A 72,089-nucleotide genomic window follows, 5' to 3' on the forward strand; every position below is an offset into this window, starting at 1 on the left:
ATATTGGGACGCATTGATGAATGAAGAATATCATTCATTATTGGCAAATGATACATGGGATCTTGTTCCTCTTCCAAAGGGATGAAAACTTGTTAGATGCAAATGGGCTTACAGAACCAAGTATGGACCAGATGGAAAAGTTGATAAACATAAAGCTCATCTTGTTCCTAAGGGTTTTCACAAGTTGAAGGCATTGACTATACTAAAACCTTCTCCCCTATTGCCAAAATGAACTCTATCTGTCTTGTTCTTTCCCTTGCTACCTCTTTCAAATGGGAAGTCCATCAAATGGATGTTAAATCTGTGTTCTTGCATGGGGACTTGCATGAAGAAATATATATGGAACAACCTACTGGATTTATACAAACAGAATCCAGCCTTGTATGTCAGCTTAAGAAATCCCTTTATGGTCTCAAGCAAGCCCCTCGGGCTTGGTATGCCAAAATGGATAGCTTTCTTTTAGAAACTAGCTTTTCTAGGTGTCATTCTGACAATACTGTCTACACCAAGAAAGTGGGAAAGTCTCTTATTATTCTTGTTCTTTATGTTGATGATCTTATCCTTATTGGTAGTGATCCCAACCTTATAAACCATGTGAAGTCCAGCTTTAAAAATAAGTTGAAATGACAGACTTAGGACACTTGCATTATTTTCTTGGTCTTCAAGTCTTGCAATCCAAGGAAGGTATTTCCCTTTCCCAGTCCAAGTATGCTTGTGATCTTCTACGCCATTTTTGCATGGAAGACTGTAAGCCATCCCCTTATCCCTTTCAATCTAGAGCCAAACTTTTAGTCACTTGTACTTCCCCTGAAGTTGATGCTACCTTATATCGTCAACTTGTAGGAAAACTTTTGTATCTGACCCATACTCGTCCTGACCTTTCCTTTGCTGTTGGCCTTATTGCTCGATTTATGCAAAACCCACATGAAAGTCATTGGAAAGCAGCTGAAATAATACTTCATTATGTTCAAGGTATAGTTCAGTTTGGGATTCATTACAGTGCAGAAGCATCTCCTCTATTGGTTGGTTTCATTGATTCTGATTGTGTTAGTGACCCTCATGATCAGAAGTCTACTACAGGTTATGTGTTCACTCTTGGATCATGACCTATTACATGGGCTTGCAAGAAAAAAAGTGCCATTTCTCTTTCTTCAGTAGAAGTAGAGTATTGTGGTGTCGTAGAAGCTAGTAAGGAAGCCCTGTGGCTTCGTCAGATCCTATCAGAGTTTCGCTTTCAGCAGCAGCATCCAACTACACTTTGGTGTGATAAGATTCCTACACCTAGAGATGATCTTAGTCGTTGATGAGGATTTAAACATGGTTGTTGGTGAGCCAAAAAGAGATTATAAGGGGAAGTCGATGGGGTTGACACAATACACTTGAGGTAAATTTCTTTTGTAGAAATCATGCTTCCCAGTTACAATGATTCAACGAAGAATAATTCGAGACAAAGAGGGGATGAAGAGCTAGTGATGGGTAGAGACAATGATTCTAGAGGAGATTCCAGTACTGGAGAGTCAATTATAGGAGGGACAAGTTTTCCTCAGTGAGGTTATGGAGGCAACTTCAGAGGAGGAGTTCGATTCAACTAGAGTGAGGGTCGATTCAGTTGCTATAGGCCAAGAGAAGTTATGGAGGGGATATTGAGTCATTCTCAAAGGCTGAGTTGGGTTGGATGGCTTGATCATAGTAGCTTCCAAGTAGTGCATGTGAGGGAATGCGCAACATCTGCGTAGAGGTTGATGAAGGTTTTTGAGAAGCCTAGTTTGTGCCAGATTTAGAACTAGATTAGTGTTGGGTGAGACAAGATTTGTCTGACTAATTTTTGTGGCTAGTTTATCCTCTATAGAATCACTAGTTTTGGGCTTCCAAATAATACTCAAAATTTCAATGCCACATAATAATAATGCCCTCATCTACTGCACCGGTTTTCCCACATTGGGTTTTTCCAGGGACAATTGTCCAAAAAAAATGGTGTCATATTTTTATATTTGTGCTCTATATTTCTCAATTTCCAACATTTTATTTATGCATCATTTTTATTGTGAACAAATTGTAGTGTGATTAATTTGTTATTTTGTAGTAATAAAATAAACTTTTAATTAGTTAGAAGAATTAATTCCAGTTACTACATTTCAAGGAAAAATTTCACATGGTATTGGAGCAGGCTTGACAGAATCAGTGGCTCAGAGATGAAGAAGGAGAAATTTCCAGTTCATAGGGAGCAACAAAAAATTTCTCTAGATTTGCGCGAAGTCAATTTAGGGTGTATAGTGTAGTGTCAAAAGTAGTGCATATGAAACATGGTTCAGTTATAGTCATGGTAGATGAATCAAATTTGTGCAGTGGATTGGTGGGCAATGGCAGATTGTCACAGTTGTTAAAAATCAACAGTGTGTATAGGAGGAGATGTTATGAGATTTTCTGGAACACCCTCCTCATTAAGAGGAAGTGTTATTTAGGGAGAGACAATTTAGGGTGTATAGTGTAGTGTCAAAAGTAGTGCATATGAAACATGGTTCAACTATAGTCATGGTAGATGAATCAAATTTGTGCAGTGGATTGGTGGGCAATGGCAGATTGTCACAGTTGTTAGACATCAACAGCGTGTATGGGAGGAGATGTTATAAGATTGTCTGGAACACCCTCCTCATTAAGAGGAAGTGTTATTTTTTTAATTACTGGCTAGCATCAGATAGGTGTTCTAGTCTTGACTTTAGTCAAAGAGGCTAAGAGACATAAGAGAAATAGAACCCATAAATTTTGTTAGGAGAAAACATGTAGAGATTACTCAATTAAGCTAATTGATCAATAATTAAATATTTCCTAAGTCTAACTTGGGAAAAGTTATTAATTAACAGGAATTAATTGAGAAAGGTGATATTTCTCTAGAAACTCACATGGAAAAACTTAGAGATGATATTATTCATTGATGAGGATTTAATCATGGTCGCTGGTGATCCAATGAGATATTATAAGAGGAGGTCGATGGGGTTGGAGTAACAAACTTGCAGTCATTTTCCTTAGCAAAAATCAAGCTTCCCAATTGCAGTGATTCAACATAGATGAATTTGAGCTAGAGAGGGGATATAAAGATAATGAGGGGTAGAGACAGTGATTCCAGAGGAGATTCGAGTTCCAGAGAGTCAATTAGAGGAGGGCCACGTTTTCCTCAATGAGTTTGTGCAGGAACTGCTTCGTTAACTTCAGAGGATGAGTTTGATTTAGCTAGAATGAGGGTTGATTCAATTGTTGGAGGCTGCAAGAAATTCTAGAAGGGGTAGAAAGTCATCCTCAGAGGCTGAGTTGGGTTGGATGGCTTGATCAGAGCTACTTCCAAGCAGTGTGTGTGAGGGAATGTGCAACATCGACACAGAAGTTGATGCAGGGGTTACGAGTAACCCATTTTGCGCTAGATTTGGAGTTGGATTAGTGCTGGGTGAGGGCATATTTGTCTCACTAATTTTTTGGCCAGTTTATCCTGTAGAGTATTGCCAATTTTTGGCATCCATATTGTATTCAAAATAACATTGTTGTATAATAATAAAACCCTCATGTGTTGCACTGTTTTGCAACATTGAGTTTTGCGGGGACAATTGTCTGAAAACAACGGTGTCATATTTTTGTATGTGTGCTCTATATTTCTTAGTTTCCAACATTTTATTTCCACAATGTTTTTATTGTGAATAAATTGTAGTGTGATTAAATTTCTATTTTGTCATAAAAAAATAAACTGCATAATTTAATGAGTTAGAAAAATTTATCCTAGTTGCAGGAAAAAAATTCCCACCAAAAACTTTGCAAGGTATTCAACAATATCTTTTTTCATTCCTAGCCAAAAATATGTCCTTTTCATGGTTTTAATCATCTTTTGGTGTCTAGGGTGACCTTATTAAGGTATTTTATGGAATTATTCCATGATAAGATTCCTTAAATCCTTGGCATTGGGCATATATTTCTTGTTCTTTAATATTAGTATTCCATGATCATTGAGCTGGTATATTTTTCTTACTGACCCATCTGGATGTTCCTTTCAACACTTCTTCACATGTTGGTAATGTTCATCATTCATCAATCCTTTAATCATCTCCTTGATGTCAGAGGAGAAATTGGTTCTGGTTTCTAGGTGAACCTCTTGCAAACTTCTACTGAGTGCATCTACCATCCTATTCTATAATTCAATGGTAAAATCCAACCACCTAGCTTGCCTGATATTTAGCGTGGGCTGGTCAAACAAGTATTTCAAACCACTATGATCTCCCATTAACACAAACCTCCTACCTAATAAGTAATGCCTCCATGTTTTTAGTGCATGCACAATGATTGCCAACTCCAAGTCGTTAGTGACATAATTCCTTTCATGCTCATTTAGCTTCCTAGATTCATAACAAATTACATGTCCTTCCTACATAAGAACTCCGCCAAGTCCTTCCTTGCAAACATCATTATAAACGACAGATCCTTTTTTGGGTTAGTTATTCCTAAAATAGTTGCACCGGTGAGTAAAGATTTCATTTGTTCAAACCTAGCTACACATTCAGGAGTCCAATGAAATTTCACTCATTTCTTTATAATACAGTGATGGGATGCCAAAATTTTGAGAATTTTTGAATGAACCTTCTATAGTAACCAACCAACCCCATAAATGATATGACCTCTCTCATATTCTAGGTGTGGACCAATCCATGATATTTTTTGGATCCATAATCACTCTTGAGATTACATGACCCAAGTAGTGAACCTGGCTTTGAAAGAACTCGTACTTGCTGAGCTTGGCATATAATTTATGCTATTTGAGCAGTTGTAGTATAACTCTAAGGTGGTCCTCATGCTTCTTTCCATTCATTCAGTACACAAGAATGCCATCCACAAATACTAGTACAAACTTGTCCATGTATGGCTTGAGTACATTGTTCATTGGGTACATAAAGGTTGTTAGGGAATTTATAAGCCTGAATGGAACCATAGTGAATTCATGGTGGCCATACCTCTTCCTAAATGTAGTCTTGTGAAGGTATTCCTCTTTGATTATGACCTAATGGTAGTCAGTCCTTAAATCATTTTGGAAAACATAGTAGTTCCTCTCAATTGATCAAATAGATCTTCAATCATGGGCAGTGGGTACTTATTATTCACAACCGCTTTGTTTAATTGTTTGTAGTCAATGAACAGACACAACATTCCATTCTTCTTCTTAACAAAAAGTGTAGGAGATCCCCACGGTGAAATGTTGGTCTGTATATACCCTTTTTCCATTAATTCCTTTAGCTACAACTTTAATTCCATGAGCTCATGTGTGCTAATGTGATATGGGGCTTTTGCTATGGGTGCTTTTCCTAGAATTATCTCAATTGTGAAGTAAATCTCTTTGTTATGTGGTAGTCCTCGCAATTCTTCTAGAAATACATCACTATATTGGTTCAATACCAGATAATTTGCAAAGGGATTTGTGTTGGCCTCTCTCTCCTCTAAGATTTGAATGGCATTAAGGGCCCAACCCTTCATACCACAACACTTTACTTGCACTGCTGAGCTCACTCTAAGTGTTATCAAACTTCTGAATCCTTGTAGCATTATTAGGTCACCCTCATCATTGAGGCATTTCAACACCTTATTGAAATAATTAATCATTTTTCTATGGATTGCTAGCCCATCCATGCATTAAAAATGTCATACGATCCTAATGGAAACAAATTCAATTTAATTATTGTAGTGATGCCCCTAATTTGTACAAGGAAAGAATCAATCATCTATGATAGCCTCCTCTTTGTCCTAGCGATCAGTTACACAAGTTATGATTCTTCATGGATTTTCTTTAACAATTCAATTTTTTTCACAATCTTTGGGATAATATAGTTGAAATTAGATATTGGGTCAATTAAAATTTGAACCATAGAGTTTTTAGCCATACATTCCATTTGAATGATTTCTTCTTGTTGGTCTGCTTGCATATCATCTAATGCAACATATTTTCTAAAGATGTTTTGGGCCACATCGTTCACAGTTGATGCCTCTTGTATGATTTGACGCTTTGCACTATACTTCTGTAACTTTGGGAAATATCTCCTCAAATGGATTTCTCCACATTCCCAGTATTAATAGGCTCCTTTCTTTGGTCCTTCCATCATTTCATTTTCTGATTTCCAAGGTTCATTTCTATTATGTTTGAAGTTTTGTCGAAGTTCACTTTTGGTGAGGTTATTAAACCTTATACCCTTTCCCCCTTGCTTATATCCCAATTTTCTCTGTCCTCTTCCTTTTCCTTTCTCTTTCCAGTCAGTTTGGCCCTCATTCATATGCTTAGATTGTTCATAGCAATGTTTAGTCTTTTGAATAACCTCCTCTAGATTCTTAGGCTCATCAAACTCTATTTTGTCCTAGTATGCACATGGTAACCCATTGACATACCTATTTTCATCCTTAATGTAGGCTACATACCTTAGTAGTTCCAAGAATTTGCTCGTATACTCCTCAGGTGTCAGCTACCACATTTTATGCTCATAAAACTCCTTGCCCTTACTGTCATAATATTTTAAGATAGGTACTTCACTCATGAGCACTTTTCAAACTTTTTCAATGTCAACTATCTTTCCTTGATACCTTTGATATTCTTGAAATACATATCAACCTTTCCCTTTAGACTAAAAACAACCACCCAAGTCTTCATATTCTTAGTATATTCATGCAACTTGAAATTCTTCTTTATTTCCAAAAGCCAAACTTCTACATCCTCTGCTTTCTTTACCTCTGCATCAAAGGTTGGGGTTTTACTTTCTTGATTTTTTCTTGCATGGAAGCCTTTCTACTCTTCCTTTCATGATAATATGTGGTGGTTGCACTGCCCAATGATTGGATAGGACTCCTTGATCCTCTTTCCAGAGAATTGAGAAATCATGTTCTTCCTTCTGCATGTCTTCTCCTCTTTCTTGATCACCCACCCTCTACTTTATTATCATCTAATTTGTGATTTTGGATGTATGATGGGATATCCTCAGTCTTGTTCCAGTCCTGATGGCTGGCACCAATCTCCTGTTGCTTTTTTCTTTGTAATTGTTATAGACTCTACAACAATAGAGCATTTACTTCTACTTGTCCTCTGATAATCTTCTTATTGTCTTCCTTACATATTCTTATCCCAACTCAAACTTCTAAGACTGTTCACGAGTTCAGGAGTGTCCTCTTACATCTTCCCAAATAAATCTTATTTGGGACCTTGTAGGGTCTTGTCCATACCCATGTTTTTCAAATCTGTTGCTCATTATTTCACTTCCATATTTTATTTAGATGCCTGTCAATTTACTTTTACATACATGCCAATGTTAGTCAAAAATAAAGAACATGCATCATAGTATACTGCAATCAACATAAAGGAAACTAACAGATCAAGCATGTCATGCATATATATTAATCATATAATGTGTGCATGTGAGCCTCTTTAGGTCCAGTGTCTGAACTAGTGCTCTAATATTGCTTTGTAACACACCCCCTTCTATCCTTAGCCCCTTCTAAGGGTAGGAGCAGGAAATTACTATGCTAACCAGAACTCCAATGTTCCAGTTATGGAGATGGAGTCTAAATCTTCATTTTTTTCTCAAATTATTCAAAATTCAAAATGGGCAAAACCATTGCATTCACATCATCGAGAAATTTCAAACGATATATATTGTATCTTGATCTGACCTTTGGATCAAAAGATACGAGCCTTCAAAGATTTGGTCTATTAACTTCTGCCAAGTCATTTTGGCCTGCCATATGGCACCTACATGGGCATTCGAGTCATAGACCACATGTTAGCTACCAATACATTCATGGTAATAATATAATATGGATGGTCCCCCAAAGTTTTTATAATGTGGAGCATGCAGGCCCCTCTGCCTCCACCTCAACCCAGGCGTAAGAACACTAGGGATTTCCTTATGAGTCCCTCTTTTATTTCACCAGAGTAGAATCCTCTGGGGTTACTTGGAGGTTCTACCATCCTCTCCCTCCTCTTAATATTATTAAGTGATGCAAGCCCTTCCTATGATGCCACATCACCCCAGGAGTTTAATCCTAGAGGTTTTCTCTTGTGGTCATCCAAAAAGGTCTGGGCTACCCTGGTCTAACATCGTTAGGGTTATGTGGATGAGACCACTGCCTTCTCCCTCCTATAATATTCACATGGTGTAGTTCGGGACTTCCTCCATTGATGCCACATCACTCTCAGAGTTTAATCCTAGAGGTTTTTGTTGTGTGCTTAAAACAAAAGTGTCAGGATATGGGGAGTGAGACGAAGATACCTCCATTAACTAACAACCACTCTTTTCTGTCAAAATTATCTACCTAAGGATCAAGAGTCCCTAAAATTTTAAGTGCAATCCTCCCTCAAAAATATCTGGGGTGAAATCCCCTTCCCCATCACATCTTTTTCCAAAATGGATCATCTACAAGTTTCAAATGCACGGTTCTTGGAGTCATCTAGGTCATGTCGCCTTGGGAGTAACATCTTAGATATTTTTGTATATGCTCCACTTAAAACCTCGGGGGCCATCCAACAATGCCAATTCAACGAGGATATAAACGAGTCTAATTACGTCGCTCTCTCGCCTCCGAACCCATGGTTTTTCCACTCCCACACATTCAACATGTGTTAATATATTTGTATATATAGTTCTTTTCCTAGGTCTTTGGAGCCATAACATATGTCTGTGGCTTCACCAAACTATCCCCCTTGAGCTTTCACACTACCTTGGCCCAACTCGGCCCATGATCTATGTATATATATTAAGCTTAATCTGCTCTCCAACTAGCCATAACTATAATGCATGTATGCAATTATATATATATATATATGTATATATATATATATATATGTATATATATATATGTATATATATATATATGTATATATATATATATATATATATATATGTATATATATATATGTATATATATATATATATATATGTATATATATATATATACGTACATATGGACATATATATATATATATATATATGAACTATGTATGTATGTACATACATATATATACACACACACACACACACACACACATATATATATATATATATATATATATATATATATATATATATACATACATATACATATACATATACATATATATGTACATATATATTTATATATGTACATACATATATACACACACACACACACACACACACATATATATATATATATATAAACATATGTATATATACATACATACATACATATATATATATATATATATATATATATATATATACATATGTATATATATATATATATATATATATATATATATGTATGTATGTATGTATATATGTATATATACACACACACACACACACACATATATATCTAACCATCAATCATGAGCTTTCAATTCATAAATTAGGCTATGATGACCAAAATGAGACATATAGGCTTAACCTACAACTCCATTTTGGAGATCTATTTATATCCTTCATTCTTAAGTCATTCAAATGAGTTGCATGCTAAAAAAGAAGACAAAAAATGAACTTGCCAAATCTTGGGAAGGTTTATCCAGGGACTAATCCTCTCACTTCCACACATGAAAGAGGACATCCCTTATTGATATTCATGCCATTTATCCACACAACAAACTCAGAGTTCCTTCTATAGACAATACAAAGAAATTCTTAGGCATTTAACTTACAATTGTATGACAAAAGCTCATAAACAAAACCATAAAATAACCGAGATTCAGCCAACAACATTCATGAACAAACATCACACTACCATGCAACATTATTTAGAGCTACATACATTCATAGAGAATATCTTTAATTCCATGGCTCTCAACTCAAATCATTTAATTTACAATTTAGAAATAGGGAAAACTGAAGGTAGGGATTCCAGTTTCCACCCAACCATAGACCTACTCTAGAAAGAATTACTTACAACACCCGATCTAGATCAATGATCTAAGGGGAATCTTTCCTTTTAGCAACCTTAGCAAGGAGCCATCTTCAATACACAAAGGATAGGAAATAAATATGACAATGGATGGATTGCCAGCTAGTCAAGCACAACATAATTTACAGTAATTTGTCGTTTATAAGATGTGTCAAGCACTCTAGGGGTGGTTTATCATCCCCCAATAAGCATCCTAGGTGGTTTGTTAGCTATGTTAAGCACTCAATGAGTGGTTTATCAGCCCACAATGAGCACCCTTATGCATGTGTTTTATCAACCCTAGAAAACACCCAGAGTGGCTTCTTAGCCAATCTCTTAGAAAGCACTCATTCTATTTAATTTTCATCCTCCTCTTTTGGTCACAATTTTCTCTTTCATGGACTCCCATTTCCTCGACTCACAAATATTTCTAGATTTACTCATGAGCTCCACCAAGAAGAAGTCTAACCCCCACATTTTTGTGCATTTTCCTTTTTGTTATTTCCTTAGGAGCATCTTCATGTTCCTCTTGGACTCTTTTTCTTATTTTCTCATTATTTGCACCATAAAATCAATTTAAGGTGCCAACTAACCCCACTTGGTTTTTCTTTCCTCTTCCCTCTTAGATCATGGATATATAGTCCCACACTTTAGGCCATTACATTATTACATTATAAAAACCGGGGAAATGTACCAGAAGTGTCACATATCCCTTGATGGTTGTGTACGTATCCCTCTTTAATGAAACTCATATAGAGCTCTTTGAAAATCATTATAACTGGTCCTAATGTGTGTAGCCATTCTTCCCCCATTGGGAAATTTCAACCACCCATGTTGATGGTAAGTAGGTCGGTTTTGAGTTGATACTGTCGTATATGGAGTTTGAAATTTTCAAATATGCTCCCACATTTCATCATATCTCCATTGGCGATCATGATTTGAAATTTGTGCACTAGGTATACAAAACAATGGGTTTCTTGTGTGACTATCTTCTGAATGAAATTGTCAATATTGCCATATTTGTAACACCCTCCTCCCACATATACCCAAGCAACCGACCAGCCAGGGTAAACATGCGACAAGAGGCCACTATGACATGATTCGATCTCCTAAGTCACATTAAGGAAGCTGAACCGATGGAAACACACCATACAGACACCAAACATCATAACAAAACCCTCATAAGACAATTCAGTCACTTAGACAGCATGTCCCTGGGTCCCACTGTTGTTTTAGGTCTCTTGGGCCATAGTCACTCTCATGCTATGGGAAAGAGAGTGACCAACAACCTAAAGTCGCTCTTACAGGCATGCCTGCCAGTGACTATGTACAAAAAATTATCAACGTTGTGCCAGCGCCTCCGATACTTTAACCACTTTTTCAAGCCCAGAGCCCATGATACTGCCCAAAACTAGTCCATCTCTTCAAATCAGTAAAGTACCATGGAAATGAAAGTACTAAAGCAAATACTTGTTCAAGACCTTGATTGGATCCCTACTAGCCATGACAAACATTTCATCAAACATATCATCGACATGTAAGATACAGGTGTAAATATCAGAGTTAAGGGCAGGGATCTCATACTTATCTGAGAATCTCTATAAACCATTGTTCCCTTATTCCATTTGCTGCATTATCTTCTATTAGGTCATAGACACATTATCCATTCACATACAAGTAAAAACATGCTGAAAACCATACATAAATGTTGTCATAAAATGTGCATATAACCAACATAATAGGAACATAAATACAATAAACATATTACCCATTAAATCCATAAATACATCAGTACATTTACACATGAAAATCAAGGGAATGGATTTCTCATTAATGAATGCAATGAAACAACTGGAGATGGGACTACCACGTTCCACCTTACCGTAGAATGGCTGAGCCAAATCTCTCTTCAGTCATTCACCCCCATGCCATATTCCAAGCATGAATGTGGTAATCATAGAACACATCAATCAAAACTCATTCGGGGCTTCCAGAGGCCATCTAACTCAACCCATCAAATAGTGATTCCACCTCACGGTCGAACATCACCAAAACCATCATCAGATTGTTCTCTACCTCAGCCATCCAGGGCTCAAAAGTGTTTTCCCAACCTGGCTATAGGACTAGTAACTCAACCCACAACATTTACCGGGCTCTAGAGCATCTGTCCAACTAAGGCTACAAGACTAGTAACTCAACCCACCAAGCGCTCCAAAGTGTTTGTCCAACCCAGGCTACAAGACTAGTAACTCAACCCAAGATGTTCCATGGCTCCAGAGTGTTTGTCCAACAAAGGCTATGGGACTAGTAACTCAACCCAAGCTAAGGAAACATGAGAACAAATAAAAAAACAACAAGGAAATAAACCCAGAATCACCATGACTATCCATGAAATGGAAAGACTAGGAAATCCACTGTCAATCTAGAAAATCATCCATGCCAATGACAAATCATGACTAAGAATCCACATGCATATGCCATGCATGTCCAAACTAGTGAAGAAATCATACATGAAACTCGGTACCTGCAAGAAAATTTGATGTAGTTGTTGATGCCAATGTCTTCCTTCGCTTTCCTTTGCCTTCTTGCTCCAAAAATCCAAGTATGCCACACCCTCCAAGAGTGATCCAAGAAGAATCTAAGTGTCGAAGAGTATGAGAGATAGAATAATGAGAGAGAGCTCCAACACCAAACTGCAAAAAAAGAAAAAATAAAATTACCAACTAATCCTCAGAACCCTTTTTATGAATGAGGCCTCTATTTTCTTCATTTTCCATTATTTTCCTTCATTTTCCTCCTCACATGCAACCTGTGACCTTTCACCTCCTTTTTATCCTATTTTCCATTATTTTCCTAAATAAATGTGCCAAAATGCCTTTTAATGCCTTAGCCATTGCCTTTGCCACTTTCCTTAGCCATAAAAAACCAAATGAACACCCCCCTAGGATGTCTTGCCCAACATTTAGCCTAGAATAAGTGTCCCATTCATCCATGGTTATTGTTTTTAACATTTATTACATGAAATTTTCACCAAGGCTGTTACAAAACCCTCCCCCTTAGGGGACACCATCCTCGGTGTTCAATCACACATATACCTCAACAACCTACTAAAATAAGAAATATTGCTTATGGAGTTTTATAACACAGCTGGATGCAGTATTTAGAATGAAATATCTACTCAAGACATAATATCATGACAACATGACAACATACTGCATAGTGGATATTTATAACACAACTCATTACGGTATTTACAATGATCATCCTGTTAAGTGCCAACTCATATGACATCATAACATCATGATAACATAACCACCTGATAGCATAATAACATGAAACCCATACCGCATAATGGAGCTTTATAGCACATCTCGTTACGGTTTTTACATCCATACATGAGTGTACATATAACAACATCATCAAAATACAGATACCAAAACATATGCCAAAACATATGCCAAATCATATACCAAAGTGTATATCAAAACATTCACTAAACACAATGTCTAATCATATATCAAAACATCATATAACATATATCAACCATCATTCACCATAAATCATATACTAAACCAACAAAAGCAATACTAAACCACCATAAAGCAAATACCAAACCACCATAAGCAAATACCAAACCACCATGTCAAGTTGCTTTGCCTCAACCAACAAACAAGGAAGGATACATGGCCCGCATCTAATCCACCATCTTCCATGTAGCCTCATTGGGCCCAAAGTGCTTCTATTGCACTTTAACTTGCTCTATTTCTTGGTTCCGGAGCATGAACACATTTTTCTGCAATATACTCTGAAGCTCCAGCTGAAATTATCCATCTGGTTCCACCTGTAACACAGACTAGTCAATCACATGATCGACATCTTTAACATACTTCTTAAGAAATGAGACATGGTAAACATCATGTACTTTCATTGTCGGAGGCAGTGCAAGTCAATAGGCTACTGACCTAATTCGCTCCATAATACTGAAGGGTCCACAAAATTGTGATACCAACTTGGCACATGAGCCAATCCACAAGGAACTATTCTTCAGTTTGATGCGCAAGTACACTTGTTCCCCAACCTGGAACTCTTTGAACAACCCATTCTTGTCTACATAACTCTTCTGCCTATCTTGTGCTCCCTTAAGATTGTTCTTGATCACCTACATCTCCTGTTCCATGTCTGCCAACATATCTGGTCCAATCAATACCCTGCTAACTAGATCACTCCAACTAATGGGAGTGTTACAACTCCACCCATATAATGCCTCAAAAGGACTCATCCTCAATGACTCATGATAACCATTGTTGTAAGCAAATTTGACCAAAGGGAGATATTCTTCCTACTTTTGCTACTGATACATCACATACATCCTCAACATGTCCTCTAAGATCCTATTAACCCTCTCTATCTGTCCATCCATCTGCAGATGATAAGTTGTGTTGAAGGCCAACTTTGTGCCCAAACCTACAAATAACTCCTTCCAAAACTTGGAAGTGAACTTCGCATCCCTATCTGACACAATCTTCTTCGGAACACCATGTAGTCTAACGACATCTCGGATGAATACTTGCGACACATCACTAACTGAGAATGTAAACTTTACAGGAACAAATTGTGCAACCTTTGTTAACCTATCCACAATGACCATGATCAAGTCATGTTGCTTCACTATATTCGACAACCATATGATGAAATCCATGGAAATGACCTCCCATTTCCACTCCAGAAGCACAATCAGTTGTAGAAGCCCACCTGGATGTTTCCATTCTTCCATCACTCACTGACAATCGAAAAATCTTGCCACAAAATCTGCTACATCCCATTTCAAATTTGGCCAATAGTAATACCTCTTCACTTCTTTGAGTGTCTTTTGATAACCTGGGTGACCTGAATATGGTTTCGCATGAAACTCTTTCAAGATCACCTTCTTGATCTCACTGCTATCTGGTACATATATCCTATCTCAGAACCTGACCAATCCATTTGCTGTAAGAAAATAGTCCAAGTCCTATGCACTTGTACTTGTACCACTACCTGTACCTATACCTGTGCCATCACCTGTACCTATACCTATGCCATCACCTGTACCTTTACTACTACATGTATTTGTATCTGTGCTATCCCTTGTACATGTACTTGTAATATCACCTGTACCTGTACTTGTACCCTACTGCAACCTGTGCACAATCTCCATATATCTGATATCCTGTTGTCCTCCCTGTAAGATCCTATCCTATAAATATGTCCAATAAGAACCCATAACTGCCAAGTGATGTATTTGTATCCATCTACTGAGAGCATATTCCACCCTATTCTCCTTACCTTTGATGTACTTGATCTCGATATCAAACTCGCTAATCATGGCCAACCATCTAGTCGTCATGGCATTCAGATTTGGCTGGTCAAACAAGTACCTCAATCCAATGTGATCACTCATAAGCACAAACCGCCCGCTAAGAAGATAGTGTCTCCACATCTTCAATGCATGTATAATTGCTACCAACTTGAGATCATGCATGGGATAGTTTTGGTCATGCTCGTTTAGATTCCGAGACTCATAACATACCACCTGTCCATCCTACATAAGGACTCCACCAAGCCCTCTCTTGAAAACATCTATACATACTACAAACTCTTTGTCCAGAGTTGCAATCTATAGCACTAGTGCATGTGTGAGCAACTGCTTGAGTTGCCCAAATCTAGTCTCACACTCTTCAACCCATTCAAACATCTTACCTTTTGTAGATTTGAGGCTTCTGTGATCTGCATTTTGTGTGGTGATATCTTCCGGATTCATCACATATATGTTTTTTGTAATCGACGTGTCAAACCAACCTCCATGGTTCATCATCAGGATCAAGATATTACCTTTTCTTTGCAATGATGTAATGTATAAGCAATCTGCAAGAAGTTCCCAATGGACCTCCTATATTATCCTGCCAAACCCATGAATGATCTCACCTCATCCACACTCTTAGGAGCTACCCACTCCATGATGGCCCTTATCTTTTCTAGATCTATTACAATGCCTTCCTTGGAGACAACATGTCCCAAGTAGTGTACCTTCGTCTGAAAGAAACTACATTTGTTGATCTTAGCATGCAACTGATGCTCTCTCAACAACCTCAACACTACTGCTAAGTGCTTGGTATTCTCTTCCTCATTCTTAGAATATGCTAGTATATCATCAATGAACACAATAACAAAATTATCCAATTATGGATGCAACACACTATTAATCAAATACATGAATGTAGTTGAAGCATTCGTTAAGCCAAATGGAACAACAACAAAATCATAATGCCCATACCTAATCCTAAATGAAGTGTTGTATATATCCTCCTCTTTGATGCGCACCTAATGGTATCTGAATCTCAAGTAAATCTTTGAGAACATTGCTGCTCCCTTCAACTGATCGAACAAGTCATCAATCCTCGACAAAGGATATCTGTTCTTGATAGTCACTTTGTTCAGATGCCAGTAATCAATGCATAATCTGAGGGTACCATCTTTCTTCTTCACAAAGAATAACGATGCGCCCCAAAGTGATACACTTGGCCTAATGTGCCCCTTGTCCAACATTTCCTTCAGCTGCAACTTTAACTCAACCAACTCAGGTGTGCTCATCCTATAAGGTGCTTTCGATGCTGGAGCTACCCTTGGTACTAACTAAATAAAAAATTATACCTCCCTATGAGGTGGAAACTTTGTAATGTCCTTAGGAAATACATCCCCGAACTGTTTTAAAACCAGGTAATTATTCAACACATCTGCATCCTCAACCTCCTTACCCTTATCACTAGAAATGTGTACTGCAAATAGCTTGCAACCTTTCCTGCAATAATGCTTTTCTTGCATATTTGTCACCATCCTAACAGATGTGTCTTTATTCTTACCTTGCAAGATTCTTGGTTCTCAATTGTCATCAACACATTCAATGGACTTTTCATAGTAGTCAACCTTGGTTCTATGTAGATACAACCAATACATGCCCAATAACATAATGTATGAACCCAACAGTAATACATTTAAATGTGTTGCTGTAGGCATACCATTTAGGTCAAATGTGAAAGCTCTTACCCAAGGATGAACTCGCTTCTTCGTACCTGTAGCCAATTGCGCTAACTAAGACTATGCATGCAATTCCTTACTCAAACCACACTTATCCACCCAGTCAGGACTAGCATAGCTATAATTATATCCATGGTCAATCAAAATAGAAATAACTTGATCACAAAGCTCACCGTCCATCTCGGTGATAGATGCCTAATGCTCTGCTTGTTTGTTATCCAAGGCTACATAGATATGTGGAATACTCTAACCAATGTTTCCAACAGTCTGTGCCTCATGTGCACTATATATCTTAGACCTACCAACCTTGTAATGTGGATAATCCCTCCTGTGATGATCTCCTCCACAAGTCCAACATTGCACAGGCTCCTTATTCTGCTCCTTAGATCTGTGTCTTTATCCTCTATCTGATGCATTAAACCAATTAAGTGGTGCAACATTCTCCTTGTTACCCGAATCATGTGGTCTTATTCGCTTATTATCCTATTTTCATTTGTTCTTTGTTTTACCTCTCCAATCTAACTTCGTCTCAGTTCGGCACTTCAATTGTTCATAGCAATGCTTCAGTTTTCAAATAGCCTCCTCCAATGATCTAGGCTCATCGAATTCAATCTTATATTTGAATGCAACCAGTAATCCACTAATGAATCTCTTAATCTTAGCCTTCTCCTCCTTGAGGTAAGGCACATACCTCAACAATTCCAAGAACTTACTAGTGTACTCATCGTCTGTCATGGATCCCATCTTTAGTTCATAGAATTCTTTTTCCCTGCCATCGAAGTATCTTTTTGAAAAAATACTTCTTCTTGAATAGCCACTTAAATTCAGTCCAAATCAAATCTTCCTCATTTATGTCCCTGAAATTCTTCTGGTCTTCCCACCAAATGTCTGCTTTACCTTTAAGACTGAAGGTAACCACTCTAGCTTTCATGTTCTCTGAGTATTCATGCAACTTGAAGAATTTCTTCATACCAAGAAACCATGCCTCTGCATCCTATGATGATCTGAATGGGAAAATTAGTTTTGTTGTGCTAAATTCCTCTTAAGAATATGTAAAAGTGCTTAAGGATTCATGAGGTTAATTGTAAGTTTAAACATGAGTTTTTGAGTGTTTTTATGTAAATTTCATGTACAAATTAACATAAACAAACGACTGAACAACAACATATAACATACATGAACATCACCAAAATAGTATCACAACAAGACATGATGAAGGAGTCCACCCCTCCTGGGCTATGTCTCCTTGGTCCAGCTTCCAGTGGCTTGGCCCTCTCTATTATGCTCAGAAGTATGAATACATCAGTTTACAATGCTTAGATAGCTCTAAAAACTATTCCAATGGCTCTAGAATGCCCAAAAATGCCTGTTTAGCCTCTTTCTTCTCCTGATTTGGTAAAAAATTGAAGAAGTTATGGTTTCCCCAAGTCTTTATACTAATCACACCATAATTTCCCCAAATACAGCACCATCCTACAATTTCACCCCAATTTCCGCTAATCGGGCGCCATTTCCACTGATTTGGGGGCGAATTTGTCGGACACTTTAAATATCCTCTAACACCTAAAATCCACAATTTTTGGGCCACATGGGGTCCACGTGCTTGGGGCTATGGCCAATGGCCTGGCCCCGCTAGCCGGGTCCCTGCTCCGCTCCGCTGGTGAACATATGGGTGGTGCATGCCCAAGGGCTGGCCCTTTCCTCCAAATGGCGCAATATTTGTTTTTAAATATATGCCAAACACTATAGTTGTTAAGAACTATTAGTGTGGCGCATTGGTAAGAGCTTTGGAATTATGCTTGGAGGTCGAAATTTCAGCCCCTGTTGCTTCTACCCAGATCTTAACCAAAATTTTGGTGGCCCTTGGGTTGCCACGTGGTGGCCCCTAGTTGGGCCACATGGCAGTGTGTGGTTGGCCACCACCCATCTAATAGAATTTCGCCAAATGCACCCAATACCATCGTGCCACTTGGCACCACATGATTCACCGAAGGATTGTTGACTAGTCAACCCTACCACCTTAACATAAGCAGTCAAAGCCACGTCAGCAGTACAGACTACTGACTCGGCTGTCACATTTTGCAAAAAATCACCTATTTGGGAAAATGAACAAAACATGATTTTGTGAGCATATAGTGTTCGTTTTGCGCAAAACAAGTTGCGCTAGATTCAGGATGACAAGCACTACATGGTTTTTCAGGTTCCACACTGAGTTGACAATTTTGATTTCTGAGCTATTTTTCAAGCACCTAATCATTCCTCCCCAGTGGAAGCCTTTTGGACCCCAAAATATCACTTTCATTTATCCAGCAGGTGAGGGTATAGTTACCTCACCTTTCCAATCTCAATCCATTTAGATTTGGAAGGATTTGTTCCTTTGAGCCCCACACGAAGGTAATCCACATTCCCTCGTTTTGAAGACCTTGTTCTTCTATAAAGAATGATGTCATGTTGTAGTTCATCAAGGTATTGAGGAGAAAAATCCTCAATGGAAGGAATTTGGACATTTCTCCTTGATCTTCAATCAAAGGAGGCTCATACAACCCTAAGTTCTCAACATTAACAACAATATAAATTTGCATATATGAAGGCAAATCTAACCTGAAGGCAATGTCACCAATCTTTTCCAGAATTCTAAATGGACCATATCTAATTGGTTTCAGATTTTTACCTTCTCCTTGGAGCCTCTCTTTGCTAATGTGAAGCCAAACTTCATCATTGACTTGGAACTTGTGATCTACATGATGCTTGTCATGCCTTGTTTTGTACTTGCCTTTACTCTTTTCAAGTTGATCTTGCACTGTTTGATGTACCATTTGGAGTCGTTCAATTAACTCCTTGTCTTTGTTCATGTTACCATAAATAGAAACATCCTTCTTACCAAGATGATACAACACATTATGATGCAAATGGTAAACAAATTCCTCTACTTGATTCCTTTGACTCAAGCTTGAATGTACATCTTGAAAGTATGTATTTTGCTGATCATAACTTTCATGCAAAACAAAATTATGCTTGAGGAAATTAGTTACACAAACAATAGGCCTAGAAAGCCTATCAACAAACTTGTCTCTTATACCTTTCTTATTCCTTTTAAACAAGTGGAATAGTAGAAGAAAATCTAGCCAATGAAAGTGCCTTTGTTGCTGCAACTTAATCATTGTGCCATTGAAAATTTATGAATGAAATGAAATGGGTTTACCATGTTGCATAAGGATTGCGCCCATGGCATAGTCACATACATCAACCTGAAACTCAAATGATTTTTTCAAGTCTAGAAGAGAAAGTATAAAGGCTGAACGGATTTTTTGTCTCAAAGCATCAAATGCCTCTTGTTGTTTTCCTTCCCACTGGAAGACCTTTTGTACAACTGCCAATGAATGCAAAGGAACTACAATAGAAGAAAAATTAACCAAAATTTTCCTCCAACATTGGCCTTCTCCCAAAAACCCTCTTATCTAGACGACTATCTTGAGCATTGACCAATCCATAATGGCATCAATCTTGGAGAGGTCTAACTTCAGCTCATCTTCTCCAATATTATGGCCCAAGTACATCAACGAAGTTTTACCCAACTCATACTTTGATATCTTCAATAACAAATGTTCTTGACTTACAACATCAAGTACTTTTCTCTCATTCATGACATTTTCATAATGAAAGTTTCTGAAAATGAAAATGTCATCTAAGTAGACTATCATGTCTAGAAATTGCTTCAATACTTCTTTATTCATATGCATGTAAGTAGTAGGAGCACGACAAAGACCAAAAAGCATAACAATCCATTCAAATAAACCTTGCTTGGTTTTGAATGTCGTCTTCCATATGTGTTCTTCAACAACTCTACTTTGATGATAACCACTCTTTGCGTCCCATTTAATGAAATGCTTTCCATTCTTCTTAGGCACCAAAACAATAGGTGCACCACATGGTGAAGGAGATGGTCGAATGATTCTTTTGTTGAACAACCCTTGGATTTGCTTTGTTATTTCTTCACTTTCACTTCTTGACATCCGGTGCATGTCAATGTTAGGAAGAAGACACTTTTGCTGCAATGGTATTTCATGTTGGATTCTCCTCTTGGGAGGAAATCCCTTTGCTTTCTAAAACACCTCATCATCATGGTTAACTACATCAACCAAATCAGTTTTCAATTTTGAATTACAACCATCAAACACTTCATAATCAATATCAATATTGTCTTGGATCATAAGAAGCACTAAATTCTTTCTTGAATTCACTAGTGTTTTCATTTTGCCTGCATTAACTAATGAAAGATTTAGTTTCTTGCGACAAGCTCTCACAATATACTCCACACCATATTTGAACAAGTGGTACTTATTTTCATGATGATAGAATATTTCTTTTCTATTATAGAGGTAAGGAATACCAAAAAAAATCCTAAAATATCAAGTGGTACAACATCTAATTCAACTTCGTCAATGAAGTTTGCTATGATTTCAAACCAAAGAATACTTTTTCTTGTAACCTGTAAGTTTGTGTCCTTGCATATCCAACACAAAGGGTATGGCTTGTGATATAAAATGGTTTCAAGATTAATTTTCTTAACTAAGTCTTTAGATATCAAGTTGGCTTGAGACCCACTATCAAATAGTGTGTAGATTTTTGTATATTTTGAGATTACCCTCACATGAAATAATTCAATTCTTGTTTCTTCATTTGGAGTGAAAGTGTGACAATTTGATATATTAGTGTTAGTAATGGATTCTTTTCCTTTTATACCCATGACTGTAATTTTGTTTCATCACCCGAATCAAATCCCAAATCCTCTTGAATGATTGCAATTATCTTTTTTTTTCCTTTGTTGTTGAGTTTCTTAGGCCTCAACTCAAGATGAAGCTTCCAACAATGAGCTTCATCGTGACCCTATTGAGAACAATGTTTACATATTGTTTTCTCTCCTTCCTTTTTATTGGATGCATTTTTCTTTCCTTTGAAACCCTTTTCTTTTTCTTTACCCTTAAATGGATTTTTATTACCCTCTTCTGGAGTATTTTTCCCTCTTGCCTCAAGATGAGTGGCTTGCACACACACTTCATCTAGATAATTGGGATTAAACAAAAGGATAGTATGCCTAAGATAACTGTGTAAACCCCCTATATGCTTCAACAGAGTATCTTTTGATTGCAAATATACACCTGACACAAAGAACTACTTCTAAATTCTTGGGTGTAATCTTGCACATTTTGACCTTTAAGTTGTATAAAGTTATTCCAATTCATGATGGCTTTCTACATATATGCTAGAGGGTAAAACTGTCTTTTAATTGCAACAATGAAATCAGACCAAGAAATTGAGATCTTACCGTTTTTTTTAATCTCTTCTTATGTCTTATATTCCCACCATACTAGTGTTGCACCCTCCAGCCTCAAGGAATCTAGATGAATCTTTATGTCATTATCTTGAAGGTTTTAAATTCTATAATATACCTCCAACTGACGAACCCAATTGTCAAGCTTCTCTACATTCACTTCACCACTATACATGGGTAGTTCAAATTTAACATCAAGTTTTAACGGGGGTGTTTTACTAGTTCCTTTTGAGGTATGTTGATGAGTATGAGTAAGGGTTGTATTAGTAGAAGAGGGTGAATATGCATGTGAAGATGAAGATGAAGATTATGGTGGAGAAGGTGGAGGTTTACCTCCATTTCCATTACCTCCCCCTGCCTAATAACCTTCTCATTTTGGAGGCTTGGAGCTTTCACCCTACGGTCTGGTATTTCTCTCTTCATAGAGCACTTTCACCATCTCTGTCATGTCAAAGAAAGGCTTCCTAAATACCTTCCCATCCTCTGTAATGTTTGTAGGCTCTCCTTCATGTGACATACTCACTAAAGCTTCAACTGTAATTTGAGGAAGAACTGGTGGTGGAGATTATGGCAACCTTTCACTCCTTCTCCTTGACCCAACTTTAGGACTTTCAACCAATTTCCCTTCTCCTCTCTTGAGCTTCAACCTTGTAAGCATGACATTCACTTGCAAACAATTAAATCCTTATTGCACAAAGAAAACTAAGGGCTATGATACCAAACTTGATCTGAATGGAAAAATTAGTTTTGATGTGCTAAATTCCTCTTCAGAATCTGTAAAAGTGCTTAAGGATTCATGGGTTAATTGCAAGTTTAAACATATGTTTTTGAGTGTTTTTATGTAAATTTTATGTATAAATTAACATAAACAAATGACTGAACAACAACATATAATAGACATGAACATCACCAAAACAGTATCACAACAACACATGATGAAGGAGTTCACCCCTCCTGGGCTATTTCTCCTTGGTCTAGCTTCCAATGGCTTGGCCCTCTCTGTTTGATCCAGGAGGATTCCATTGATTCAATTGTACAAGCCTTTGAGTGTCATCATCAGTGTTCAGTGTCATTGTTGCTTCAATTCAGCTTCGACAGATCGACAATGTTGGTTAGGGATCAAGTTGTTCAGGTAATGTTCATAGTTTTCAAGGCATTCAGTTGATATGGGTTGTACCTGGCTGTCGACTTATGTTCATCAACAGTTCCTACAAGATTGGTTGATGACATGTGTCTTGTCATTCGACTCACGAAATTTGGGGTCGACATGGGTGTCGTCTGTGGCAGAGGTTTGATATATCGTTAGGGTTGTCTTCGCAATCCTAGACTGTGTTGACGATATGCATTTGGTTTCGTCGTATTGTGACAAACGTCTCTAAATTTGGCTTTGTGACATTGATTGTAAAAGGGGTATTTAGCACTTAATATAAAAACCCTAATCCTAAAACTAGACCATAACCCTAAGCCTAAGACTCAATCAAATCCTAGTCCTAAATCTATGCAACATGCATTATGTAATAAACCTAATCTATTACCTAAAGACCTAAGTCCCAAACCTTAAAGCTAATGCTAAACAAATCTCGGCCTTTTTATATTACAAATAAATGTAATAAACCTTGCAAAACACATAACCATAGTCCCTAACCGCGTACTTAAACCGCAGCGGGACTGTGCCATGTGAGCAGGTTAGGCAGAGGTTAGAGTTGCAGCAAAGATTAACCTAAACTGTAGCTTCAAACCGCACGAAGAATTTTATGCCACTGTGACATGTGAATGGGTAAGCCACCATAGTTAATTGTCGGAGGTTATCCATCAGGAAATGCTAGCTGCAAACCACTATAGAAACAATGTCGGAAAGTTAGTCATGTGACAGGTCTCGGAACCACAACAGTCAGAGCACCGTCTGCTGCAGTGAAACCGTCGGTGAGTTAACCACGGTTCTAAACGCTTGTGCACATGCGTTTTTAGTGTGCCTCCGCCCGGTTAGCTAATGGCTAATAACGTTCAGGCTAACCTAAAGTCCCATTTTGGGTTATTATTGAATTATGGTGTTATTTTAATTAAAAGACCATGTCAACTTATACCTAAGGTGTCTCTAGGTCATAAGACCGAAACCGACAAACCTTCAAGTCAGCTCATTCACCTCAATTGTATTTAGAAGTGGTTTCATGAACCTGGAGGCCTATAACTGGCAGTTTTTCCCTCATTGAGAAGGAGGAGTAGTTTTGGTTTTTGTATGCAGATTCTGGAGGACATAGGCAATTGTGTTTTCAGAGTTTCAGGAGCATCTGGGGTCAATTTTGGAAACCGTAAGCAGCGTTGGAAAGCTGGTTCAAAGGGCTATCTGATGAAAGAGGTCATAAGTACCTATGTGCAAGTTCATTCTGACTAAATAACTGTGTAACCGACTCATTTCTTCTCATTCCTAGTAAAAATGGTCACCCATCTTGAAAGCGGACCCGGAGACGTAGTCCATCAAGGACAAACTTCTTCATCAAATTTTTGTCTGGTATCGTTATGTTTTTACTATTTTCATTTCTTTTATGCATCGATTTCATGTTTAATCATCTGTCGTAAAGTGTTCTTTTCAATTAGGTTTTCCTCGGTTTGTGTGCTTCAGCTAACATTCTAATAATTAATGGTTAATCAATTCTACATCATTATTTAGTTTATGATCATTTCATATCACTATTATTCTCAAAAGTGTGAATACATTAGTTTAAAATGCTCAGATAGCACTAAAACCTATTCCAGTGGCTCTATAATGGCCAAAAATGCATGTCTAGCCTCTTTCTGCTCCTAATTTGGTCAAAAACTGAAGAAGTTATGGCTTCCCCAAGTATTTATGCTAATCACACCGCAATTTCCCCAAAATTTGGCACCATCCTACAATTTCGCCTGGATTTCCACTAATTGGGTGCCATTTCCATTGATTTTGAGGGAAAATTTTTCGAACGCTTTAAATGTCATGTAACACCTAAAATCCGCAATTTTTGGGCCACATGGGGCCATGTGCCTGGGGATAAGGAAAATGGCCCACCCCTGCCGGCTGGGCCCCCGCTCTACTCCACTGGTGGACATATGGGTGGCATGTGCACAAGGGCTGGTCCCGTGGCTTGCCCTTTACTCTGAATGGCACGGTCTTCATTTTTAAATATACACCAAACACTATAGTTTTTAAGAACTGCTAGTATGGTGCATTGGTAGGAGATCTAGACTTGTGCTTGGAGGTTGTGGGTTCAACCCCTGTTGATGTTGCCCAGACCTTAACCAAAATTTTGGTGACCCTCGGACTACCACGTGGCATCCCCTAGCTGGCCACCACCCTTCCAATAGAATTTCACCAAATTCACCCAATAACATCGTGCCACTTGGCACCACATGATTCGCCAAAGGCTTGGTGGCCAGTCAATCCTGCCACCTTAGCATACAGAGTCAACACCATGTCAATAGTACAGACTACTGACTGGGCTGTCACATTTTGCAAAAAATTGCATATTTGGGAAAACGAAAAGAACATGATTCTGGAAGCATAGAGTGTCCATTTCGCACGAAATGAGTTGTGCCAAATTCAGGATAACAAGAACTACGCATTCGTTTAGGTTCCACACCGATCTAAAAACTTTTAATTTTGAACTATTTTTTGAGCACCTGATCATGTGATCTCCTTATCTCTCCATCAAAAGTAGGTGGCTTCGATTTCTTAAATTCATCCAGAAAATACCCCTATCACTCCTCATGTAAGGATGATGCAAATGACAATCATAATGCCTATCTGAATCAGAACTAGAATCATACATGTGTCTATCCCTTCTCCTCTCCGGAGTGTCCAAAAATCTGCCATCTCTAACTGTGTCATCCTTAACAAATGAATGACCACCATGTGACCTACTACTGTATGCCCCATTAGTTTTATATTCCTTCTCATGATTGATCCGTAGTGGTCCTTATCACTACAAATCTGACAAGCTCTAAAGTATTACTACATTCACCTATGCTAACTTTTCCTACAACTGTATGATTATGTCATTATCTACCTTACAACTTCTTATCTCCTCCTTTAAATTTCTCAATGTAACTGCCAAGTCAGAGGGGTTCCCAACACCATACTTTTCTTCGAATTCATAGGGAGAGTCTCTGTAGTCAACCATCTTGCTAGCCATTTGATATTTCTTCCTATAAGGCATAGTATGTCAGAAAAACCAAATCACAATAAACCAAAGTACCTTAGTATATCTTGGGGAGGATACCTTGTGTGCAAGATCACCAAGTCAGTGTGATACATTTATAACATAATCATAACATCATATAGACATACACCAACAAATGTATCAACACATAAACATCACTCTAACTAGGATCCAGTCATTAATGCAAGGCCATATCAACATTGCATGCTATGATCTCATGCATGACAACAACCATCACTCCATTATACACATTTCCATATGCAACTAGCAGTATGCATAAACAATGCCAAACCAACTAGAAATACACATAACCACATGTAATCGTACACAATCGACCAGTTCTTGTAATCAACCTACAAGAATGATGCATGTAATCAAAATATTCCAAAAATGTAACCTAACATATAAGGATGTAAGTAGGTACCATGAAATCAACATGTAAGCGACATATAATCCATACATAGTAAGTCACATACTCATTTCAAATACATTTCACGAAATAAATAACAAATTCTCCATGATAACAATACTACAACCCTAATCTGACATCAAGCAATTGCAATAAGTATATAAGTGTAAGAGATAGACATGCAATTGACATGCATGCATGACCAACACATAGCCCATCCAGTCTGAGCAGTGAATAATGCTCTGATACTACTCTGTAACACCCTCCTCCCACATCTACCTAAGCAACCGGTCAGCCAGGGTAAACATGTGACGAGAGGCCACTATGATATGATTCGACCTCCTAAGTCACATTAAGGAAGCAGAACCGATGGAAACACACCATACAGACATCCAACATCATCAACAAAACCCTCAGAAGACAAGTCATCCACTCAGACAGCCTGTTCCTGGGTCCCACTGTTATTTTAGGTCTCTTGGGGCATAATCACTCTCATGCTATGGGCAATGGAGTGACCAACAACCTAAAGTCACTCTCACTAGCCTACCTATTAGTGACTATGGACTAAAAATTGTCAGTGTTGTGCCAACGACTCTGGGATTTGAGCCACTTTTTCAGGCCCAGATCCCGGGACACTGCTCATAACTAATACATCTCTTCAAATTAGTAAAGTAACATGGAAATGAAAGTATTAAAGCAAATACTTGTTCAAGACCTTGACTGGATCACTACTAGCCATGACAGGCATTTTTTCAAACATATCATCAACATGTAATCCACATGTGTAAATAACATAGTCAAGTGTATGGATCTCATACTTATCTGAGAATCTCTATGAACCATTGTTCCCTTATGCAATTTCCTACATTATCATCTATTAGGTCATAGACACATTATCCATTCATATACAAGTAAAATCATGCTGAAAGCCATACATAATTGTTGTCATAAAATGTGCATATCATTAGCATAATAGGAACATAAATACAATAAACATATCAGTCATCAAATCTACAAATACGTTAGTACCTTTACACATGAAAATCAAGGTAATGGATTTATTATCAATGAATGCAATGAAACAACCAAATATGGGACTACCACGTTCCACCCAACCATAGAATGGCCAAGCCAAATCTCTCTTTAGCCATTCACCTCCATGCCATATTCCAAGCATGAATGTGGGATCTCATAGAACACATTAATCAAAACTCATCTGGGGCTTCTAGAGGCCATCCAACTCAAATCATCAAATAGTGATTCCACCTAACAGTTAGACATCACCAAAACCATCACCAGATTGGTTTCTATCTCAACCATCCAAGGCTCTAAAGCATTTTTCCAACTTGGCTACGGGACTAGTAAATCAACCCACAACTTTTACCGGGCTCCAGAGTGTTTGTCCAACCAAGGCTACAGGACTAGTAACTCAACCCACCAAGGGCTCCAGAGCGTTTGTCTAACCCAACCTACAAGAGTAGTAACTCAACCCAAGTTTTTCCAGGGCTCTAGAGTGTTTGTCCAACCAAGGCTACGTGACTAGTAACTCAACCCAAGCTAAGGAAACATGAGAACCAATCAAAAACACAACAAGGAAATAAACCTAAAATCACCATGGCTATCCAGGAAATGGCAAGGCTAGGCAATCCTCCATGCCAATGACAGATCACGACCAAGAATCCACATGCATATGCCATTCATGTCCAAACTAGTGAAGAAATCATACATGCAACTCAGTACCTAGAAGAAAATTTGATGTAGCTTCTGATGTCGATGCCTTCCTTCACTTTCTTGCTCTTTCCTTTACCTTCTTGCTCCAAAAATCCAAGTATGCCACACCCTCCAAGAGTTCTCCAAGAAGACTCTAAGTGTCCAAGAGTATGAGAGAGAGAATAATGAGAGAGAGCTCCAAAAAACTGACAAAAGGTTACCAACTGATCCTCATAAGCCTTTTTATGAATCAGGCCTCTATTTTCTTCATTTTTCATTATTTTCCTCCTCACATGCAACTTGTGACCTTTCACCTCCTTTTTCTCCTAATTTCCATTATTTTCATAAATAAATGTGCCAAAATGCTTTTTAATGCCTTAGCCGTTGCCTTTACCACTTTCCTTAGCCATAAAAAACCAAATGAACACCCGCCTAGGATGTCTTGCCCAACATTCAACTTGGAACAAGTGTTTCATTCATCCGTGGTTATTGTTTTTAACATTTATTACATGGAATTTTCACCAGGGTTGTTACAATATTCAACTAGGGCTATAACTTTATGGTTTTTGTTGTAACCTGTGAGCTTCAATGTTTATGGAGTTGAAATCCTAACAATGTATGTGGAGAGATTAGGGGTTCTTCAAAATCTAATGATGGTTCAATATCTACTTGATTTTGAGTGTTGGTGTCTTGAACTTGCAATTTTAATATGCATTTTGTGTTTATGTCTTCCACAATGGCATGAGTAGTAATATTAATCTAGAATCATTTATGTTTGTTACACTTATGACCTTGAGCATATTTTTCATCACAATGGTACCAAAGTCCATGTGTTTGGTGGTCTACCATTTCTATTGGAGAAAACTATTTTGCCTTTAAGGGATGAGTAGGAGTTGTGCTCAATGAATTACCTTGAGGAGGATGAATGCAGGGAATTAATGTTGCTTTTATTTATTTGTTTGTGCATTAATAACAATTTTAGCTTCTCTAGCCCTTTCAATTGTTTCTAACCATGTCGTAGGATGTGTTAAAAATATGAAACCCTGGTAAAATTCCACTTTGGATAGTTCATTTTATGGATATGATGATTGCATTGAATTTTCCTTTTCGAGACGACCAAAATTGACCTAATGATCACTCAAATCGGATAAATGAAGTGTACTTATGAAGAAAAGCCCACATGTGCACAATTGTCAAGGTCGACCCTAAAGCAAAGTGGGCACCCTTGGAAGGTTATAAATACAAGTGATCTCTACCTCATTTCACACAATCATGAGACACTCTTCTATTTTGGGTTTTTGCTCACACATGTCTAAGGCTCGTCCACGAAGGAATAGGTTAGCTCGAAGATGAAATTGCAAAGTCTGAAGCTCACATTTATGTTTTAGGGTTTTGGGCCTCAGTCGCAAGTACAATAAAATAAGGATTAGACCGCAGTCGCTCGCACAAAATATCATCTGTGCGACTAGAGCTTTCTAGTCACACAAACAACTCTCCATCCTTGTGACTGGGAGTTAGGGGTTTTGTAGTCCAGATCTAACCCTAGTAGCTCGCATGCTAGACTTAAGGGACCCACTGGAAAACTATAGTCACTCGCATGACACCTCCTTCATGCGACCAGGACCTAAAAGATGAAATCTCAGTCTTTCAAAGATTCTACTCTGTGACTGCAGTGTTTGGAAGTTAACCGTAGACAGTGATAGTTCATTACAGGTTTTTGAATCAGGGTTTTGAGCATAAGCATTATTGGGTTCATTCCATGGATGTTGTAGATGTTTTAATGAATAGCTACATAGATGAAGATATGGATCATTGTAATTTCCTTTGTTGAATTATTTGATGACGATCTAATAAGAAGAATAATTTGAAAGGGTTTTCCCCATAGTGGGTTTTTCCCTGGTCTCTGACCAATCTTGGTGTCTCTATGTGTGAATTCTTTTCTTCTATTCTTCCTTTATGTTCCATTGCATTGATGATGATGATATTGTTATTTCTACATAGTTGCATATGCTATTGAACAATGTTGTAAATCTGAATAATGTTATGATGTTATGGGGTGAATGTAATGTGTTAATGAAGAAATTCCACTATCAAATCAAAGAACAATATATCCCGAAGAAAAATTAACATGGTATCAAATTTGGGCTGAATAAAAGTCATGAATATCACCCCGATGATAACACCATTGATGGAAGCAAGAAGACGATGGTGGAGACCTAAAATAATTCTAGGGTTCAAAGAAAAACCTTAGGCAATTTGTGTATTAGGGTTTGATGGTATGAGGTTAGGGTTTGAGAGAAACCCGGGTTGATGGAAAGTATATGAGATATGAAAACTAACATGATCAATGTGAAGATGCTCAAGAACTTGTGACATATTTGATGAAGCCCTAGATGGGATAGTCTCTAGTAGGCTTGGTTGTTGATAAAGTTGATTAAAATTGTGAAGGAAACATTGTCATATGGATAATAGACAATGATGGATCTTGAAGGTTGGTTTAAGAGGGAGAGGATCACCTCCCATTGAAGATAAGTTATTTCTAATTCATGATGCTTCTCGATATCCTTACTTTTGTTTAGACTTATTGATCTGATTATTGTTTTGATCATTACTTATACTTCTTGCATGTATATTTGAGTATTTGGACATTCCTAACCTCCTTGATGAGATGTAATAAGAGGATAATCCTTGAGTACCATTTGAGATGTAGGAAAAAAAAGCTAGAGTTGGAAAAGGTAAAGAGGCACCTAATGAAAAGATACACATGTATTTGAACACTACACGGTATGATGAGAATGTATTCTTCTCAAATCGCTCATGTGTGCATATGAAAGTGATTTGGATTCATGGTTCTTATAATGAAATGGTGCACTTGATAGTAAACAAGTATCTTACCTTTTAGAAATGATGAATTTTTTGACTCTATGAAGCTACTTAATATTGATCTTTGATATAGTGGTATAATTGATGTTTGGCTAACATCTATGACTTTGAATATCTTGATTCCATAAAAGTCTAGCACCTTGATTCTAGTAGATGGTAACTTGATACTATTGATATTATTTGTGAAAAGCATGGTAGCCATGATGATAGAAGTGTAACAATGAGATTGATATTCATGATATTTTGTTGAGCATGGTTATGCTTTGATGTGTTTAGTAATTATGGCATATGGTAAAATTGAATGCCTTCACTTGATGGATTGATTTATGTGACAAATAAGTAATGCGGTAATCATGAGTCTTGAAGTATGATCCTATTAGCTATTTGACACTAACACTTGATGAAAGAATGATGTCATGATTTCAGGTGAAGTAGTTGATCCTAACATATATGACCATGATGAATATGTGGATATAGTCTAACTTTATGATATAATAGATCTGTTGATGCATGACAATATTATAAACAAGTTAATGACTTGAATAAAGATAACTAAAGTGGATTCCCATTCAGAGGGAGAATATCTCCATAAAATCCTTACTCCTATTACCATTGGAATTATATGTATATTATTTACTGTTGAAATAAGATTTATGGACATGAATAGACATTTTTTTGACATTGTTGATCTGAAAAGAGAGAGTTTTCCCTTACTCTAAGCTTCAGTTGCACAGAAGCAAGCTTATAGGTGCGACTATAGCCTCTCAACCACACAGAAGTAAGGTCAAGGGAGTGAATGTAGCCTCCCAACCACACATAAGAGGGCCTATGGACACAGTTATGCCTGAAAGACACAAAAAGTAAGTTTCATGCATGAAATTATATGTTCACCTAAAGGATGCCAGTTCTACAGACAATTGAAAGTTCCATGAGTAGGGAAGTTTGAATGTTTACTCTAATATGAAAATGTAGACTGAACTTGTGTTTGCATGTGACCGAGATATGCATATAAATATGTCATTATGATTTAACCTTTAAATTTTATGCTGCAAGGGTTTTCCTAGATTTGACTGATTGATATAGATGAGCAGTGTTTGGAGTTTCAACATAAATATGACTTAGAATTTTGACCTGATGATTGAGATATGTTCTGTTCTATGGATCTCACTATGATAACTTGGGATTTGAATTGATGACTAATGATTTTATTTGACGATTAATGATTTGCCTTGATGACAATGTTATGTGGGATAATGACCTTTAGTGACTAATATAGGTATCCAATAATGGTTTTTTATTGGCCCCCCTGTTCCTAGCATAATAGTTGAAGTATTGACAATTGTGATTCAGTGTGAAGTAATCTGACAATGAATACATGGAACCTGCATAACTTATTCTTGGTGTATGCATTTACATCTAGTGACTTATATTATGATCATTAAGATGACTTAATGAAGCTTGGTTTAAATGACAATTTGTTGGCATGAATTGATATTGATATGATCTCTACCTATCACTTGATCTAAATATGATATTGATGAGTTTTGATCTAACAACATTGATTCGTGTAAGGCTAAGCATATTGGTTTGGTAAAATTTTATGTTTGTAGAGTGCATTTTATGAAGCAAGTTCCCCAATCCAGATACGTCTGCATTGACAACTACCTAGTGAAGCTAACGTGATGTGTTGATCCAAACCTCTAATTCAGAAGTGTTCCAAGGTATGATTTTGATTTTGGATTTGGTTTTGGTTTTATATGTTGATGATTTTCTCTTGACAGGTAATGAGCCTCTGATGATCAAAGTAAGAAGGATTTGTCTTCTGAAGCTCGAAATAATGAATCATGGCATGATGAATCAATTTATGAAGTTTAGAAAAATAAAATATATACTATGAAGATATTGAAGATTTTTTTTTGGAAAGTGGAAATGAGAATCATTGGACACTCCGATTGAATTTCAAGAAGTTGTGAAGATATATTGTTGAACTTGACTTGGAAACCAACAGTTGATTGAAGCATTGATGTTATGTTTTGAACACATGAGTGAATTCATGATTGAGAAACTTCATATATATTGAGTTTCCACCAAGCATCCTTCGAGATACTTGCATGGGATGATCAATTTTGATATGAGATATTCATTCTTTGATATGTGACTGCATGAATGTACTAATGAGCACATTTGTATGTTGCCTTAGTATGATATCTTCCATGATATCTTGAATGAGGGGTTTGTAGCACGACCGAGGTTGAATAAGATGTTGTTAGCATGGCTAGCTATGTGGCAGGATGAAGAGGCTCCTTGGAGAGTCGTCTTAGCAGGATCTGGATATGGCATGATAGATTATGATGACAAAGAGTGGGAATTGATTGGCAGAGGATTCTACATGTAGCTGGGACTGAGTTACCTTCATATATTAAGACAAGCTCAATCTTGTGGTTGGAACCTCCTTAAGATGAAGGATAACTATGGTATCCTTTTTGTGATAATTATATATTTTTGTTCTAATATGATATTTGATTTAATGTCCTATATGAACAAGAGATAACTACTATTGAGAAATTATGATTACCAAATATGAGTATGATGATATGTTGTTGATTTATAGAAAGCATCACCGATCAAGGACACTAAGCCAACTCTTTCCCCCTCTCTGAGCTTCCATGGTGCAGAACTGAGATAGAGGGTTCTTGGGGTTGAGGTAACTATGGACAATAGGGTATCACCCCTATATGTTACACATAGGGTTGGAGTAGTAGCTCACCTATCGTGGTATTTGTAGAGTATACCCAAATTGAAATCATACCCACAAGTTGGGCTTGTTGGGATTGTTCCTCTTCGTCTAGCCAACGGGTTGAGGAGGCTTGGAGGCATGTGATCCTTACCTCTTGGTAAGTCAGGTGTCTCATCCAAGCTAGGATTATGATTCAGGTGTTCTACCACATGACTCTTGAGGGTCATTGTTGTGAAGACCAGTAAGCAATAGAATGGGTTGAGTAATAGATCCCTTATATGATCACCTATTTCTCAATATGGGGTCGTAGTAGTAGCTACCCCATGAGATTACGATTGAGATATGCTCCCCGATATGGTTCCAGGTTTAGATATGTTCCTTGATGATATGCTCTATGATGATGATGTGGGTCGTAGATCTGACTCCCCTCCAATATTCCCGGGTAGTAGCCCATTGGCAGAGATTCTGGGTAGTAGCCTGCTAGTAGATATTTCGAGTAGTATCCCGCTGACGTGGATTTTTGGTAGTATCCTGATGAATAGAGGGTGGTAGCTTAGGCTCCCCTCCAATGACAAATTCTTCTTATTTTAGATTCGAGAATGCTCAACATAGGAGTAGGGACAATGAAGAGATACACAGGAATGAGAAAGAGATGAATTGAGATGATCAACAATGATATGAAATGATGAGATACTTGAGATTGGATATGATTTGATGGCAATATACATGTGACATGATGTAGGTGGAATTCTCCCTAGTTGAGAGGGAGTGTTAAAAATATGAAACCGCGGTCAAATTCCACTTTGTACATATCATTTGATGGAGATGATGATTTCATTGAATTTCTGTTTTTGAGAGGACCAAAATCAACCTAAAGATCACTCAAATCGGATAAAGGAAATTGTACTTATGAAGAAATTCCCACATGTGAACAATTGTCAAGGTCGACCCTAAAGAAAAGTGGACACCCTTGGAAGGATATAAATACAAGTGACATCTACCTCATTTGGACACAATCATGAGACACTCTTCTATCTTGTTTTTTTCCTTCCACCGGTATAAGGGTCGTCCGTGGAGGAACAAGTTCGCTCGAAGATGAAATTATAGAGTCTGAAGCCCCCATTTCTATTTTAGGGTTTTGGGCCTCAGTCGCAAGAACATCACAAGAAGGATTTGATCACATTTTCTTGCACAGAATCTCATAGGTGTGACTGGAGCTTTCCAGTCACACAGACAACTCTCCATTCATGCGATTGTGAGTTAGGGTTTTCGCAGTCTAGGTTTGACCCTGGTCATTCGCATGTCAGGCTTAAGGGAACGACTAGGAAGCTATATTCGTTTGAATGACAACTCCTCTGGGTGACCCAAACTTAAAATATGAAATCTCAGTCTTTCGAATATTTCGCTCTATGACCGTAGTGTTTGGAAGTTGACCGCCGATAGTGAAAATTCATTACAAGTTTCTGAATCGGGGTTTTGAGTATAAGCATTGTTGGGTTCATTCCATGGATGTTGTAGTTGTTTTGTTGAATAGTTGCATAGATTAATATATGGATCATTGTACTCACCTTTGCTAAATTATTTGATGACAATCTAATAATAAAAATAATTTGAAAGCGTTTTCCCCATAGTGGGTTTTTCCATGGTCTCTGACCAATTCTGGTGTCTCTATGTGTGAATGCTTTTCTTCTATTGTTCCTTTATGTTCCGCTGCATTGATGATGATGATATTGTTATTTCTACATAGTTGCATATGCTGTTGAATAATGTTGTAAATTTGAGTAATGTTATGATGTTATAGGGTGAATGTAATGTTTTATTGAATAAATGCAATTATCAAAGAAAAGAACAATATAACCCTAAGAAAAATTAGCTTTTTAAATTATTTGTATGAATGGCTAATTTCTCAAAAGGTACTCTTAAGTTAGTGGCCGAGTTACTTTTGTGTAACATTGTAAGTTGTCCCAAATAATGAGTATCCTTCTCGAAATGTGCATAGGCAACTTTAATAAATTAACTCTAGGAAATGTAGCTTTAATAAAAAAATTCTATGCCATTCCCACCATTTCCATTTTTCCTTATCTAGATATAGGCCCCCAACCTTGAGTTTCATTATTTCATCAATGATACCCTTGAGGGCGAAGTAATATTCCATCTGAAATGCCTTTCTTAACCATCAAACTTGTTCAAGTCCACCTTAGGAGGATGATGCCATATGTTATTATCCATTAATCTATTGTTCATTCTTGATGTGGTTCCTTTTGTTGTGCACACATGTGGTTTTCTCTTATAATGATTCAAGATAGCATACTTGAAAATTATTGAGACAATTTGTTTCAAAGTTGTCAAACCTCTCATCTAGCTTCTTATTGAACTTCACTTCCAACACATTTATGTTATCCCGACATTGCTTAAGTTAACCTTCCAATTATAGCTTATTTGTATCAAAGCAAGTTTTCATGTTGTATAGTGAAGTATGAGGATGTTTATAGGTATTATCCTTCATGGGAGAGCTCATTGGAAAAAAAAATTGAGTCTTGATGGGTGAGAGGTGTTGGAACACATCTCTAAAAAAATGATCTTGATAACCCTAGAAAAAGGCTCTTAAAATTACAATAATATAACTTGTGCAAGGTAAGGTTTGAGGCCAAAAATGTAAAATAATAAAAAAATATGCTATACTTCTCAAATTGGCTATTATGAACCTAATTATGGAATTCCACCACTTCTATGGATCTTCTAGAACTAGTTTAATTGAGGTCTATGCAACCATCACCAAAATAAACCCTAAAAAAAATTGATTTTAAATTTTTGATAAATTCATTTCATGGACTCCATTTTGGATGATTTTTTTTCAAAATTGCCTATTATTTTAAGAGGAGTTCAATTCATGGATTAAATTCTTCAAATTCTACACAAAAATTGTTTCAAAGATTGACCTGAATTCTACTATCGAAGTTCACACCTCAAAAAACCTAATTTTTTTTTGATAACTTCACTTCCTGACATAATTTCTCCTCTTGAACCTCCCAAATGTTGTGTTGATGTGGGAGTGTTGAAACCTAAGGTTATGTTGGTTCACCACCTCTATGGATTTTATAGATAGAATCAATCAAAGGATCAACTAACAAGAGACATTCAATCGAGTGGTTTACTACTAGAGCAGTTAATAGTGCAAATGTTTGAGTGGTTGACATGTTAGTTAAGTGACTGACAAATGGATAGTCAGATGAGTGGTCAACTAGTAGAACCACAAAATGAGTAGTCTAAGGAATCGATTGGATGGTTAGAATGACTTGGAAAGTTGATTACCAACAAGAACTGGGTCAGCCATAACATTCAATAAGCTAATAAAACAATACAGTTTTCAAAAAAATGAATGGAATTTTCAACACTCATTTATGGATCAAATATTCCAAAATTTAGGGAAGTTGGTTATATTTGGACATTATAAATAAATGACCCTACGATTTGAGTATAACTTTAAGTATAAAATTAAATTCATTATCGTGCATTGTGATGTTGTGATCATAATACACTAAGCTTAAGTATTGTAACGATGTACTTAGACACCATCAATTACCTTGGAGCATTTTTACTCTGCTATTCATTTATTTTGGATTCTATTTTCTATTATATATCCTTGCGTTCAATACTCAACAATATAAAATGATGAATGTATGGTAAATCCTACTTACCTTGGCATATGCTTTAGATAGGTTCACTTTAATCATCATTAATCTTTATTTCCTGACTTTGATTGGGTGGAGTCCTTCTTACGCATTTTTTCCTTGGACAAAAGTTGTAATTTTATTTCATTAGCAAAATAATACAAAATTACATTTTTTAGATGCATAGTAGAGTATGCATTCATGAAGTACCCATCAATCACTTGGCTATGTAAAATTTTGTCATTGCTTGTATACAAAAACCACATAGGCTTCCCAACTTATACATACATTTTGATTAAGATACATTAAACCACATCACTTAATGGATCTATCTTTTTTTCAAAATATTATCACAAAAAAATTAACATGAGGCTGGTAGAAAATATATTTTTAGATTTCAACACTTTGTAAGATTGGATGGCCCCCTTCTATGAATGTTCGATGGTGGTACTCAAAATATTATCTTTCTCTTATTTCCCTGATATGCCACTACCCATAAGCCTTTGGAATACCCTTTTTGGAAATGGAATCTGCAAGTGTGTTGAGTTCCCTGTACCCATGACAACATGAAAATATTTCAAGAGTATCCCTAATATGATGAACTTCCTCCAACAAAGGTAATAATTGTTGATTATGAAACCTTTGTACCTCTTGAACCCCAATTATAACTATCACGAAGTTATAAAAAATCTGAAGAAAATCACATCCCTTTTCTCTTTAGAAGTGTAATAATCGTTTTAGGGATATTAGTTAAGCATACTCATTTGTGCCCTTTGCCAACCCGCATTTTATAGAGTAGAAGTAAGACTCAGATAAATTTATTTACTTTCTTGTGATGAATTTTCAAACAACATCCATTAGGCTTCCACAAACCCCCCCCCCCCCCCCTTTCCATTCACTATCCAAACCTAATTGGGCTCATCAAATTTTCCATGTGTATTTTGTGACGGAGCATTTGATGAATAAATAATATACAAGTCCATCCTTCAATTTACAAAAAGTGCACCAGTTGGGTCCCTCATGTCTTTTACGAATGTTATCCATAGTTGGGACTTTGTTCTTGATGAGGAACCACATAAAAATTTGATATTTTGAAGAATACTTTAACTTCCAAAGATATTTCCACCACTAAACATGTTCATCTTATAGTTGTTCAATAATTAAGTGAAATTAGCCCATTTTTGGTGTATAGTGCTCGAACAGAGAGAAGGACCACTTGAGTTCATTTTCCCTATTTGTCAATCTTATGTGGATTGAGTGTAGAGCTAGAATTTACACCTCCCATTATTCATAATGTTCAACATGTTTCCCAACTACCCATGTGATGTCCAAGCTTGTGTCTAAATGTTAGAAAGGGTTAGATCTACCACTTGATTTAGTGAAAAAATACCACTGCCATTTAAGTACACCACAAAATCTTGTGGAAGGTGGTAGCCTTCACCACAACCAATCCATGGATCAATGCCTACTCTAATTAGAGATCAAATTCCCAATTATCCAAGCTAGGATTTCTTGATGAGCAAAAAGTATGCTAGTACTAACTTCCAGATGACAGAGTCATCTGTGCAAGCCTTATTGAGATTCCATACCCACCCTTTGATTAAGACGTGGTAGATACATTGCCCATAATATTTATGTACTAAGAAGTCTCCATCCCACATTGGCCACCAAAGCTTTTGTGAAAATTGGAATGTTCTTTAGTCCCTAGCCACCCCAACCCTTTGGAACTATAATATTGTCCCATTTTACCCATGGTAGAACAAATTGATCCCTAGAGCTCATCCATAAGAAACAAAGGCACACTTTACACATTTTCTCCAAGTTTCCTTTGGGAATCTAGGAGAGGGACATCAAATATACAAGAATGGATTCAAGGATGGATTTAATAAGCATTAACTATCTAGCTCGGGAAAGCCATATCAAACTCCAAACCTTTAACCTTTTTTTTCTAGTTCGCCTATCAACTGATGCCAATCTTATTTTTGGTAATAATTATGCTTTAGGTAGAATCCCAAGTATTTAACCCATTAATCAAAATCCAATAGTGTTAGAGGAAACAAATATTGTAAATGAAATACTTCTGCACCTTATAACACATAAATTGAAAGAGATGTTTTAGAAATATTTATATGCATACTATTATCTCTCTTGAATAGAGACAAAGAAGAGTGTAGAAAACATGTTGTCAACGACAACCATCATTAAATATTATAATACCATCAACAAATAAGAGGTGTGCTTGATATATTTTCAGCCACTCAATCCCTTTAAATTCTCCCCTTCGCTTCACATTACCCAATAGCCTACTTAGACCTTCAACCACCATAAGCAAAAGCAATGGCAAAAGAAAAAATATTTGTCTAAGCCCCCTTTGAGCATGGAATAAATAAAATCCCAAAGCATTGATAAGTATAGAAACAGATGTCACACAACTCATGATCAAAGTGATGAAAGGTACTTCAAACCCCAGGTAAGTCATCAAGAGGCATAGATAGAGCCAATTTACTCAATCATAAGATTTTGACAGATCAATCTTTAGAACCACTCCTTTCAAATTCTAAGTTTTAAGGCTATGAAGGCCCTCCCATCCTAATCTAATGGCCTCATGAATTTTTCAACCCTCCAGGAACAAAAACAGTTCCTTTGAGATGGATTTAGACAAGATATGCTTCATCTGTTGAGTTATCACTTTGGATATCACTTTATAAATACAATTACATAGGGAAATTGGTCTAAAGTCGTCATAAGTCTAAGGGTTTTCCACCCATTGGTATAAGGGCTATAAAAGTTGTGTTAAAATATGCCAACAAATGCCTCATAGTTTTGGATTCCTCCACAACTCTTAAAAAGTAGCTCCCAATTAGGTCATAGAGCCTTCGAAAAAATTCTGTTGACCAACCATATAGCCTAGGGCTTTTGTCCTTTTGAAAGATATGGAGAACCTCCACTGGCTCTATTATCACTACGCTAGAAATGATTGGGATGTGTCAGCCTTCAACCCAATATAACTATTTCAAACCACTTGTAGCTAGAAGTTAGCCCTTCTAGCATGAGAGGCCACTCTCAAAATATTTATGAAATTGATTGTATAAAACTCAAAGTTTAGATGACTAACTCTTTTTTTTCATGTGATTTTGCAAGTGAAAGAGTGCGATGATAGCCACCATTGGTCATGGAGTCAATTAAAGAAAATAAATATTACAAACAATAATGTTTAAAGGAAGCTAAGGCATTTTTGGCTTTGAAATGGAGTGAATTTAAACTTGTACAGTAAAACAGAGCACATGAAGGAAGTTGGAGCAAGTCTGACATGAATTCCAAGTAATCAATATGCTATGAACACTGATAATAATATAAAAACATGATAAGAAAACATAAAGCCAAAACTGAATATCAGGTAGAAAAAATAGAGTATGATGCAAATATATATTAACTGGTTAAAAATTTACATAAAGTGGCCTTCTCACATCATCGATCAACCCTCCTTTCCAAGTGAAAAAGTTCTACATATAGAGATTGAGATCTCCATTTAATAATTTTCCACCTGGGCTAGATTTGATGCATGGCTAAGAGACCTAATTCTATTTTACTAATAAAACATTGAGCCTTTATAGGGATATTACTATTTTAACAGAGTTTGAATACAAATAAGAGTCTCCTATCATTTATGAGATCAACAAATTATGTTGCTGAACCTTATCAAATCCAAACAAATGTCGAGTGTCCTGGATTTCTGATGTGATTTTGACATGTGGATGACAACCTAGTTGAATTTTCTGATCAAGACCCCACCAAGTCGAATTTCAAAATCTCCGCAATAACTCTGGCTAGAAAATTTTTGGTAAAAGAGGCCTCAAAGATAAGTGTGTATTCTCCAAACCCTGATATTTGTGTAAAACCTGAGAGGAGCTTTTGTAGATGAGCCCATGCTGAACAAAAAAATCCTTCATATTTCCAAAATCCCTTACCATTTGGTCATAAAGTGAGCTTGAAGTTGACTACTAAAACAATCATTTCTAGAAATTTTGTAGCAAAAAAATTGTAGCAAAATCAAAAAACACCTCTCTGCTACCTCTCTGCAAGTTCTGAGGTCTTCCTTGATGTTTGTAAGCTAAATAAATGCCTTTAGAATCCCCTTTGTTTAGTTTTAGACCAGCCTTAACCTCCATGGAAAGCTACAACAATTTCGTAGAAAATTATCAGTGTCATTATGGGGAGTTGCTACGAAAGTTCAAAATTTTGTGTTTTTCAAATTTTCATGATTCTCAATGCCTCCTTATTACTCCTAATACCATGTTTACTATATGTAAGGTTTAGTTTAATTTTTTATGTATAGTGAATACAAAATTGAGAATTATACCATATCATGGAGTAGCACCTACTTCAACAATGATCTTGAGGTTTTTCTTTTTGGAAAGATTGCATTTGATGAGCTCTACTTGTGCTTGCAAGTCTTTGACTTAAGTTTGCAACTTCCTTCTGTCAGATTGCAGCCACCTGTTCCTTCTATACATATGCTTTAGCATCTTTTACAATGGTAGAATTCTCTTTATCTTTTCCTAGCCTTTTCTGTAATTTCCTCTTCCAAATATAACTGCTCCAACACCTGCTTCTTCATTTCTTCAACTTCCAATTTGGCCTCTATCAACTCTTCTCATGAATTTATGTTTGTGTTATTGCTACAGCACATCAGGATCTGTTTGTGAGTTGCTTCCTCATTACTTGCAAATCAATTTGAGAATACCTAGACCACATTCAGACCACAACTAGACTCGTTTTGACAATGCAAAACCCTATTACAGTGACAACATTTGTGAACTTTTGATAGCATTAGATGGTATAAAATGGAAAAGGAGAGGTAAGGGTGAATGAAAAGAAGTTGAGGACATGAGAATAAAGGCGTTTATGACTCAGGGACAAGTGTTAGGATGGACCTTTTTGCTACGGAAGTGTCAGGGACTTGCATAGTGAATTCTGGGTTTGCTGAACTGGAGTTGCTATGAAAGTTTGTAAAAATGTCAGACAAGTCAATTATAAAATGATGACCTAAAAACAAATGGAATTATGACCTTTTCTCTTTTATGATGACCCTATCAAACACTAAATGTACCATATGATAACTTTCACATGAACCTAAACATAAAAACCCTATCTAAAATGTGTAATCAAACTAAAAATTATTTCTAGGGGTTATCATGGATAACAATGGCTCCAATGGGGATGTTGTGCCCCTGTGGTGTAGCAAAGAACCAATAGACCAATTGCCTAACCATTGGGTTGATCCCATTTTGAAAACTGAAAAGCACACTGCAAACCAACTAGAAACCAATTACTATTGCTGCAATGTGATATCAAACTGTTGTACAAACTAAAACTGATAACTGCAAAATGTAGCCTAAAGCTGAAGGAAATGCTTGCCCAACAAGCTTATTTATGTACCAATAACCCTACTCTAACATCTGAAAATCCACCTGCTTAATTCAAGAAATATGAAACCTCCAATATAACCAATCAAAGAGCTGATCCAACACCAGGGATCCTTGTCTGTTCTTAAGTGGACCATCTATTGGCAACTCAGAATAAAAACTAAATCCATAACTTGAACTTATAAATGAAAGAAACTCCACCTTCACTGATGACTGGAATAGACTTACCAAACAGTCTTGATAATCATGAAAAATCACCTCTTCTTGATGAGTAAAACCATGATAGCTGAATTCATTCATAACCGATGGCTTATGTTGTCCTATGTCTTTAATTCCAAGAACATCATCAAATAAAAAGGAAACAATAGATTTGTCTTGCCTTCCATGTAAATCAACAAAAAACATCCTTACATTCTTGAACAGCTTAGAAACATGACATCCATATTGTGTGCATCAAAACTAATGTTTCTCTTATCAAATAATTTTGATTTGACCTTTGGTAATTTTGCTTGAGGACTGTCATCTTGATTATGAATACTAACTATTCCTATACAGACAACTTTATGCATATCATTCATATCATTTTAATGATCCTCAAATAGAATACGTAAAACATGTATATTCAGCTCTTCATGTAACTCAGATTTACCTAAAAGTGAACTTTCATGCACTTTAACCGGGACAACATCATTATGATCTTCAATGGAAAAAAATTATTGTCTAGTTAGACAAATTTCATCACGTGTTACCTCACTGTTCAGAATTTTCATGCATGTATTTTCAACAACCTGATCTTGAGGAGTTTCTTCTTGACATAAAATCTCAGAAAAGGAATGGGCTGAAAAACAATTTGAATGATTTGGCTCATACTTTTGACTGCATATAGATTGACAAGGCTGTAAATCCTCATGGATTTCATGTACTATGACTTAACTGTCAAATTGTTGATCCATTTCATCTTCAACTAAGAAGAGTCATCTGCTTGTTGGAAAACTTCTTGACCATCATGACAACTAGCTTGTGAAGAAAATTCATAAATCCTCTAATATCTCATCATCATCCATACATTCTACATCATTATTAATAATTTTGAGATATTGAATGAAACATTTCCAAAAATTACAATAGCCTTGAAACAGTAGTGATGAAGGATGAGACTTCCCATAATGTCTAAAGAATAATCTATGGAAATCTTTAAGAGAACACAAGCTTCCTGATAGCAACCCTTCATACCATACTCTAGCTTTGTCTTCTAGGGTAGCCATAAACATCTTCATGAGACAATCCTCAGGAAACTCAACCCTCGGTCTACATACATCTATATGGAATTTAACCAAATGTATACCAACATCATCTTTCTTTTCATCTTTGAACATGGGAAGATGGGTTGACCAATCAACACAAGGCATAGGATTTGGAAAACCATAGATGTGAGACTGATCCATAGGAGCATACCTAGCATTTCTTCTTGCAGTAGAACTCATCTTGGAGCTTCTTCAAGCAGTGGAATCACCATGAAGATTTTATCTTTTGTATCTTTTGAGAATGGGGTTGCTAGGGTAATATCACAACCTTCAGAAAACTTTGATTTCATATTACCCTCAGGAAGCAAAATGAAGATACTCAACGAAAATCCAGGAAATGGAGCTTTTTGGCTCCCAGCAGACACACCAAAATGTTATCACTGGGCTAGAAAGGATTGGGTTATGTCAGCATTCAACCCAACATAACTATTTCAAACCACTTGTAGCTAGAAGTTAGCCCTTCTAGCATGAGAGGGCTCTCTCAAAATATTTATGAAATTGACTGTACAAAACTCAAAGTTCAAATGACTAACTCTATTTTTTCATGGGATTTTGCAGGTGAAATAGTGTGATGACAACCACCATTGGGCATGGAGTCAATTAAAGAAAATCAATATTACAAAAAACATTGTTTAAAGGAAGCTAAGGCATTTTTGGCTTTGAAATGGAGTGAATTAAAATTTTACAGTAAAACAGAGCACATGAAGGAAGTTGGAGCAAGTCTGACATGAATTCCAAGTAATCAATATGCTATGAACATTGATAACAATATAAAAACATGATAAGAAAACATAAAGCCAAAATTGAATCTCAGGTAGAAAAAACAGAGTATGCTGCAAATGTATATTAACTGGATAAAAAATTACATAAAGTGGCCTTCTCACATCATCGATCAACCCTCCTTTCCAAGTGAAAAAGTTCTACATATATAGAGTGAGGTATCCATTTAATAATTTCCACCTGGGCTAGACTCGATGCATGGCTAAGAGACCTAATTCTATTTGACTAATAAAACATTGAGCCTTTCTAACAAAGTTTGAATACAAATAGGAGTCTCCTATCATTTATGAGCTCAACAAATTCTGTTGCTGAACCTCATCAAAGCCAACCAAATTTTGATTGTAGTAGATTTCTAATGTGCTTTTGACACGTGGATGCTGATTTGGTTGACTTTTTTGACCTGGTCCCCACCAAGTCAAATTTCAAAATTTCTGCAACAACTCTGGCTAGGAAAAATTCGGTAAAATAGGCCTCAAAGATAAGTTTGTATTCTCCAAACCCTGATAGTTGTGTAAAAACTAAGAGATTTTTTTGTAAATGAGCCTATGCTAAACAAAAAAATCCTTCAAATTTCCAAAATACCTTACCATTTGGTCAGAAAGCGATCTTGAATTTGACTACTAAAATAGTCATTTCTAGAAATTACGTAGCAAAAAAATTGTAACAAATTCAAAAAACACCTCTCTACAAGTTCTGGTGTCTTCCTTGATGTTTTTAAGCTAAATAAATGCCTTTAGAACCCCCTTTTCTAAGTTTTAGACCAACCTTAACCTCCATGGAAAGTTACAGCAGTTTCGTAGCAAATTCTCAGCTTCATTATGGGGAGTTGCTATGAAAGTTAAAAATTCTGAGTTTTTCGAATTTTCATGATGCTTAATGCCTCCTTATTACTCCTAATACCATGTTGACTATATATAAGCTTGAGTTTATTTTTTTAGGTATAGTGAAGAAAAAATTGAGAATTTTACCATATCATGGAGTAGCACCTACTTCAGCAATGATCTTGAGGTTTTTCCTTTTGGAAAGATTGATTTTGATGAGCTCTACTTGTGCTTGCAAGTCTTTGACTTAAGTTTGCAACTTCCTTTTGTCATCTTGTAGCTACCTATTCCTTCTATACATATGCTTCAACATCTTTTGCAGTGGTATAATTCTCTGTCTTTTCCTAGCCTTTTCTACAATTTCCTCATCGAAATCTAGTTGCTCCAACACATGCTTCTTCATTTCTTCAACTTCCAATTTGGCCTCTATCAACTCTTCTCATGAATTTATGTTTCTGTTATGGCTGCAACACGTCAGGAGTTGTTTGTGAATTGCTTCCTCTTTACCTGGAAATCAATTTGAGAATACCTATACCACATTCGTACCACAACTAGACTCATTTTTAAAATGCAAAACAATATTACAGTGACAACATTTGTGAACTTTTGATAGCAGCAGATGGTATAAAATGGAAAAGGAGAGGTAAGGGTGAATGAAAATAAGTGGGGGACATGAGAATAAAGGTGTTTTATGACTCAACCCAACTCTAACATCATTAACAGTCATTTAAAATAATATCGTTACACAACAACTGACTTTCGTAGCAAGACAAGTGTTAGGATGGACCGTTTTTCTATGGAACTGTTAGCGACTTTTGTAGCTGATTTTGGGTTTGTTGAACTGGAGTTGCTGTGAAAGTTTGTAAAACGGTCAGAAAATTCAATTATTAAATTATGACCTCAAAACAAATGGAATTATGACCTTTTCTCTTTTATGATGACCATATCAAACACTAAATGTTCCATATGATAGCTTTCACATGAACCTAAACATAAAAACCCTATCTAAAATGTCTAATCAAACTAAAAATTATTTCTATGTGTTATCATGGATAACAGGCTCATTCTTGGAGACCTATTTAGATTAATTTTATCCTCATCGACGACAAATATTAGGAATAACCGAGCTAGCTTGACCACTTCTGCAATGGAGGTGTTATAACATCTTTTGCTTCACTTACCATTAAATGCATGTGTTGGCCAGGGAAATATCCATTTCCCTATGCAGACCTATCATTATCTTAAAAAATAAATTTTCAAATCCAATACATGATTTGCTCAAAGTAAAATCGTGAATGTACGCAAGTCTTCCTAAAGACTCCCATGTACAACTTTTTAAAATATGAAAACAATATAAATTAGTTATTTTTTGGGTGAGGTTTATGAGTTAGATGAAAAACACACCTATAGGATCCCATAACATAACCAACCCAATCAGCTTTTGATGGTATAAATACACACCTTGGGTTTCACTTATGAGCATCATTATACTTGGCATCCATACTTTGTTAAAATTTTCCCTAGATTATGTCTATTGTTCCAATGCTTTTAAGCACTCCCCTATCTCCAAGAAAATGTAGTCTCCTTGTTGTGGTGTTGAGAATCCCTATCTCACATCCATATTTCTATTATTGGAGAGGAGACCTTAAGTGGCCTAAGAATGAAGAATCTGGAGGAAGGTTTCATCAATGCTAGTAGCTCAGATCAAGTGATATTATAAATACTTTACTACTTCTACTTTCAATAAAAAGAAGCTCATATGCTTCCAATTTTTATTGTATATATTCTATGTTCACGAATGCTCAATAATATTGATTATGGACTAACATGATATATATGCATGAATACTTTAAATTCTTGGTTGTCTTCTTGGTCTCTTGATTGTGTTGCAAGTATACATATTTGGAGCAAGAGGTTAGCATTTGTACCTATTAGCTCTACTATACAACGAGGATTTTCTATGGTCGGAGACAGGCTTGGTCTGCTTGGTTGTGCTCAAAAGGGTCCAAGGCATACACAGGAGCCGCTTCATTTAGTAGACAGCCATATCCTATCGCAATCGCAATCGCAGCTTTTAGGAGGAAGAGAGGCCGAAATGCAAAGAATCGTTGCTTATTAAAAATATCAGGAATGTCCACATGCCACGTCACAATCGCAATCGCCGATCGCGACTCTCAGGAGGCCTTTTATAAGTCATGTCTATAACATTTCCGATGGCCGATTACCGATTGCACCTATCGGATGCTATAGTGCTATAAAGCCATGTTACAATGCCCATCGGGTCCACAACAATATCGCTATCGGCACAGACCAGGAAGGAGGGTTGATTGCGATTGACAATTAAATGTGGACCATTGATCGTGCACGCAAATCGACGGGCCATGTTACATCACCGAATCGCTATCGGCGGAAACCAAAGGGGTAGGGCCTTTACATATATATGCATGCGACCCGATGGGCCAGACCCAATGGCACTACAAATGATTTCTTATAAAATTTCAAGTCCGCCAAAGGCAATTTTTCATGTTTTCTAGCGTTTTTTATGAATTTCCAAATACAAAGGGAAGCGAGGGAACTGGTCGGCTACGATATGCGACAGCAACCTGAAGAGCGGACCCGATAAAGGAATTAATCATACTTGAGGACTTTTGAAGTCCGAAAGAAGCAGAATGGGCGAGATTTCTCAGTATTACAACGTTTTCTGTATACAACAGAAAACAATCATTATTAAGCATTTTTCAAGAGATCACAAAGACCCGAATACCCATCCCATCACCTAAAAAAGGCCAAGAGTCAGAGACAGAAGGTTGGAGGTGGAAAGGCGACAGCACAACACGATGCAGCCCGCAACAGGAGTGATCAAGGAGCATAGACAGCACAACATAACCATCTCATATTCCCGAAAGGACGAAGGTGGCCAGTGTTCACCACTCCACGCAGTTACTCTTCAACCACCGCATTCAACAAACGGAATGGCCGAGAAGGAAAGGACCAGCCTCGAGCAGATCACAGCATTTACCAGTTATGGAACTTCTTCCATACTACACTCCACCTGCTCAAGAAGGATAGCAGAGTATCTGAGGAGATCAATTTTGTTCATTAAAGCAAGCAGATTGTAGCAGAGATGCCATCAGAGAGTTAAAGCAATTGGTGGTTCATTATGACCCCTCCACGCATAGAGCAGCAGGATATCTTTGTAATCAAACTCTATATTTACCCAGAACACAAATGAAATGGGTTGATGGTTGTTGTTTTGATGTAAGGTTCAACTTCTGGAGACTGTAATTACTTTGATACTTGCAGTGCCTGGTCTTCATTTTCAGCTAATACAAGCTTCTTTTGTTGTTAATTGCTCACTTTCCATTTCTACTCTATTCTAGGTTGTGCCTGTTATGAATTTGTTCATGTGCTCTTGATATTTAGCATTAGAGGGGTTGTCATCCCACCTCTGTGTTGAAGTCTTGTATGTAACATGGAATGTGTTATGCAGGTTTCTGTTTACTTAGTGCCAGAGAACTGTCATCCTATCTGTGCATTAGGAAATTGATTTGCAGACCTCTTTACTAGTTGCAGCCGGCCATCACATGGTCTTGTGCATCTGCTGGTGTGGTCAGTATTCTCCATGTACACCTAATCCTCAAACTATGAGTAATTGGTGGTCTAAAGCCTTGTAGTCTGGGGGTGTTCACCCATGTCTGGAGTTAAGCATAGTAGAATTGGTTATCTGGCTTGAACAAGCATCATTCCTTCCATTCATCCATTTCCAACATTTTGTTGAGTTTGTAATGTTCCTGAGCATCTCTGAGATACAACCTAGGAGAGTTTCTTGGGGTTATAACAATACCCTGTGAGATCTACATCAAATCTAGGACCCACCTGTGAGTACTAGCCACCTATATTGTGAATTCAAATTGATTTGTATGTTTTCTTGAATTTATTTATTGATTTTTACCTTATGCTATGTTGGGGCTATTAATCCTAGCGTTATGGAAATATTCTCATAACAAAATTGGAGAATTCACTGGGGAAGTTATTCTCTTAGTATCTTTCCTAAGCGTTGTTTGCATTATATAGGTGATTGGAAGTTGGTTATCTTGTTTTTTCAGTGTTTTGATCCCTTGTTGGATCTCTTCCTCTAGCCTGATCCTTTAGAATTGGGCTCTTATTTTATTTTTACTCTAGTTTCCAATATATTTGCAATTTTCTTTTACAACACTTGTATACACATTAGTTCACTATTTACAACTCACATACTCATGAGTTGCTTTTATAGAAGCCAATATATAGATAATTTGGTCTTTGAACAATTGTGTATGTTCCTGAAAGTGAAAAAATTTCACTATCTTAAGTGCCTAGGTGGTTTGGGGAGGTTTGGTTTTGGTCCCTAGTGTTGATCTAAGGCTAAATTTTCTGAATTTGAAGTTTTTTTTTTTATATTTCAGTGATTTGATGTGAAATCATACTTTTTTCAACTTAGGGTTTATTTATTTCTAGGTGTGTTTACTTCCAAGTTGGGTTCCTAGGTTTTGACCCCAAGTTGTGAACTATTTTAGGTCTTTGTGGTAGCCTTTTTTATGTCTTTCTTGACAGTGTTGTAATCCTTCTTAGTACTTTCTGCCTTTTTTATTTATGGTACTTGACATTCACAGTAGCTTTGCTTCCATTTGCTTGAAGTTTTCAATTTCATTTTTGTAGAAAAGTAAAATAAATTGTTTTGATTGTCCTTTTTCCTTTCGTTATTTCTCTTTAAATTCACTTTGAGAGTTTGAAAAAAGGTCCTTGTAATTCTTGTGGCATCAGAGAATCACCACATCGCAATTTTTCTCCTCATCACAAAATCACCACAAAGGACTAACTTCACCATAATTCCTAGTTGATCAAATGCCACCACCAACTGCTAAGCTCCTTGGCTTATTTAAACTTTATTGGATCAACCAACCATGGCAGGGCTGGCAATCAACAAAACAACCTACATTATTTTTTATTTTTTCTTGCTGGAAATACAATTTGGATGACCTTGATACCACTTGCACCAACGACTTCTTGGCTCATTGGGGGCTTAGATTCATTTACACGTAAACCACATAATATGACCCTATTAACCATTAACATTGAGTGTTGTGGATTACAAGACATCCATATTCTTGATAACCTATATTATTAATTCCAACTCCAAAGGTTTATTGTTTACTCCATAGGATCGAGAACCATGACCACAAGTTTAATAAACTAAATAGTATATCTGGAATCTGGGTCCATAAGCATGTGTAATATTCTCGGATCTCCAAATAATTAGAAAGGATATTCACATGGAACCTTGACCCTTTAATATTTGAGCTCAATTTGGTATTCAAGCATTTTCTTGTAAAAAAATACTTGTGCCAATCAAATCCCGGATTACTAGATAGTTGGATGGCATAATAGAGCCATAAACATTGGAACTTTAAATTTTAATATGTTAAATTTGGATCTAGTCCCTTGACCATTATCGCATACATCCCAGATTTCTTGGAACCTGAATATTTGGACATTCACATTGTCCAACCTTCTTTTCCATTATATTTGGATATGATCCATAAGTAAACTTATGCACTATTGGACCACAAGCTCAATGGATTCTCGGATGATTTGGAAATTTTGGCCTTCTGTTGTTTTTGGGGAAATTTCCCTTGTTTGCTGATATTTTAGCCAAAAGGATAAATACACTAAAAACCCCTGCCAAACCATTCCTTGGTGTGAGTCGTGAAGCCGCGATGTCAAAATTATGAGAACTAATCAAAACTTGTCATGTTATATTTGTCATATCATTTCCATATCAATGTTTTGCCACGTAGTCACCATGTGTTACTCAAAACAGGGCCACTTTGCCATCAAAAAATTCAAAATATACTTGCCATGTGTCCACACCCCAGGGTAAGACATTGTGGAGCACTTGAAAGGTATGTTTTTGACAAACAATTTAGTGGCTTTTCAGTAACATTTGTAACCTTTTCTACATCATGAACTCAAAGAAATAAAGAATTCTAATAAAACGTGTGAGAATTAACATGGAAAGCTTAATCGCTGATAATTTTCATTTTTCTATGCAGGGAAAGGTGGAAACGAAGAGCTGTCGTTCAAAAGGGAAAGACAAAGGAGGAATAACTGTTGTCCCTCTAGAAGGGAACCAGATGCAAACGAGATCGAGCAGATCGAAGCAGAACGACCCAGGAAAGGAAGAAGGGATACCAATTCGGCGGAAAAGGGAAAGAAAAGTAAAGGATTAACAACTTGGCGAATCCCTCAGGATCTTTGATCCTGAGGGATCGCTGTTTTACTTATTTTTTTACCTAGATATCTCCGCCGTTACTTTTATAAAAAGGAACAGCATCGTTAAGCAAAGGGGACTTTATGTAACTTTCAGTTTCAGACTAAACTTTGATCATCGAGTCTCACTGAGACCTGGTTTACTGTACGTTCCTGAGGGATCGCTGTTTTACTTATTTTTTTACCTAGATATCTCCGTCGTTACTTTTATAAAAAGGAACAGCATCGTTAAGCAAAGGGGACTTTATGTAACTTTCAGTTTCAGACTAAACTTTGATCATCGAGTCTCACTGAGACCTGGTTTACTGTACGTTTGTTGATGCGTTAATATAAAAGACTTGGTGTTTATTTCATCTTTGCGACTGGAGTAATCTAAGGCGGTGTACCATTGGAAGCTAAGGGCCCGGCTCCGAAGGACACTTGCTTTTGTATCATTATAATTTGATTTCTGCGTGGTTTGCTTATCTTTATTGCTCGGTAATCTGATATGCTTTTCATGTGCTGTTTCATGCTCTGCTACGATTAATTCATTAATGGTTCTTTCAGGAAATCCATGTAGTGACTCTGCATTGCATGATTGAATCTTTTCAGAGTTGATTGCATGTTATTAGTCTAAACCAGTTATTTCTGTTACAGAGCGTTTGTACTGAATATTACTGTTATTGGATTCATTTGAAATCCCGATTATGGGAATCCGAAAGTAATGTTATTCTATTTGGAAACATAGTCGTATTCTCCTTAATCGTCAGATTACTATATTAGCGTGTTGCGTGTATATATGATTGACTCCTGCTGTTCCATAATTCATCAATGAGTGCTGCTCCATAAAGTACATTCCATCCAATTTGCCTTAAGAGAGAAGATTGTTATTTTATCGCAGAGTGTGGGTTTGGTTCAATAGAGCAAGTTGGTTCTGACTCGCGAGACTTAGTTCATTTGATTACTGTTCCATTTACTGCTGTCCCATTTTAGACTTGCTGTTCCATTTCCTATTTTTTGTTCCATTTTACTTTCTGCCGTTCCATTTACTTGCATTCGCTACTTTGGTGTGAGAGAAGGTCTAAGGCTGTAGTGAGCCTCAGCAGTCGCTGCCTAGCTCCCAGACCTATGGTCCATGCTCTAATTTCCTTTCCATCAGTTTCTAGAGGGATGGGTTATCGTTTCCGCACCCTTGACTGATAAGTTGTCTTGTGTGATTTTATCCTTTTAAAGTAATTTAGTCATAGTTTAGCATCCGTTTACTCTTGTATTTTCTGAATGCTGTACTACTAAGCATTACTCTAACGAATAGCCTCGGATTGAGATACTCTTTGCAATAACAAAACGTTCCTGGATTGACTTGTTAATGTGGGATAATTAGAGGTGAAAGAGACCCTTGTTACAGCTCCACATTTTGGCGCAAAAGGAACAGCATTTGTGATTTTCTGCTGTTCCTTTTCAATAGGAACAGCATTCGTGATTTTCTGTTGTTCCCTTTCAAAAGGAACAACATTTTTGCTCTTCTACTGTTCCTTTTCCAAAGGAACAACATTCTTTTTGTTGATTATTTTTGTTGTTCCTTTTAAAGAAACAACATCTCAAGTATTTGTTTGCATGGATTCTCCTCTGCTGTTCCTTTTTCAAAAGGAACACCATCGGCATGTTTTTGCTCTCTTTGATGATTTATATTGAGGATGCTTTTCGCCCATGTTCTCTCCAGTCTATAAGATACAGCTATGCACTTATGCAATGAACATAAATCATGACATACCGAAGTCAGCGGATCACAGATCGCTATCTTTATAAGGCCTAGTATTGATAAGAGGACAAGAGGAGGGACACACTTACTTCTCATCTTTGTTGTCATTGTCTTATTACCGTTGCTCTGGTTGGTTATCTTTATCATGACGATTTCCCTAAAAAAAAATTTCTTTGATTATTACTTAGGAATAAGAGCAGAGGATTTATATCTTCCTGTTGGGATGATAAGACTTCTTCCACCATTCCCACTCTTAAGGAGTGCTGAACCACCCTTATGTGTAAATAAATAAGAAAAAGTGCTTTGCAAAAAGACAAAAAAAAAAGTAAATATGGATTATCAATTGTCAAATGCAGGATAGGGGGTCTCATCAAGAGCCAACCTACCATGATCATAAGGATGGAAGCGAAGTGGCATTCCCATTATGGCCACCACACCAGGGATATGGTCCAAAAGGTACACTAAATAAACAGACCTTGGAACAGGGGGTCTCATCACGAGCCGGCCTGCCCACGTTTCGCACCTTCCTTGTGAATGACATTATGGCTACCTGACTACCAAGCCAGCATAATGGCCTACATTTTGACAAAATACTCTTCAAAATACACACAAAGGATCATGGTTCCAGGGGTGAAATAAACAACTCTGCCAAGGTTATGAACACCTATCGGAAGCAGAGCTCTGTTAATGGTATTGAAGTCGTAATGGTTACACCAATAGGTATGATATCAATACTTCTTTGTCTCTTATATCCTATGAATAAATCATATTTTATGTCCCGATGTATACATCGCATGAACACTCATTACCACCAATCATGGCAAAGGAATTGACAATGACCTCTGGAGATTTCGTACGATTGACAGACGTCCCATCCCCCGGCCTCGCATCATATCACGCAGGCTCTTATGTAAAACGCGATCCACCTTTTTGCCTCGATTTTGGTATTTCGTTGTCCATCTAAAACATGGCATAATTTCATATGTTGTTCCTTTATGACTTGGTTACAGAATGGCTGCTGCTCCTCTATTTGACGGCTGGGACAACCTATCATATTGCGGGGGGGAAGGTAACCTCATTACTCCACAAATTACGTGTCAGCACACCATTCGGGGAAGATAGTGTACGAAGGTATGGCATGGTTTAACGGCATGATAATTCTATTTTTACGAAAATTGCCATCCACAATCCATTTTTGTTGCATACTCTATGTTTTTTTCCAAAACCTTGCGACGATCACCCTCTCTGCGTCTCAAACAGCACAGGAAGTTGCTGTTCCATTGGGAATTCTTAGTGGAACCATGGGGGGAAAGGCAATCCGAAGCGAACCTCAGAAGTTGACAGTCTCCGCTGCTGCCCGGGAGATCCTGGAAAGGGCAGGGTGGCTGAATTATTTCAGCCGCCTACAAGAATCGAATGAAACAGTGGCGTTGGAGTTTCTGCAAAACCTGCAGGAGGACTACTCCATAGTAAGAGGGAGGCGGATAGCAGTCACTGATGATATAATTGCAGAAGTCTCGGGACTACCAGCCGCCGACGACCTATATGGACGCTGAAGAAAGAAAGATTACAAAAGATTATGGAGATTTTCCAGGATGAAGGCCAAAGCTTGACAGTTAAGGGGAAGGGAGTTCTGCCAGCAATGTTAGGAGAACCCTGGACTGAATTAGAAAAGATATTGCAGAGCTACATCACTTGCGAAGGAAGGAAAGACGTGGTAAGACCACGTCATCTTAAACTCTTAGCTGTTTTGAAAGAAAAATGTTCTGTAAATCTGCCTGCACTTTTAAATTCATTATTGCATGATGTGGTCCGAAGCCTGAAAAAGGCACAGCATGTAGAAACAGTTGTTAGCCACCATGGATTGATTTGATTGATAGTGAGCCATAGTCTCACTCAACAGCAGAGCAGCTGGGAGGAGCTCATTGCAATGATCGAGGGGGGATTGGCAGCACCATCCCCAAAACCTAAACATTCCTCTAGCACACCTGAACGACCAGAAAAACGCAGAGAATTGGCAGCAGAAAAACATGTTGCTCCAAAACGTAAACATTCTTCAAGTACACCAGAACGACCAGAAAAACGCGGAGAATTGGTAGCAGAAAAACATGTTGCTAGCACACCCGAACAACTTGAGAGACCAAGGAAATCAGCCCGGCTAGCCCGAATACGAGGGAGGCTGGAAAAGATCCAGGAGAGCACCAGCTAGCCAATCGAGATTACGGACGAACCTCCAGAATCAGAAGGAGGACCTTCCGAAGAAAATGCTAAACAATCTGGGGGCGAGGCTGAGCAGAGAAGGAGTCGAGGAGGGAGACGAGCACTCCGAAACAGAAACAGAAGCTTAACACTCCAAGGCAGTCACTGAGCAGTCCAATCAAGAGGAGGAAGTAGTACAGCCGGAGGGCAGCCTGCCGCGGGACCCTGTGGGTGAAGACGAATTGGCCGCAATCCTGGCCAATATGGGGGAGTATGGCCAACCCTCCAGCCCAGCAGGCCTCCCTAACGGACCTCCGGAGGAAGACACACCTGAGAAATCACATGCAGAAAAGGCAGGAGAAGAAAACCTGCCCATTCATGATGAGAAAATAAGAGACACCAATCGGGAACAATCTGTTCCCAAGACACCAGAAGAAATTCTAGACGGAGTAGGAGCAGATTTAAGGGCCAGTCATGAGCCCTCTGCTGAGGCAATAGAAATCAAGAAATTAAGGAGGAAACAACAGAGGTTGCTGAACACTATAGCCCAGCTTCGACAGCAAATTCGGATTCTGAAAGCCAACCTGAGGATACGAAGGACCACAAGAAAAAGAAAAAGGGCCACTGCAGCAAAATCCCGTAGGACAAGAAGGCGAAGGACTTATAGCCACCCTGTTGGTCAAAACCCCGCTGGAAGATCTATTGCCGTTCCAAATGACATTGAAGAACAGACTGTTGTTCCAAATGACATTGAAGAACAGACTGCTGTTCCAAATGACGTTGAAGAACAGACTGTTGTTCCAAATGACACCGAAGAACGGACTACCGTTCCAATTGAGGCAGAGGAACAGGATGATGTTCCATTAATAGGGGGACCACAACAACCTTTCATTCGTGTTAAGAAAGAAAAGGAGAGTAAGGAGATCCAAACAGAGGCACCACCCTTAGGGGTAATTCGGGTTTTGAACTCCAAACAGCATAACAAAAAGGTTCAGGTAAAACTCCCGGCCTCTACGGCTCTATGGAAAAAGGATCCGAAAACAAGAACCTTGCACAAGATGATGAAGCAAGCTCAGCAAGAAGCTGAACAGCTGAGAGAACAAACAGTCCCCCGGGAGAAATATGAAGAGTTACAACAGCAACTTCGGGATATTAGTCAGTCCGAGAGCCAGGCCTTCGAAGGATGGCAAAAGGAGCAAGAAAAGGTTGCCAAGGTAACTCGTCGATTACATATTGTTATTAGGCAGATGGACACTGTGTGTTCTTTGTATAATGACGTTCTGACCTGTAGGGCCCCTGCTAAAAACTATGCCTTATTTTTTCTTGAATGATATTTACGATTAAAGATAAAAGTTGTTAGGGCGGGTGCCCCTATACAAATCAATACTGTTAATGATTTCATAGATTGTTGCAAGCATTATGGAATTAAGGTTCAAATATTATTGTGTGAATTTTACTTGCACAACCTCGTGCTAGACCAGGAAACTGACTTAAATCCTGGCCCTTTCGTTGGGGACATACAATTGCAAGCCTTCGTTTCATTTGGGATTAATCAGCTGAAATGGCTCAGAGCTTATAACACTTTTCAGAGACAGGAAAATAGCCTAGACTTGTGGGTGAGAGCCGAGCCTAGAGACCCAGTGCTGTTATGGGGAGCACATAGGAACCTTATGAGAACCCTGGGTGTCATGGAGACATTAGGACCCATGCACGAGAACCTAATCCAACACAGTCTGGAATATTTTCTGACTATTAAAGACCTCGCCATCGATGCTGCAAAATTCCGATACCAGATTTCTAGCCCAAACATCCAGCTCAGGGAACCATTCAAATACGAAAATTTTGAGCTGGCTGCCAGCCGATTGAACCTTTATGGCGAACGTATTTTGCAAGCAGGGCCATCCTGGTTAGGGTATCGATTTCGTAGTCCAATCATTTGGCACCCTGCACCAGGATATCAGGCCTTGTATGAAATGCCTGAAGGTCAAACAAATCAGTTCTTTGATGATCTAGTTGCTCATCACGGTTGTAGGCCTCCACACGAGGTTCCATCTCCGGCCTATTCTCTTACCGCCTTGCATGTCAACTATAATGTTTTCATGAGGGCATGAAACAGGGTAAGCAGGGGGGGTGTGTGGAGCACTTGAAAGGTATGTTTTTGACAAACAATTTAGTGGCTTTTCAGTAACATTTGTAACCTTTTCTGCATCATGAACTCAAAGAAATAAAGAATTCTAATAAAACGTGTGAGAATTAACATGGAAAGCTTAATCGCTAATAATTCTCATTTTTCTATGCAGGGAAAGGTGGAAACGAAGAGCTGTCGTTCAAAAGGGAAAGACAAAGGAGGAATAATTGCCGTCCCTCTAGAAGGGAACCAGATGCAAACGAGATCGAGCAGATCGAAGCAGAACGACCCAAGAAAGGAAGAAGGGATACCAATTCGGTGGAAAAGGGAAAGAAAAGTAAAGGATTAACAGCTTGGCGAATTCCTCAGGATCTTTGATCCTAAGGGATCGTTGTTTTACTTATTTTGTTACCTAGATATCTCTGTCGTTACTTTTATAAAAAGGAACAGCATCGTTAAGCAAAGGGGACTTTATGTAACTTTCAGTTTCAGACTAAACTTTGATCATCGAGTCTCACTGAGACCTGGTTTACTGTACGTTTGTTGATGCGTTAATATAAAAGACTTGGTGTTTATTTCATCTTTGCGACTAGAGTAATCTAAGGTGGTGTACCATTGGAAGCTAAGGGCCCGGCTCCGAAGGACACTTGCTTTTGTATCATTATAATTTGATTTCTGCGTGGTTTGCTTATCTTTATTGCTCGGTAATCTGATATGCTTTTCATGTGCTGTTTCATGCTCTGCTACGATTAATTCATTAATGGTTCTTTCAGGAAATCCATGTAGTGACTCTACATTGCATGATTGAATATTTTCAGAGTTGATTGCATGTTATTAGTCTAAACCAGTTATTTCTGTTACAGAGCGTTTGTACTGAATATTACTGTTATTGGATTCATTTGAAATCCCGATTATGGGAATCCGAATGTATTGTTATTCTATTTGGAAACATAGTCGTATTCTCCTTAATCGTCAGATTACTATATTAGCGTGTTGCGTGTATATATGATTGACTCCTGTTGTTCCATAATTCATCAATGAATGCTGCTCCATAAAGTAAATTCCATCCAATTTGCCTTAAGAGAGAAGATTGTTATTTTATCGCAGAGTGTGGGTTTGGTTCAATAGAGCAAGTTGGTTCTGACTCGCGAGACTTAGTTCATTTGATTGTTGTTCCATTTACTGCTATCCCATTTTAGACTTGTTGTTCCATTTCCTATTTGTTGTTCCATTTTACTTTCTGCCGTTCCATTTACTTGCATTTGCTGCTTTGGTGTGAGAGAAGGTCTAAGGCTGTAGTGAGCCTCAGCAGTCGCTGCCTAGCTCCCAGACCTATGGTCCATGCTCTAATTTCCTTTCCATCAGTTTCTAGAGGGATGGGTTATCGTTTCCGCACCCTTGACTGATAAGCTGTCTTGTGTGTTTTTATCCTTTTGAAGTAATTTAGTCATAGTTTAGCATCCGTTTACTCTTGTATTTTCTAAACGTTGTACTACTAAGCATTACTCTGACGAATAGCCTTGGATTGAGATACTCTTTGCAATAACAAAACGTTCCCGGATTGACTTGTTAATGTGGGATAATTAGAGGTGAAAGAGACCCTTGTTACAACTCCACAGACATCATCATATTCTACCACCTGGCTCCATCTATCATCCTACCTATACTGCCATGTCAGTTGGGGTTCACCCATCGACTAGCGGAGAAATATGGAAATCTAGTGATTTTATTAAGAAACTTTTTTCCCGCATCCCTAGATATCTAAATATAGAGAAAAAAAATATAGTATCTAGCTCTTTGATTCAGTGAATCAAATGGAAAATGACCCAAATTCTTGGATATGTTGAAGAACCTGAATGTCACTAAAGCACCCAGATATGTTGAAAAAGTGGGATATACTAAAAAATCTGAATACATTGAAAATTTTTGGATATACTGAAGAGATCGGATATGCTGAAAAAGACGGATACACTGATGAAGCCAAATATGATAAAGAACCAAATATTACTTAAAGATGGAAATTTGACTAGTCTTGGAGCCTTACGTGACTTCTTCACTTCAACTTCATTTTCCTCTTGATTCCTATGGAGTTAGGAAAATTGTTGTATATCATTGGAAAGGTCTTAGAGAGGGATACACAACTAAGAAATTTGAATGTGCTTTCGAACAAAGTACCTACAAACAAAATTATTTCAAACATGGGTTACTAGGCTACACATCCAACAGTCAACAAAGAAAGCCACACATTAATAACAACATTAACAAGCTCCCGCTAAAATTTCCTTCGCTTGACATCAACAAATAGACTTGACATCAATGAAAATCACTACCAAATTGTTCAACAATATCCTCCTTTGGCATTGATGGAAATATAACCAAACATTGATGGTCATTGATGGCAACACATCTTTGTCAAGATGAAGAAACTGCCACTATCTACCCATTATCCCCCTTTGTTATTGATGACTCTAACTTCAATATATCCAATTCTTACTTACTCTTTCCATCATTATTTCTGATCATTATGTTGTTAGATACAAAATACTATTAATTATTGGTTTATACATTGTTTGATCTATTGTTGGTGATTCATCATCTTTGTTGAGCTTTCATCTAATGACCATAGAAGTACTAATACAACACTATTTCATCTAAAACTTCTTCCACATTTATTTAAGATGATTTTGGAAATGAATATAACATTTTTTTTATTAAGTAATCTACAATCCAAGAAAAAATGAGAGTTCCCCAATCATGCAAGTATCAAACTCAATTTGCATATATGCCATAAATTTTTAGCTGAGTAAATCTACATCACTACCAAAAATGATCTCATCAACATAAGAAATAATAAAATATTATTATTCTTAGATTTGACATATAGGTTACTATAAATTGTTCCTCTTTTGAATTCTTGCTACTGCGAGTATTTGTCTAATTTGGAATATCATGCCCTCGGTGCTTATTTAAGTCTATAAAACGCATTTTCTAGTCTACACACTTCCTCAAGATTTTATGACAGCGAAAAACCTCCAGGTTGTTCTATGTAAACCTCTTCTTCAAGCTTGCCATTCAAAAAGGATGATTTTACATCCATCTAATATACTTTAAATTTTTTGTGAAAAATAAAACCTAGAAACATTCTAATTGCCTCTAATCTTGCTACAGGAGCAAAACTTTCATCAAAATCAATTCCTTTAATATGAGCATAGCCTTTGCATAATAATCCAACCTTATTTATCACCACTTGTCCATTATCATTTTATTTGTTCCTAAAGACCCATTTTGCACGAATAATATTTTTATTTAATGGTCTTAAAACTAATTCACAAGTCTGATTTTTCTCAATCTCATCCAATTCCTCATTCATAGATTTCATTCAGTTCTCACCTTGGCCTTCCTAGGAAAATTCTTTTGGTTTAATCACAAACAACATAACAATGTGTGCTTGATTGGAGGTATTCATTAATCTTGTTCGAGTTTGAACTCATGCTTCCTTATCACTAACAATCTAATTTTTAGGATGATGTTTTTGTACGTACCTTGAGGGATTTTTTGAGTGAGAGAATTATACCATGCTTCTTCCTCTTCTCTTGATTATTCAAGTTGTTCTACTTAATTTTTAATGCTCGTCTAATCAAGTGGACTAATAAATATTGGTTCCTTGCTTTTGAAAGGTAACTCCTCATCCACCTTTATATCAATGAAATCAATTATTTTCATAGCCTTTTATTGTGACATTTGCAACCCTTTCTCTTATTAGAATATTCTAAAAATATTCCTTCATCATCCCTTGCATCGAACTTACTAATATTCTCATCATCATTCTTGATGTAGCACTTGCTACTAAAGACTTTGAAGTGCTTTATTGTGGATGGTTTTCCATACCACAGTTCGAATAGAGTCTTATAATTATTTGGCCTTAAGTGAGCTTTATTTAAAATATACACCATTGTATGAACAACTTCAACCCAAAAAGTAATTGGCATATTTCTTTCATCCATCATTGCTCTTTCCAATCGTTGCACTGATCTATTTTATCTTTCAACCTCACCATTTTGTTGTGGGGTGTTAGTAATAGTGAATTGTCTTCTTATGACATTTTCTTCACCAAAGTTATTAAACTCATTTGAAGTGAACTCCCCACCCTTGTTTGACCTTATACACTTTAGTTTGCACTTAGTTTGGTTCTTAGAAATGGTTTTAAAGATGTTGAACTTTTCAAATGCTTCATACTTCTCCTCTAGAAATGAAACCTACATAAGTTTGGTATAATCATCATTAATCAACATGGAGTATAGCTTGCCACTTAGAGTCTTAGTTCTTTCAAACCCACATAAGTTTTTGTGAACCAGGTGTATGGGTCTAGTGGATGGAATTTCTTTGGTCTTGAAAGGCACTTGGATTTTATTTCCAGCTTGACATGATTTATAGATTGTGTTGCTTGGCTTAGAAATTTTTGGGAAGTCCTATATAATTCCCTTTTGTTGAGCTTCATAATATGGTCAATATTCAAGTTTCATAGTGTTCCATTCCACAACCAACTCTCATCAATCTTTCTGAAATAACAATTTTCATTTTCTTCCTAGAGTATGTACACATTATTAAAGGTTCTCACACTCTTTTCTATTACCTTACCTCTGTTTTCTAATTTTATCTCACAACCTTTGGAGCGAAAGGTAACATCATACCCTTGGTCACACATTTGACTTACACCTAATAGATTTTAGCTTGAGACCACTTACAAAGAGAATGTTGAGCTTTACCTCTTCCATTTTCCAAGCTCTATTAGATTCCTCTATTTTCAGATTTTGGCAATTATTGCCTTATGATCAATAATTACACACTTGAAAAATTCTCAACCTTAATTTCATTTTTTTATGATTGAGTAAATATTATTATATTAAATAAGATATATGAGATATTTATGGATGTCTGATTGCAATTGAGGGCCCCGATATATACACATAGTTGGGTGTCTTTTCATTAATAAACATGTCTTTTCAATAAGACATGTCTTTTTTTATTAATTAATTATTGATTATTTATATTTATATTTATATTTATATTATATATATAATATAATATATAAATATATATTGTTGTACATAATATAATATATATTATACATTGTTGTCCAGAAGGGAATACCTTCCGCTGCTATATAAAACATCAACACTCCCTCTTAGTGAGGAAGGTATTCTTCCATGATGTTCTCCTCTAGTTGTCCCAATCACACCCAACCACTTCACATGGTATGGGTAGGACTACCACCATAGTCTCAAGACTATGTTGCAAGTATCTATGATGTTTCTCCTCTCCTAGTAGTACCAATCACACCTAGCCACTTCACATGGTGTAGGAAAGACTTGTACCAAGATACTCATTACTCCCTTAGTCACTTCACATGATTGATCTAGGAAACCCTTGGCTAGAGGGAGAGTATTTGCCCACTATAGGAGAAACATCACAACTCCCTCTCAATGAGGGTGGACATTCTGCATCACATCAAGCTTGTCTCTGAAGTATTCAAACTTCACTTTAGACAACAACTTGGTGAGAATGTATGTTGTTTACTCATCTGTGGATATGTACCTGAGTTCCATTGCTCTTCCTTGTACCATGTCTTAGATGAAATGGTATTTAATCTTTATATGATTTGATTTGTCGTGAAAGACTGGATTATTTCAAAGCTTCAAACAACTTTGATTATCATAGTATATCAAAGTTGGCTCTAACCCTAGATCAAATAACCCTGAGAGTAATTTTTGAAGCCATGCTACTTCATAGCTTGCATCACTGACTGTTATATATTCTTCATATACTGTACTTAGTGCCAATGATAATGTTTTTTTGCTAAATCATGTCATACCTGATCTAAAACTAAAGCAACATCATGATGTGTTTTTCCCACCTACTGCACTCCCTGCCCAGTCAGAGTCTATATAACCTTGCAACTTTACTTCACCATCTGGCACGTATCTGAGTCCATATCCAACCGTACCATGTAAGCACGTCAATACATTATTTTCTACTACCAAATGTACATGTCTAGGCTCAACCATGTACTGTCTCAATGTGTTCGTTGCAAAACATATATTCAACTTGGTATTAACTAAGTACATCAAGGATCTGATCAACTATCTGTACATTTTGGGATCAAACAAATCTAAAGAAGAATCACTCAGGAACTTTAGATTCCTAACCATACTTGTGGCCATGGACTTGTAGTCCATCATCTTGAATCTCTACATGATATCAGCTATGTACTCCCCCTGGCTAAGGAGAATATCATATGCTCTTTTCCACACTTCTAATCCCAAGTAATAGTGCATTAGACCCAAATCCTTCATTTCGAACTCTCAAGTGAGCTCCCTCTTGCATCCATGTATGATATTTTCCTCCCTTGTAAGAAACATGCCATCTACATGTAGTACCAATATCAAGGGGAAATCTTCTTCAACCTTGTAGTAAAGGTTGGGATATGCATTACTCTTGGTAAAAACCAAGCTCATCAACCAACTGTTTATTCTGACATACCATGCCTCGGGTTCCTACTTAATCCCATACAAAGATTTTTTCAATTTACAAACAAGGTACTCCTTCCCATGGATCATAAAAACTGGTGGCTTCTCTATGTACACTTGTTCTTGAATTACACCATTTCGGAAGGCAATATTTACATTCATCTAGTGTAATTTCCAACCCATAATAGAAGCAATAGAGATGATAGATCTAATATAAGTGTATCTGACTACTAGGGAAAATGTTTCATTATAATATTTTCCCTCTTTCTAAGAGAATCCTCTAGCCACAAATCTAGCCTTGTACTTTTCTATGGTGCAATTTTCATCATGCTTGATCTTGTAGATCCATTTTGAAGTCACCACTGAGTTCCATTTTGATCTCAGAACCACGTCCCAAACATCATTTTTCATGATGGATTGGTACTCTTCCATCATAACATCCTTCCAAACTTGATAGCTTGCTTGCTCCTTAAGTTGAATGGCTCAAAACCAATGATGTGACTCATTATTACATCATATCTTGAGTACTTCCTAGGACGTTTGCTTTCCCTGAAGGTTCCATGGGGAGTTGCATGTCCCTCTACACCCTTCAATGTACTTCAAAGCCATGCTAACCTCTTCTTGGATTCTGGAACAACGACCCTAAGGGGATCCACTAGCTCAATGGGACCTTCTGGCTCTTGTTGAAGATCTAAAGGATTTTCCATATGTATAGAAGGATTTGAATCCACATCCTTGGGAGCCTTCTAGTCCTCATCATCATGAGAGACCTTTTAGATCTTCAATAGGCTACATAATTCCACTCTACTTGGTCATCATCTCCCTCTGAACTAGAAGCTCTTCTACTCGTCTAGCATGGTTTTAGATGTCTTGTTCCATTTCTCCCTCTTAAACACAAATCTCTCTAGTTGAGTTTGTGCTCCACCTTGGGAGAATCCTCTTGTCATAAACTTTGCTTCATTCTTCCTAATGCTTCCATCTACTACCAAAGCCTTGAAAACCTTCACAATGTACCTATAACCTTCATTAAGAAGTCCTTTTAACTAAGGATTGTAGGGAATTTTCAACTCCCTCTTGATCCTTGCCTTCTTGCAGGAATAATTGCAATCTCATCAAGCTAGAAATGCTCATCCTTGTCCTCATCATCAGCATGTCACTTTCCTTTCCTTTTAGGCATGAGCTAGGGTTTCATTGACACCCTATGAATCACATCACATGAAATATTTCTCCTTAGCTCCCTTTGGCTCTAATTTATCTTTCAACTTTATTCTTGAAACTACCTAACAAGGCCTGAACATGACCCCTTATCTTGGTCCCACTACTCTACTTTCTAGAGCTTAGTTTAACCCTAATATATGATATCAATAAATTAGGAATAATTCATCTTAGCTAAGGTACCAATTGATCCAACTTCAAGTAGCACAAGCATGTTCCAAATTTCTTGGAAGATCTTAGAAGATTGATCGATCCTATGAGAATGTTTTGAGATTCCCTTTAAATATCCTAGGTTAATTTCTTATCAACATTAGTGGATCTATGTCGCTATTTACCCCACACATATTCTCTAACCATTTACCCATTGGTGCTATGAGGTTAAATTTGTCCTCACATTAACATTTATATTTTACTCCATTGGAATCAAACTATAATCCACCCACATTGTGATTAACTTTATTAGATTGTTACTCCATAATTTGTGTGATTCTTTGCATAAATTTAGGAGAAGTAAAAAGTAAATACATAGTGCATACTTTATATCACGGTAATTAAACATGTTTACCAGGAATTTCCCACCATAATTTATGGAATTATTTTCATAAATTTAGGTAGGAGTAAAAATTAATATGTTGTTACACAAAGATTGTAACAACCCAAAAATTAACACATATTTTTCCTTGCAAGATGTTATGGCCCTTATACCAAGCTAAATTCTTTCTTATTTTTAGATCTTGGTAATTATTGTCTTATGATCAATAATTACACACTTGAAAATTTCTCAACCTTAATTTCGTTTTTATGATTGAGTAAACATTATTAGATTTATATAAGATATATAAGACATTTATTGATGTTTGATTACGATTGAGGGCCCCCGATTTATATGCAAAGTTGGGGGTGTCTTTTCATTATTAAACATGTTTTTTTCAATGATAATACATATTTTTTTAATTAACTAATTATTGATTATTTATATTTATATATTATTATATAAAAATGTATATTGTTGTACATAATATAATATATATTATACATTGTTGTCCTGAAGGGAATACTTTTTGCTTCTATATAAAACATCAACAAGCTCACTATTCATTTGCCCTTGATGCTGCTTGGGGAATCATTGCCAAAAATGATACTTCATGTCTTGTTTTCATTCAACGACGCGATTTTTATTCTATCACCAGTCATATGCTTGAAACATCCACTATCCACGTAACAATGACTACCTAGGCTTTGTGCATATAAGACAATGCCACATTCTTCTTCCTTTTATTTCTTTTTCTTCCTCTATTTCATGGGTTCTTCTTATGTTTATTTAATATGAGTTGATCTAGATTTGTTGATTCTACACTTAGCTACTTTATTTCCATATTATGACAATGATAACATTAAATATCCTCAAATAAGGGAGAAATGGGTTGTCATCCCTGATATTATTTCTATGTGAAATTACAAATTCATTATCTCTATTTGATTGCCAAGGTTCATTTCTTCTATTTCTTATCAAATTCCTTCCAAAATATGCTCTACAATTTACAGATTTATGCCCAAAATTTGTACATGAAAAATAATAACAATTTAAAAAATTTAGGTACATGGGAGAAAATTTCCCTTGAGGATGTGATATGCCTATTATTTGATAACTTTGTCTTTGCTAATTTTTCTCTCATTCTCTATGGATATTTGAATTTTTGCTATGAATTTTCCATTACTACTATTGAGTTGTATTATTGTTCTTCTCCTTTCTTTGTTGATGCTAATTTTTCACTTGATTTATGTTATTGTTTGAATGTATGTTATAAAATCTCCCCTGTTGTTGTTAATTTCTTTTGGTTGTATTGTTGTTAGATACTTTGACTTCTTCAACATAACTTATTGATTACCTGTCCTCAACTTTCTTAGTGCTTGATTCTCCTTCGTAGCCCAGACTTGTTTTGATGAGGGGATATATTTAAATACTTAGAATCTCATCTAACTTGTTAAATCCTTCAATAAAATTTAAGTTTTTTTCAAATGAATCTTGGCATTTTCTAATTCCTTTATAAGGAGGACTATTTCTTCTTCTAGTTTTTCACACTCCTTTCCCTTCTCTTTCAACTTTTGTAACAAGGTGTCTTCAATTTTCTTTTCTTCTTCTAGCTTAAATTTCAGAAAAAGAAGTCATGAATATTTACATTTATCATTTTCTTGAAATTCTGCCATCGTCTCCTTTTGCTTCTTATTATTTTTCTCGAGCCTTTGAATTTCTACTAAGGCATTTCCAAGTTCCCTTCTAGGCATACTTCAACCTCTTCTTCCTCAACCTCATCTTAACCTAGACTATTAGATTTGACATCAATTAAAACCAATAGCAACTTGTTTGACACTATTGATTTTTCGCCTCCTATTATTTCCACTAACACTATTTCTATGAATTTTAGGGTGGTTCCTCAAAATCATTCTTTTCGTACTAATTATTTTGAGGACCCTTGGATTTTTCCTTCTCCTACTACTACATTGGAAGAAGGAGAAATTGTAGGAATTGTTGTTCCAATTTTTGTAGCTAAAATTGCTTACTAAGTCATTATTGATAGTGTTATAGACATTGCTTCAATCCCTGCTTTGACAAAGGATTCAGATTATGATATGTTCTGGTTTGGGCAATAGATTCAACCATGTATATGGACTATTTCGTTGTTGTTTAACCATCTGATAAGGCTATCCTTGAAGTAACAATCAATGTTGAGAGACCGTGGGATGATTTACATCATTGGTCATCTTTTCTCCTAGACTTGCACAAGGTTGAATATAGTTTGTCCTGTGTGACTTAATATGGAAGTGATCACCAACCCTTGAACCCTTTGGCCCTTGCTTACATTTTTACTTAAGGGAACATGGGTAACATTTCTAAGTGTATGTCGATAAACATTCCTATTGTTGTGGAATATCCCCCAAAAGGAGGCAGATTGTTTTGTTGATCCTTATCTCAAGAAGTGTTATGCTTAATTTTTTGCTTGAGAATTTTCTTTTTTTTTGTAGTTAGTGTACATAGTGATTTTTTCAATGTGCTAGTTTTCTAGTGTTGTGTCTGACTACGTCTAAAACATGCTTTGACAAGTGTTAATGGGTGATCCAATTTACTTAGGGTTCATAGGTGGAGCTATTCTACACACCTAGAACTTAGTTTATGCAACATGGGTAATTTACTATCCAACTAGCCAATTCTTTGTTTTCAATGGTGCATGTATAGGATCTACATCTAAAAATATTGTTGAGTATAGTGCCATCATTGAGTTACTTTTAGAAGCAATATATTATGGTATAAAATCATTATTATTTCATATGGATTCTCAATTGGTGGTGTCACAACATAATAATTTTTATCATGTGCAGGATCCTTTGTTATTTTGGCAATTTCTACGAGTGATATTGCTTGAGTGCTCTTATAGTTTATTACTTACATTCACATTCTTTGATTAGGAAAAATTTTTGTTGATTGTATTGCAAATTATGTTTTATATTGACATATTCATCATTCATTACATTAAAACATATTATCAATATAACAACAATCAAGTTGGAACATGGTCAAGCCACCTCAAAATCACTGTATATAATGCATATAAATGTTCAAAATATGATTACAAAATGTGGACAAATTTCTTGTAAAAATAGGGCTTCTAGCCTAGTGATATCATAATCTGATTAATACATCATAAAACCTCTAAGTCTAAGGGTCTTGCCCGAGATGTCTATCATGATAGTGCATGATGGCATTTTCCACTCGTCGGAATAGTAACACCTATTCATGTGGTACTCTTACCACATGTATATGGGAGATCTTCCACTAGTGCCATGGAAATCTACAAGGTCAATCCCTCCAAGTTCCTTTGCACTGAATGGAGGACCCTCTCTGCCTCTGTAACTACTCCCTCCATGTCCATGCATGACGCCTATACTAGGGCAATCCCTCAGGCCTAACCTATCCAACATTTATAAAGAATCACATTTTCTTAGTACTTTTGTTCCACATAAAAAGATTTTGTTTCTTGAATCCATAAATCAAAAAATAAAAATAAAATATCTTTGAAAAAAATGTTTACCTATATCTCCCTATGCGCATTTTCTAGAAGAACTATCTGTGGATCCTCCAAAAAGTCTAGACCTGTATAAGAGTAATCCTATATTATGATGAATTGTTGTTCCCGCCATTGGAATAAATCATCATCGAATGTGGCCTGGGTGACTCATACACCTTCGATTGTACTCATAATATCTACCCACCTTTCCATCCGGGGCTCCCTCTAGTGTGTGAAGTGAGGCATCACTTGTTGTCACAATCTGAGAAATTGGTCGAAAAAGAATGAGCATAATGTACTTTTGTAGCTGAATCTTTTCATTCAGCCCTATCTGCATGCTATAAATTGACTCTTCTTTTTATTCAACAATGTGGTACATTCGTCATAGATCACTAGGCGAAGGCATTCCACAACTAGAAACATTTGTGGGTGGGAGGCATGGTGAAGTGAGGTTCTTCGAGATACTCATGAAATGGTAAAGAGTAGTATACTTATTATCAAGTTATCTATATTCCCGATGGGTATTTGAGAACACACCTTTTATGTGCCAAGGGTGCAGTAGATTGTGATATAATCCTCAATGTTGAGTGCACTATTAGTCATAATTTTGAGGTTCATTGCTTCACCGTGTCTCGATAAACTTGTAATAAAATACATGTCTTCTGCTCCAATCTACAAAGGCATCAAGTCAGTTATCAAGCAACCTTAATCTAGATCCCAACAATTGACCAATGTTTGAAGCAATCTCCATTGTGCCTGCATATTTTGCATGCAGAAGAATTTCAGTAAGCCATAGTGTTTTAAACCATCCATGGATTCTTGATCTACTAAAACCAAGTTATCAACTACTTCATGCTCACTTTCCCTCCACATGGTGGTGATACGACAAAAATTAAATCATTTAGTCTTTAAAATATTGTTTTGAATTTTGAGTCTACACATATTTTATTTTATTTTGGACAATCACTTATGTATGTGAATTTCCTTTTGGTAAGCCATGTATAAGGCCGACTGTATGTGCCTCTACTGAACCTAACTCGTGTACATGCATTTTCAAATGAAATTGAAAAAGTGAATGGTCATGTTTCAAATAAATACTTAAAAGTTGGAATAAAATGAAAGAGCACCAAGTCAAGAATTACTTGCAATCCACATAAATTGGTTTGGTTGAGTGTAACTTTTGAAATTCATTGTTGAAGTTTGGAATAAAAATGGGCTCCAAGGCATTAAAATTGGTAAAATAACAAATGGTAGGTCAAAAACTCCATTTTTTACTATTTTAACAAGTTTTGACCCAATTTCTATATTTTTATTTCTATTTTACCTTTACATTGGTATTTAACCTTCTTGTTTAGTTTATTGACAATATTTTTCAATATTGACGATGAAGTCTTGTCATTTTATGAAGTTTCCATGGTTGTAGAACCACAATTCTTGATCTATTGTGGTAGGTATTATTTTCAACACTAGGATATAGGGTATGAATCTACAATTTCAACTTTCATTTCAGCCTCTTTTGTAGTATCTCACCATAGGATCGACCCCACTATGTTGCGACATTTGAACCTTTCACTCGCTACTTATCTATCATAACTTTATGGTAGAGGCTTCCTTACATGGGTTTCTCAACTTCCACCTCACTAGCCATTTGTGTCCC

This window comes from Pinus tabuliformis, chromosome 8, assembly GCF_031772625.1.
Source record: "Pinus tabuliformis cultivar Carrire ecotype Pingquan chromosome 8, CPIR1, whole genome shotgun sequence".
Lineage (NCBI taxonomy): Eukaryota > Viridiplantae > Streptophyta > Pinopsida > Pinales > Pinaceae > Pinus > Pinus tabuliformis.